General features: G+C 45.1%; 3 protein-coding genes and 1 pseudogene across 3 annotated transcripts; 3 read left to right on the forward strand and 1 right to left on the reverse strand.

Moving 5' to 3' along the window:
- The first annotated feature begins 10030 nt into the window (after nt 1-10030).
- On the forward strand, nt 10031-11058 carry LOC133927643 (bZIP transcription factor 29-like; annotated as a pseudogene).
- Nucleotides 11059-18700: 7642 nt separating this feature from the next.
- On the reverse strand, nt 18701-20079 carry LOC133925875 (peroxidase 1-like). The gene is made up of 2 exons (XM_062371618.1): nt 19760-20079; nt 18701-19627 (listed from the first exon to the last, which is right to left on the reverse strand). Exons 1-2 carry the CDS (start codon nt 19991-19993, stop codon nt 18860-18862), a joined length of 1002 nt encoding a protein of 333 aa, XP_062227602.1. The 5' UTR covers nt 19994-20079; the 3' UTR covers nt 18701-18859.
- Nucleotides 20080-42716: 22637 nt separating this feature from the next.
- On the forward strand, nt 42717-45717 carry LOC133925876 (uncharacterized). The gene is made up of 3 exons (XM_062371619.1): nt 42717-43873; nt 44903-45248; nt 45358-45717. The coding sequence occupies exons 1-2, from the start codon at nt 42730-42732 to the stop codon at nt 45136-45138; spliced, it is 1380 nt and encodes a 459-aa protein (XP_062227603.1). The 5' UTR covers nt 42717-42729; the 3' UTR covers nt 45139-45248; nt 45358-45717.
- An 8304-nt stretch (nt 45718-54021) lies between these two features.
- Nucleotides 54022-55497, forward strand: LOC133926046 (aspartyl protease family protein At5g10770-like). Its single transcript, XM_062371781.1, has 2 exons — nt 54022-54160; nt 54248-55497. The coding sequence occupies exons 1-2, from the start codon at nt 54022-54024 to the stop codon at nt 55495-55497; spliced, it is 1389 nt and encodes a 462-aa protein (XP_062227765.1).
- The last annotated feature ends 5451 nt before the right edge of the window (nt 55498-60948 follow it).

Genomic DNA, 60948 nt, shown 5'->3' on the forward strand with positions numbered 1-60948 from the left:
TCAGACCCCTGTTCAGAACAACCATGGACAGCAGAACTTCGTTCAAGGGAAGGTCAACCATGTCACAGCAGAAGAAGTTCAAGATGTTTAGGATGTAGTGTACGGTATGTTCCTCATCAACTCTCAGCCTGCATCAATTTTGTTTGATTCTGGAGCTTCGCATTCTTTCATAACTACCCAGTATGTTGCAAAGCATGGTTTGCCTATGGTTATGATGAAATACCCAATGCTAATTAGTTCTCCTAGGGGAGAAATGATAGCAAAATATATGTGCACTAGGATGAAACTTAAATTAAGGGGGGTAGACTTTCCAGTAAATCTTATAGTCTTGGAATCAAAGGGCATAAATGTTATCCTGGGAATGGATTGGTTAGCCAAGTTCAATGGAATTATGGAATGTGCCAGAAAGGCAATTCACCTAACCAATGGAGATGGTACCAAAGTTGAATTCGTGGCTACTGTACCAGCAGCAGAGGATCATTCTCTCAATTTGCTTGAAGGTACAACCATTGATCAGATCAAGGTGGTTTGTGAGTTTCCCGATGTCTTTCCCGATGAATTGCTAGGTATGCCACCAGATCGAGAAGTTGAGTTTGTCATTGAATTGGTACCTGGTATAGCCCCTATAGCTAAAAGGCCATATAGAATGTCTGCAAACGACCTAGTTGAGTTAAAGAAGCAAATCCAAGAACAGTTGGGTAAAGATTTTATTAGACCAAGTGCATCACTTTGGGGAGCCCCAGTTCTTTTCGTGGATAAGAAGGATGGTACCCAAAGGATATGTGTAGACTACATAGCGCTCAATGATGTAACCATTAAGAACAAGTACCCGTTACCCCGGATTGAGGATTTGTTTGATCGGATGAGGGGAGCCCAAGTGTTCTCCAAGATTGATCTAAGGTCTGGATATTATCAGTTGAAGATTCGATCATCAGATGTACCCAAGACTGCCTTCAGTACTCGATATGGACTATATGAGTATACTGTTATGTCTTTTGGATTGACCAATGCCCCAGCCTATTTCATGAATCTCATGAATAAGGTATTTTTGGATTATCTGGACAAGTTTGTAGTGGTATTCATTGATGATATTCTAATTTTCTCTGGGAGTGAAAACACGAAGAACATTTGAGAATTGTGCTACAGACACTCAGAGAGCATCAGCTCTATGCCAAGCTTAGCAAGTGTGATTTTTTGTTAGATCAAATCGCTTTTCTTGGCCATATCATAATAGCTGGAGGTTTAGTAGTAGATCCAAGCAAATGGAAGGATGTGTTGAATTGGTTACCGCTTACCAATGTGTCAGAGATCCAAAGTTTCCTTGGTTTAGCAGGATATTATTGCCGCTTCATAGAAGGATTCTCTAAGATAGCTCAACCTCTTACCTCTTTGCTACAGAAAAATGCGGTTTTCAAGTGGAGTCTGGCTTGTCAAGCAAGTTTTGAACAGTTGAAGAAGAGATTGACTACAGCCCAGTGCTAGTTCTACCAGACATCAGCAAGAACTTTGATATTTACTGTGATGCATCGCGACAAGGACTTGGATGTGTTCTTATGCAAGAAGGTCAAGTCGTAGCCTATACATCAAGGCAGTTAAGGAAGCATGAGGAACATTATCTTATGCATGACCTGGAGTTAGCAGCTGTGGTTTAAGCATTGAAGATTTGGAGACACTATCTCATTGGAAAATGGTGTGAGATATACACGGATCACAAGAGTTTGAAGTACATATTCACTCAACCGGATTTAAACCTTCGTCAATGTCGATGGCTAGAGTTAATCGAGGATTATGATGTAGGAATCCACTATCACCCAGGAAAAGCTAATGTAGTAGCCGATGCTTTGAGTCGAAAAAGTTATTGTAACTCGATGATGGTTCAAGAAAGTCAACCTGAGTTATGGAATGAGTTCGAGAAACTCAACCTTAGATTTGTGGCAGATATGGAAGCAACTGCCATGAAAGTTGATTGCACGTTAGAGCAAGACATTCAAAAAGGTCAACTCGAGGATGAGAAACTCAAGGAAATTAGACAGCTTATCAATGATGATAAAGTGCCAGGCTTTACAGAAGACAGTCAACGTACTGTGTGGTTCAAGAAAAGGATCTGTGTGCCTAATAAGAAGGACATCAAGGAGTTGATTCTGAGAGAAGCTCACGATTCAGCGTATTCCATTCACCTTGGAAGCGCGAAGATGTATCAGGATCTCAAGTATCGTTATTAGTGGTATGGAATGAAAACAGATGTTGCAGAACACGTAGCCCTGTGTGATACATGCCAGAAGGTCAAAGTAGAACATCAGAAACCAGCAGGGTTGCTACAACCCTTGAAGATACCTGAATGGAAATGGGAGGAAATTGGTATGTATTTCATTGTCGAATTACCCTGTACACAAAGTGGATATGACTCTATATGGGTTATAGTTGACTGTTTGACTAAAGTCGCCTATTTTATTCTGGTTAAGACTACATATAGTGGAGCTAGACTAGCAGAGTTGTATATGTCAAGAATAGTATGTTTGCACGGAGTACCGAAGAAGATTGTTTCGAATAAAGGAACTCTGTTTACTTCCAAGTTTTGGCAGAAGCTACACGAGTCTATGGACACGAAGCTGAATTTCAGTTCTGCATATCACCCTCAAACAGATGGTCAGACTGAAAGAGTAAATTACATACTCGAAGATATGTTAAGAGCTTGTGCTCTGAAGTATGGTAAAAGTTGGGATAAAAGTCTGTCATATGCAAAGTTCTCGTACAACAATAGTTATCAGGCAAGTCTCCAAATATCTCCATTTGAAGCCCTATATGGAATAAAGTGTAGAACACCGCTGTTCTGGAATGAGACTGGAGAAAATCAAGTTTTTGGTCCATAAGTTCTACAAGATGCAGAAAAGCAAGTTCAGATAATTCAAGAGAATCTAAGGATTGCACAATCGAGACAGAAAAGTTATGCTGATAACAGGCGAAGAGAATTGGTTTTTGAAATTGGAGATTTTGTCTATCTCAAGGTTTCGCCCATAAGATGTCTTCGTAGATTTAAGGTCAAAGGAAAGTTATCACCAAGATTCATTGGACCTTTCAAGATACTGGATAAGAGAGGAGAAGTAGCTTATCAGTTGGAGTTACCACCTCAACTATTAGATGTGCACGATGTCTTCCATGTTTCCCAGTTGCAGAAATGTCTTCGAGTGCCGGAAGAACAATTACCAATGGAAGAACTGGATGTTCAGGAAGATCTCTCGTATACAGAGTATCCCGAGAAGATTCTTGAGAGATCAGAAAGAGTAACCAAAACCAAAGTAATTCCAATGTGCAAAGATGAAGCAACTTGGGAAAGAGAAGAAGATCTGAAGATGGAGTTTCCTCATCTCTTCTCCGCTCCGTCCGAATCTCGAGGGCGAGATTCATTACAAGGGGGGTAGGTTTGAAACACCCTAATTTTCCATTTTTGCAATTTCTTAAAATTTGCTAGAGTCTAAATTGAGTTTAAACATTTGAAAAAGGCAAAACCTTATTTTATAAAAAGAAAAACCAATTTGACATAGGATATATTTGAATATTATGCATTCATGCTAAATTAGGCATGTAGGGTTTTATTGGCTTTTGTTGGCTTTTGTTTGAAGTTGGCTTGCTTAGTTTAGAAATAGAAATAGAATTAGAAAAGGATTTAGAAAGTACAAGGAAAAAGAAAAAGATTAAAAGTCTCCCGGGGCCTCTTTCCCTTATCCCTCCGGCCCGCTTCCCTTTTTCGGCCTGCCCAGCCCGCCTCCTCCCTTATCTTCCGCGTGGGCCGCGCCTTGGTCCCGGACCAGCTTCACACCAGCGCCTCGGCCCGCTCGGCAGCCAGCGCCTCGCCTCCGCCCGCGTCTTCGTCTCTGAGTTGGAGAAGCCACCGTCGTCGTGTCCGAGATGGTTTTGATGCCGCCAAGAGTCCTGGACCACCCCGACGCGTCCCCGAGCCCACCTATATACATGTGCACCCTCCTCGTGTTTTCCCATCACCAAACCCACCGAGTTCTGTCGCGAATCAACGAGATCGAACTCGCCAAGCCGCCATCACCGCCGTCTTCAATAGAGCTCGCTGCCTCGCCACTCTAAAGCCTCTCAGAGTCCCCCGAGCCCTCCAGCAGAACCGCTTGCGACCACGGAAGCCCCTCCAGTCCTCGCCGTCGCTGTTTGGCCACTAGAACGTCGTCGCCGACGAGCTCCTTTGTGCTCCATTGCCTTCTTTCATCGTCGACCGCTCTCCCTTGCAGATCCGCTCAAGGTAAGCCTGTAGATCGATTCCCCATGCGTGTATAGTGGTGTTCCGTCGCTCACCGTCACCGCTGGCAAGCCAAAGCACTATTCCGGTGAGTTTTTCGGCTGTCCGCCACCACGATTCTCTCGGCGCCGCTGTCCTGTTCCCCTCTGACCGCCCCCTTCTTTTAGAGCCATCCGATCTAATCCCAGCAGCCCAGATTAGATCAGAAGATACCCTTCGCCAGCCAATCGGATCATGCGATGTATTGCCACCTCACCTGCCACCTCAGTCGCCATGTCACATGTTTTGATGACGTGTCAGCCCAGTCAGCGCCTACGCATTAATTCAAGGTTTTTCAATATAAAAATAATTCCAGAATCCTCAAAAATTGGTAATTTTGCAGTCTAGCCCCTAAACTTTCCTATAATTACAAACAACCCCTATTTTTACACTTATGTCCCTGAACTTTTCTAAAATTACATATAGGTCCTTATGTTTTTATGAAAAGGTCCCTAGACTTTCTGTTAATTACAATTAAGTCCTTTCCTTAATTAAAATAAGCCCTAATCTTGTTTTTAGCATATGTTTTTCGTCGTAGCTTCGTTTTAATCGATTCCCGCACCGTTAGATTTGTTTTTCAATGCTCTTTCTTTCTAGATAGGTTTTATCTTGTTATTCTTTTATTTTGTGCTCTGTTTTTAGTGTATTTTGTTTGTCTGCTTTGTTGTTTATTGTGCGAATGTTGACAACACCCCGGATCAATTTGAGGAACATCAAGACTAGGAGCAAAAATACACTAAGCAGCAGCAGGGAGAAGGCAAGTGTCCTTGATCATCTTGAACCTATGTTTTTAAATGTTTTGTTTTACAAATTGCTTGTTATGTCTGTCAATTTGATGGGTAGTCACCTATGTTAGGGTTTACCTAGTTCTTCCTTTACATTCCTTGAAGCCCTACTGGTAGTTGATATGAGTTTCTTGGGTAGAATTTCTTAGCCATGATTTTGGGATGTTAGGAAGTGTCATATACATGTTAGTGGACATACGCAATGGTGATGATGAACTTGTTTTAGCAACATGAAACCATAGGACTTGGGCAAAGAATGAGTTAGGGGATGTTGGTTCTTGTGGTGAGCTTGTAGATATGTTCCGAGCAAAGATGTTAGGATTTGTTGGTTATTTCCCTGTTGGACAGTTGGAAAGTCTTTGCCTAATTATCACATATAAGGACTGGTTCGTGGAGCGACAACCCAAGAATTACCGTACCAACCACGAGACTGATATGGGTAAGGCTTAGCATATTCATTAGACACCTGGCTGGTATTCGTTGGAGTACCAGGACCTAATCAATGGACAATGCTTCATAGTGATCTCCTGGCGGCACACCAGTGGCGTGTGTTACGTGTGTCATGAACACGGTAACATAGAAATCACGACTTGTGGGTAAAGTTGGACAACCTCTATAGAGTGTAAAACTGTTATAAGAGCCGTGCCCACGGTTATGGGAGACTTGGATCCTCACATGATTAGTTGGTTATGGTTATGGTTATAGTCATGGTCTTGTTGGTACAGGAGGTACTGGATGGTGATGGTTTAAGGATGGTTACCTTTGGATGGGTAGTTGTTGGATGGTTTGAGTTACATTCACTTAACAACTGCTTAATGTTTTTCAATTACATTACTGTTTCATTTACGCAAATATACCATGTGTTAGCCTATTCTTGATATAAGCCTGCATATCATTACTTTCCTACACTTGCCGAGTACTCTATGTGCTCACCCTTGCTATCTCCTACAAAACATATGCTGCTCAGTGGAAGAATTTGGAGATTTCCAAGACAACAACCTAGTGTTCTAGGAGCGTGTTCCCAGTCGGTGCCTGTGGAGTTGCTTGGTCGCCGATGCTTTCGTCCCGCTGCCGTCATTTAGTTTGTTGTCGTTTAGCTAATAAAGTTGTTTAGGTGAAGTATTTAATATAAGAGTTGAACGATTGTAAGTTAAAGTATTACTTTTATTATTTCACCTATGACATCCTTATGAGTGTTAAACTTTCTGGGCACACATAAGCCGCACTTGGTTTTGTCCGTTAAAATTGGGTGTGACACAAGCTGTCCGTCGGAGTAGAACTCAGCTAGGGGTTGGTGCCTCTAGACTGCACCAGCAGGGATCTCCACCTCAGGAACCAACACGCGCTTGCGTGGAGTGATCTTCGAGCGAGCCATCTAAAATTTTGAAGAAGACAGAAAATTAGTAACAATTTTTGTAGAGAGCAATAGACAAGGAGAGGAAAAACTAAAGGGAAACAATTTTACAAAATTAGATTGTACAAACATAGGTCCTTAGCACGTCCTTTCTATCTAGACTGCGTCTTACGGTCAACACGGCTCTGATACCACTTTTGTAACACCCAGTTTTAAAGGAACAAACCAGGCACAACACATGTATGCCAGGATCAAGTTTCATACATGCGCTTACATAATTAGTGTATCATTACAGTGTCATTATTACAGTAACGTTACTAAGCTTATTACAAAAGGACCCGAGGGTCTAAAAGGAAACACGACTGACGGGGCTTCCATTCTTCCACAGGCGTCGACGAGGGGCACCCAGCCTAGAACAGCAACTCTTGATCGAAGTCGTCCTCATCGAAGTTTGCAGCTTAATAGACGGCTTCTGAACAATGGTAGAATGCAAGAAGAGGAACAACGGGAGTGAGTACAAAATGTACTCCGCAAGTGTGGGGAAAACATGCTATGGGGCTCAAGTCAAGGAAAGGATAGATACAAGTTAACTGCACTAAGCAACTATGGCCTATGACCAACATCAGGCATTCTATTTACTATGTGAAGACACAACTATGACAAAAGGATTGACTCATTAGATTCCATCCTACTACCAAGACTCACCAGGTAATTCCATCACCTGGCTACCTGACCAACCATACCAACCCTGATCCCAACTAATCCTGAAGAAGTCCAAGTTCGCTCTTGTCTGTGAGCACAGCTGATCGACCAGTTTGATACTCTGCAGAGTTTGCAGAACTTTCCCCACGAGTCATGATTCTCGTGTTGCTCAACACTTTCGGATTGTGGAGTCGAGGTCCCACTACAAGGCTTTTACAGAGCTCCCACTAACCTGCAGGCACCCATTGAGGTTTCATCGCTAACAGATGATTCCATCGCTACAAAAGCCCCCTCTTGTGCCACTTAACTGTCCAACGGTACCCACAAAATCAGAGAGGTGGCTAGTTAGTTGGCCAGGCCGTACCCATATTGGCCTCGTGGTTGTGCAAAAATAACTTGGTTACATGCTCAACAACCGGTCCTTAGGACCCTACACCGGAACAACCACAACCGACTGTGCACTACCACCACACGTGCATTTCCGCACCATCGTCATAACCATTCTATGGGAATCCCTATACCATGTTGCTACAAAATTACCCTTCCTGATTCTAGTTGCATAATCATTAGTCAATATTATCATTTTTTCCAACCAGACTGCACTAGCATATTCTACCCATTTTATATCATGACTTAACAACGGTGACAAGGAATAGTCATTCAAACACTAGTAAACCCTAATATAGGATTTCAATTTAGACAAGAATGCATTTGAAGAATAAACATCTATGCATGAATCCTAAAATAGGGGCGAAATGCTCAAGGACACTTGCCTTCCATGAAGGGTTGCTCAAAATCCTCGAAAGCTTGATCTTGGAGATTACCGAAATGCTATCCTCATAAGCGAAATAATGGAAAAAGCACAAGGAAGAACTCTAAGAATAGTATACCAAACAGTGCTAAAACTAGGTAAACCCTATAAAAAGATTCTGCACATTGCTACGAACATTTGGGCACAAAAATCACCCAAATCGGAGCTACGAGCAAAAAGTATTGAGCTTTTGAAGTTCCAGGGGCTTATCAGCAAATTTAGTTGATTTCTGAGAATAAAATGAATTGTTTTTATACTAGAAAAGTTATTTATGATGTCATAAATCAAAATGGGTTATTTTTATATTGACAAACTGGTGGAAATGGTTTATGGGCCCATGGACCATGGCCTGGAGGCCGGTCCATGGGTCCATAGTGGACCGGTTATGCAAGATGAATGGGTGTGCGATCTCGGCCGTAGGATCGAGATCGGACGGCTGGACTTCATGCGGCTTGGTTGTGCGGCGCCGAACAAGAGGGGTGGCCGACCAACAGTGGCGAACAGCCGTACTTTCACCAGAATGGCGCAAATGGGCTCGGATCACAACGAGGAATGGCACAAAAGAGATAGGGGAGCACAGAGGTTCTCACAGTGGGCTTCACACTGGCAGAGGAGGTCGGAGGGCGGCCGACAATGGAGAATGGTGGGCAGTGGTGCTCGGTCACGGTGGGGACAGCGTTCCGGCGGATCAACGACGACGATGAGCTCCGGGATTGACTCCTGAATGACCTGCCGAGGCGGAGAGCTGGTTAGCTTGGCCAGAGATGGTGTGGAGGCACGAAAACGGCGACGGCGGTGGCACTCACCGGAGATGAAGAAGGAGCAGATGGCGACGGTGCTACGGGCAAAGAGAGGTGGCGAATGAGGGTGGAAAACATGCGAAACAATGTCGTGAACATGGGCGGCGGCTTAAATAGATGGAAGGGTGAGCGGAACGGCCAAGGCGCGTGCGAGGGAGGAACAGCCGGCGGCAGTCATAATGGCCGGTGATTTTTCTCATTGATTCGAGCAATGAAGCAGGGGATTGATGAGAGGGGTTAGCGGGGAGGGTTAAAGGGTGAATAATGCCTTGAATCCGGCCGTTTCCAAGAGGAGAAAATGCGCAGGAAGGCGCTGGATCGGTGACGGAAGGTGGAGGGGAACGGGCGGTTGGAGGTAGGAGAAGGGGAGCCAGCGGCTCTGCTTCGGCAATAGCTCGGCTTGTGATGGGTCCGCATGTCAGAGAGAGGCACCGGCTCGCGCACGAAAGAGGCTAGCTCGGACAGGCGGCTCTGGCCGAGAGAGTGAGGAGGGGGAGGGAAATAGGGCCGTGGCCCAGGCGGGAAGGAGGGGAGGGAAACCGGCCCAAGAGAGAAAAGAAGGGAAGGGGAGAGAGGGGTTTGGGCCGGGTCTGAAAGAGGTTTCGGCCCATGAGCTTTTACAAATTTTGAAATCCCTTTTCTTTTAGATTATGAACTATTTCCAAAAAAGGATTTAAACTAGCGCCTTCTAGTGAATTTTTGCAAACTTTTTCCACGAATAAAAACCTATTGCAACTAAGATGGCATGAATGCAACAACCTTATATAACCTATGTCAATTTAATTTAGAAATTAATTTCTTCTAAAGAACAAAATTTCAACACCTATTAAATTTCTAACAAAATTTTAAATTATTGCAAAAATTGAATTTTAGGGTGTCACACCCACATGGCTGCCTTCCATCCCGCTCTTCATTGCTCCCCCTAATTCCACTCCATCCCCATGATCGTCCTCCCATCCGCCAACCACCCCTCCACCCTCTTCCACTCTTCATCGATTAAGCGCGTCAACGTCCAGCCATAGCGATATGCGCATTGCTGCGTTCCTTCTCTGCCTCACTGTCTAGGCACGGTCTCTGCGCTCATGAAGACAATCTCCTCTCTCCTACCCAATGATGACATCAGTGAGGTACTGCCGCGTGAGGCCCTCCTTTGACCTGAATCGAGCGAATCAAAGCAGACGATCTGAATAAGTGTCCATGTACTCGTGCCTCTCATCATCTCTCCAGCAATCAGTGCACCCATAGGTGCTTCTACCATTCCCCTACGGCTAGATCTCTATGCCGTCGAGCCACAACGGTGGGGGCCACCATACTATCGATGTCCCAGCTCCTCTTCTTCTCGCTCAACTTGCTCCCACCGCCATTGTACGCTGATCAATCTATGACACCCGCTATACTGCCTTCCTCGCTACAGTCGAGCTCCAACCTGCCACCGTTTGGACTGCCGCTGAGGTGAGCGGGGCACCGACGGTGGTAGAGCGACATCCCCTTCGGTTTCACGCAGCTCAGTCCACCTCTGCTGCCACTGGCACCGATGAAGCGTGAGGTAGACAGGCGGTAGAGGGCTACAGATCGGACAGTGATGACACAGCCATGTACGACCTCGTCAACGCCTACATGGACCTAGATGGACTGGACCTGCTCAACTCCTCCAAGAAGCTCCATGACGACTGTGACAACTGCGTGAGTGACACACGCACTAGGAGCATGGCGGAGAGCAGTGAGAATGAGGTGGATAGCCAGTCCACATCGGTAGAGAGGAAGGATGGGTGCAAGTTCCAGCATTATTGCATCATGTCGATGGATAGGGGAAAGTCCCTGGAAGGAGGTGTTGTGGCACTGTTTGATACAGAGTTTGCAAATGGAGAGTTCACTGAGGCCAAGAAGAAGAAGATCATGGCAAACAAGCAGCTTGAGGAGATAGCTTTGACATACCCCAAGAGAGTCAAGAGGTGTGCATTTCTTCGTATGTTTGGGACATTCATCCCTTTTCTGGAAATTGAGCATTGTATCTTGTACAATTTTTCAGGATTCTGACAAATCGACAATCTACAGTGCGTTCAAAGGAGCGCAAGATAAGGTACATTCAAGAGCTTGACCATAAGGTATAGGTATTGCAAACAGAGGCTACTACGCTCTCAGCAAAATTGATAATGTTGCAGGTTTGTTCTGTGGAGCTAATGGAGATTTTATGGCATAATAATATATTGATTTTGTGCCAATATTTTTCATGATCATTTGAACCTGAATGGGTTGTAGCACAGGATACATTCTCCGACCAAGGCAAGCTAAGTAATTTTGGATGATGTGGGTGTTGGCGGAAGAGAATGTCTTCCATGAACAAGTACGACGAGAAGAAGTGGATAGGAAGGAACACGAAATGTATTGATCATCAAAAAATTCCTCCCCGAGCCTGGTGGCCAAGGGTCTGTATTTATAATTTCATTCAGGGTATAAACATACAAACTTACACAGCTTGAGCCCTGGTAAAAATACTTTTACCCCTACCTATAAGATATTATCTATTATGAAAAATACAGTGGTGCAAGCAACAGTAAGGGTGCGATGCTGAGCCAGTCGTCAATTGTGACACAGCGCCGCACTATTCTGAGTGTCAGAATAGCCTCCACTTGCACTATCATTAACTGCCGGTCACTTCATATCAGATGAACATAGGGGCATCCTTTCTTTGCTGATATTTCCTCCAAAGTCTAGCTGCCTCCCCTGCCTAGAGAAGGAGCAGCCTGTAAGCCCTTATGGCATTCAGAGGTTGTAATCTTGGGGGGAGCCTAGAGCCTTAGGGCTCCAAAGTGGCCCCAGCCGGTGACTTCCTGGTAATGCTTGTGGGCTGGGGCATTTCCCCCAACAATACCCCCTCATCTGTTGACCCTGAGGTTTGAAGGGGTGAGTAGATGTTTAGAATAAATTAGCTCCAGCCCAGCTTCATAGTCAAGATCTCCTGAACAACCCCTCACCATCGGGGAGTCTCTCCGTAGTGACTGCAAGTGATGATGGCGTGGCTCCGACGGAGACGATGTTGTCCGGAGGGAATTATTTGGTTTCCCCTAGGCTCTGGAGCCTATGTGGAGGCCGGAGGCATGGCCGTTGAGGTTGTGACGGAGGCACACGCTCCAGAGCCCATATGAGGGCCGGAGTAAGCCCTTCAGCCCCCCTGATGGTGAGTCCTTTTGCCACCTGAATCACCACAGTGAAGATTGCATATGGAAACAAGGTATTCTCCTTGTTTTCTTGGCCCAAGTATTTAAGGACATGAAGTGACAGTGGTGCAGCTAACTGAGTGACGTGTAGATTCACCGGGGGTTTCGTGCCCATGGTCCTCGCATGCACCAAAAGGAGTCCTGAGCCATAAATGCGATGAGATATGTGTGCAAAAAACTAGGATGTTGTCGTAGGATGTTGCCACATGTACGGGGATTGACCTGGATGTAGCCATGGACCCCTAGGGGAGTAATGGGAAGTGCCGTGAAGCGATGCCCGTGGCTGTTCCATTTTCTTCCCCGGTCATGTGTGACTGATCAATTCGGCTATAAAAGCTAGGGTTCACCCAGTTGATCCCTAACTGCTGCGTGAGGGAGCACTTCTCTTTGGCTTGAGCATGGCGCCTTCTTCCTCCTCATCATCGAAAATGACGATGGCCTTGACTGGTTCGTCACCTCTGACACCTGCCCTGGATCTGCCTACGCGATGCCTCCAGAGGGGAGCGATTTCGTGGGCATGCTTGCAAGGCTAGAGTCAGTGCTTGCAAGGTTGGAACCGATGACAATCGTGCTTCCATCCTTGTAGAGGGCCCTCCTCCTCCTGCTCCAGCTCAACCTCCAATCCGAGCTATCACTCCCATCGAGATCATTGGTATCTATGGAAATGAAGGGGAGGTCGACTAGGATCTCCTGATGAATGAGATGATGAGGAGGAGAAGACGAAAGCGGGTTGTGGCCTAGACGGAAAAAGAGGCCAAGGAGGAGGGAAAGAGGGATGTGGAGGAGGTCTCATTGTCCTCATCGTCATCTTCCAGTAGCTTGGGGGCTGGCTACTGCATCAGCCTCCGTAGCGGTAGGCCTCAAATGAAGCGCATAAGCTGCTTCATGCACAACCGCTATTAGGGCTCTGGAGTTTTCTTTTTTCACCTTGTACTCTTTCTCCCTCTGGTTTGCTCCCTTAGGATTTGTTTCCTATATGTCAGTGCTCCTCTTTGTAAGTGTTCTTTGGATGTGCAAGTTTTTGTTAATACAATTTATCCTTGGAACCGTTTATTGTTTTTTCTCTGATCAAAATGTACAGTGATTCTCCAAATATGTGGCCAGACATGTCTTTGTGCGCTTTTAGCATGATATACCATTTGTTTTTTCCGATGTTGGTTCAGACTCCTCTCCACATTTGTTCTAGTTTTTTGACTCAAAGCAATCCACCCGGAGCTCAGCAGACGGGCTCCAGAGGCGGTGTCACCTAGAGCCTCACGACAGTGCATCAAAGGAGTTAAGGTAGGTGAAGCCGATGGCTAGGCTAGGGGAGGCGATCTGTGACCCTCTTGGCCCTTAGCCACGGTCAAGCTCCAGGGGCAAGCCCCTTTAGAGCCTCACGGTGGTTGCCAAAGGTGAAGCTGATAGTTGGGCCCGGGGAGGTACTCCGCGACTCCCACGACCTTTAGCCGTGCTTAGGCTCCGAAAGTAGGGCCCTCCGGAGCCCCGCGGTGATTTACCGAAGGTGAAGCCGATGGCTGGGCCAAGGAAGGCGCTCCATGACCCCCTTGGCCCTTAAACATGGTCAAGCTTTGGAGGCAAGGCCATCTGGAGTCCCACGGCAGTTTTCCAGAGGTAAAGCTGATGGCTAGACCAGGGGAGGTGTTCCGCGACCCCCATAGCCCAAAGTCATGGCCAGGCTCCAAAAGTAGGGCTATCGAGAGCCCCGCACCGGTTTGCTGGAGGTGAAGCCAATGGCTGGGCCAGGGGAGGCGCTCCATAACTTCCTCAGCCCTTAGCCATAGCTAGGCTCCAGAGATAGGGTCATCCAAAGCCCCGTGGAGGTTTGCCAAAGCTGAAGCCACTAGCTAGGCTAAGGGAGGTTCTCTACGACCCCCATGGCCCTTAGCCTAGGTCAGGCTTCGGAGGCGATGCCCTCCGAAGCCCCGTGGTAGTTTGCCAGAGGTGAAGCCGATGGTTGGGCCAAGGGATGCGCTCTGTGACCCCCTCGGCTCTTAGCTGCCAGGATCCAGAGGCAAAGCAATTCAGAGTCCCACGACAGTTTGCCAGAGGTCAAAATGATGGCTAGGCTTGGGGAGGCACTCTGCGATCCCGTCGGCCCTTAACCGTGGCCAGTTTCTGGAGGCAAGGCCATCCGGACCCCCGCGGTGGTTTGCCAGAGGTGAAGCCGATGGCTATGCCGGGAGAGGAGCTCCATGACCTCGGCCCTTAACCGTGGCCAGGCTCCAGAGGTAGGGCCCCCGTGGCGCTTGCCGGAGGTGAAGCCATTGGCTAGGCTAGGGGAGGTGCACCGCGACCCCCTTGGCCCTTAGCTGTGGTCAGGCTCTAGAGGCAGGGCCCTTTGGAGCCTCGCGGTGGTTTACTGGAGGTGAAGCCAATGGCTGGACCGAGGGAGGCAGTCTGCAACCACCTCGGCTCTTAACCATAGCCAAGCTCCCGAGGCAAAGCCCTTCGGAGCCCCACATTGGTTTGATAGAGGTGAAGCCGATGGTTGGGCTGGGGGAGGTGATCTATGACCCCCTCGGCCCTTAGTCGCGGCCAGGCTCTAGAGGCAGGACCCTCCGGAGCCCCGCGGTGCTTGCCGAAGGTAAAGTCGATGGTTGGGCCAGGGGAGACGCTCCGTGACCCCCATGGTCCTTAGTCATGGTCAAGCTCCGGAAGCAGGGCCCTCCGGAGCCTCACGACAGTTTGCTGAAGTTGAAGCCGATGGCTGGACTGGGGCAGGCGGTCCACGACCCCCTCGACCCTTAGTCGCGACCAGGTTCTGGAGGCAGTGTCCTTCGAAGGCCCACAACGCTTACTGGAGTTGAAGCTGATGGCTGGACTGGGCGAGGCGGTCCACAACCCCGTCAGCCCTTAGCCGTAGCCAGGCTCCAAAGGCAAGGCCCTCTAGAGCCCCGTGGTGATTGCCAGAGGCGAAGCCAATTGCTGGGCTGGGGGAGGCAGTCCACGACCCCTTAGACCCTTGTCCACCGCTAGGCTCCGGATGCAGAGCCCTCTGGAGCCCCGCAGCGCTTGCTGGAGGCAAAGCCGATGACTGGGCTGGGGGAGGTGGTCTGCGACCCCCTCGGCCTTTAGCCGTGGCGAGGGAGTGGGGAGTAGAGGAGTCTGTACCATCTTTCATGCCACGCAGAGTGAACTTTTACTTAATATTTCGTATGTTCTTTATGTATGATATATGAATATGTATAGATGAAACTATACTATACCAACTTCACCTTTTGCCTTATATTTTTTGTCACACCATGCTTTGATTGTCTCCCTTTCATGGCCCCCTCGCATCCTGCGGCCACTAGTGGCCGGTGGGTGTGATTCTCTAGGGGTATGTTGTCAAGTTGGGTCTAAGCAAAGCTGAATTCTTGTTGCCTTCTAGGCGACCCATGCTACCGAGGATGTCCCTCTGGTGCGTGGCATCCACACTAGCGAGGCTATGCAATGCCTTTCAGGTGACGTAGGCATAATATGTCTTCCATGTGATCTAGGCATATTGCGCCTACATGTGTGTAGGCTCCACTGCCTACCAAGGCTATGCAATGTCTTCCAGGTGACCTAGGCATGCTATGCCTAAGGTGCGTGGGCGTGTCCGCCATCGAGGATGTTCCTCTGGTGTGTCACATCTCCGCTACCAAGGATGTCCCTCTGGTGTGTGGCATCTACACTACCGAGACTATGCAATGTCTTCCAGGTGACCTAAGCATAATATGCCTTCCAGGTGACCTAAGCATAATATGCCTACCAGTGATCTCAGCATGCTATGCCTGTAGGTGTGTATACTCCACTGCCTACCAAAGCTATGCAATGTCTTTCAGGTGACCTAGGCTTGATGCCTTCCAAGTGACCTAGGCATGCTATGCCTGTGGTGCATGGGCGTGTCCACCACCGAGGATGTTCCTCGGGTGCATCGCATCTCCACTACCGATGATGTCCCTCCGATGCATGGCATATACACTACTGAGGCTATACAATGCCTTCCATGTGACCTAGGCATGCTGTGTTTGTATGTGTGTAGGCTTTCATTGTTGTTTACTATTTAAGCGAAGTCATAATTTAAACTAAGTCTTACTACCTATTCTTTGAACAAGGATATAACTTAAGCTTTACTATCTATTGTGGAAACAGAGATATAGCTTGCGTGCTACTGTTTCTACCAAACTAAGATACAACTTAAGTTTCGTTGTCTATGAATAGGAATGTGACTCAAGCTTTACTATCTACTGTGGAGACAGATATATAACTTGAGCTCTACTGTTTCTACCAAACTAAGATATAACTTAAGTTTCGTTGTCTATTGTGAATAGGCATATGACTTAAGTTTTACTATCTACTGTGGCGACAGAGATATAACTTGAGCTCTACTGTTTCTACTAAATAAAGATGTAACTTAAGTTTTGTTGTCTATTGTGAATCGGCATATGGCTTAAGCTTTACTATCTACTGTGCTAACAGAGATATAACTTGAGCTCTACTGTTTCTACCAAACTAGGATATAACTTAAGTTTCATTGTCTATTGTGAACAGAAATATGACTTAAGCTTTACTATCTACTATGGAGATAGAGATATAACTTGAGCTCTACTGTTCCTACTAAATTAAGATATAACTTAAGTTTCGCTGTCTATTATAAATAGAAATATGACTTAAGCTTTACTATCTACTGTGGAGACAAAGATATAACTTGAGCTCTACTGGTTCTACCTGGCAGCTATCTGTTGTAGAGACTTACAACAGCTAGACTACATACTAGCTAGGAAAACTATTGTTAGGTGATCATAGACGTACCTTTGCCAAAATAAGGTCTCTGCCATAAGGTCGGAGGCCTGAAAGCCCTCATAGCTCCGAGGCGGGGGAAGGATTGGCCCCTCCGGCCTAAGTCGTCTGCTAGAGGTTTTTGGTCTTGTGGACCTTCGGACCGTCGGAGGTTGTGAATCAGTTACCTCTATATTGTATCATCATATTTCACTATGTTTATACAAGGATCTAAATGGGTGGTGTTTTGTTAATCTGTGCTTTGCAGATGTCTAAAATTTTGAACTCACATTTTCATCTTATCCGTAAGAATTTAAAAGTTGTGTTCTACGTTTGAATCTGTTGCAGTGGCTGCCTAGTTGGCTGATCAAATGATACTAAGTTTGGAAAATGGCGGATTAGGACTTAGGAGGGAGTTGTGGAGATGGGTTCGATATTTTGTTGAAGAAATATTGTTTTCATCTAAAAAAGATAATGTATAATCATTCTCTACATTGTGGGTTGTGCAGTCACGGCGATAGGGAAGCTTGGGCGACAAGGATGGGCCTGAGCAGTCAGGATTGCAATTTACGTATTTCAACTTTGCCGATGAGAATTATGTTGTTTATTTATGGTGCCACATCATACCAGGCGAGTTATTACAGGAGTTAACAATGTTATCATGTGCAAATATTTAGTTTCCGTTGTAACGTACGGACATTCAACTCGTATATACCAAAGTATATATTTATTTGAGTTTTCCTACACTAATGTAAAAGTACCATTTCTATTCTTTGTTAGATCCATCTAGTTTGTGTACACCAATACTATATAAACCGCATGCTTTTCTGCCATCGTCTTTTTTTATTTTGGTGAGGATCCAACGTGCTTGTTGGGTTATAGCCTAGGATTCACTATGGTCTATGGCACCCAGTTAGAGGAAGGCTGGGGCGGCGGCAAGATTAGTAGGGAGGCCGGCTCCACGCGTGCGAGTCAGCAGAGGCTAGTGTGTTGGTAGCACGGATGTCAAGAAAAACGAATTTCCCGTATTTAGTATATGAAACAATGTGTTCTTATAGTTTTTTAGATAATGGAAAAACAAATTTTCAGCCTCTGCACTTTGAAGTGCACACATTTTGATTCATTATTACATTATTGTTGTATTATGCAAGCATGTTAAAAGGCAAATAAATAATCAAACTACATGATAATTAAAATATTATCCTGTACTTTATTGCTCATGACTATTATACCGTTTATCTTCTTTACAAATTTTAAAATCATCTAAGTATATGTTAACTTACTAAAAAATGCATAATCATATTGGTTATTTGACTTAAATTATGTACAATTATAATAGATGATCGTAAACTTCTACATTACATTTTGCTTAAATAATATAATAGGTTACCATAAACTTTATATCATAGTTTGCTTAAATAATATAATAGATGACCGTAAACTTCTACACCATAGTTTGCTTAAAATTTTAACTCTCATTGCAATGTTACTAATTTAATATGCATGCTCTCTTTGCAATATTTTTAATTACACAAGTGTTCCACGTGCACGCTTATTAGTGCTTGGCAAATAAACAGTGTGTTCATATATAGACCTGCCCTATAAATATGTGAACTGGTTCTGCCGGTGTCTATGAAATATTGACCTATGTTCAAGAATATAAGACGTATTTTGTTTTGAAAAAGTCAAACTTTATATATTTTAACCAATAATTAGTTAAATTATATTTAGTGTATAAAAATTATACAAATAGATTCATATTTCAAAACACTTTCATATTATATTAGTTTTTAGCTATTAACTATATAATTTATAAAAAAATAATATTCAAAGTCTAACTTTGAAGATCGAGCCAAAACAAAATACGCCTTGTATTGTTGAATGGAGGGAATAAATACTGAGTGGCCTTGTTTACCATTAGTTTGTCGACAAACACCACTAAATCTGTTTGTACGGAGAAGAATGAATTAAAAAAAAACAATACTAACCGCAAAACAATGATTAAAACAGATAGTGAGAAGAATGAATTTACAACAAAAAACAATACTTAACGCAAAACAATGATTGAAACAGATAGTCATGCGCCCTAGCATTTCATGCAGTTACAATTTGGAATCAAGATAAGCTTTGGCTAGTAGCTAGTCTAGTTGACAATGTAGCATTTCTTCCTGATCTCCCCCTCAACCCGGGTGAGCACACCGACGTTTCCCATCTTGATCATGGACTCGCTGAAGTCCCCGAAGAACTCGTCATCGAACTTGCCGGTGGCGATGCGCTGGACATACTCCTTGGTGGTGGCGTCGGTGAGCAGAGCGGCGTCAGACTGGAAGAGCCCCCTCCGCTTGGAGACGTGGCGGTAGTAGCTGGTGTCGAAGGTCTTGTAGCTGCCAGGGTCCATCTCGGACAGCATGGCCTTGTCGTCGACGCTCTTGCAGCGCATCCTGAGCCTGTCGGCGTACTCGCTATCGAGGGATGGGTCGGCGTGGTAAGCGCCGCTGAAGTTGTAGAGCCGGTTGGCATAAGACGGGCAGTGCGCCGTGCCGAGAGTGTGCGCGCCCGAGAGAACTACGAGGTCCTTGAGGTCGAGGCCCTTGGTGGCAAAAATCTTGGTTAGCAGCGGGATGTCTCCGTAGGACGGGGGCAGCTGGTCGGCCGCCTCTGTGGCGCTGGACACCCTGCCGTCTCGCCTCCCCAGCGTGACAGACCAGAATGGGCCCTTGGCCAGCACGACGGCGTCGCGGGCCATGAGGGTGAGGACGTCAGCGCAGGAGACAGTGTTGGGGCAGGCGGCCTCGAGCTTGGCCTTCACCCTCTCCACGGAACTGAAGCCCCGGAGGCTCTTGTTCGGCTTGGCGTCCCTCTCTGCCATGTTGCCCTCGGTGGAATTGAGCAGCACAGACGCGTCACAACCCTGCAATATGCGTTTCATTGACATGTTTGTTCTAGTATTACGTAATTACAACGGAAATCTCACTGTACATATTATTAAAGAAAGTACATACGCTAATAAGTTCGTAATGCCACGGAAAACAGCGCGACTCACCCTCACGAAGCAGTCGTGGAAATGAAGCCTGAGGAGCGGGCCGGCGAGGCTGGGCGCAGCGAAGATGATCTTCTCCATCTCCTCGCGGACGATCGTCTCGACGTTCGGGCATGTCTTGCTGTAGTAGCCTTCCTCCAGCTGAGCCGCTGCCGGCCTGCTGCCTGCGAGCAGCACGAGGGCCACAGGCAGCAACAGCACTAAAAAAGACTTGACCGCCATGGAACGATCGACCATAAACACAATTACTGCCCCAATTTTGTTCTAAGTGCGTGTCTCAAGCAAGAATATTTTGCTACTAGTAAAGTGTGATCAAGGCTGGAGTGTGGATGGATGGACATGTCCTGGCAACTCCCGTATTTATAGAGGTGCCGGGCTGCTGGCTACGTGGTGTTGCGTACGCTGTATCGTGACAACCTGTTTTTGCGTACATGCACGGACATGTGCTAACTTCCATCTCAACATAATCGCATCCATAAACAATACTGAATTGAGGCATTGACGCTTGGCTGCAAACGAGAGCTGGTCAATATACAAAGAAACGAAGATAAACGGCGGTGATCAAGGCCAGTTCATGTTCGAGTTGACCGTAACATGGCTTGTATCTACATTGATCAGGGGAGAGGCAAGCAATTATCCGTTGCCGGTTATATATAATTGAGCGATTATAGATATAAATCAAGGGAATAATACCCCATGTGCTTGGCCAATGATTTGGGCTAGCTGTATATGATAACATGTATCCCTGTGATGAGGAGGAATTCTTGGATGTCGCGCGCGCGGCATCTTGGTCTTGTAACGTACGTGAACGTTACGAAAGATGCATGTTCTCCGCAGCATTGGCCGGTTAAGCTGACCATGGCCCTTCGGCTTTTGCGAGTCATCTTCCTGTCCAGGGTGGAATGTTAGTTTGGAACATGCGGATACTTGTTTATCGGTCTGATCAAAGAAAGATGATGTCTTGTGAGTGGAAGGTGCCAATCGTTCCTTGAAAAAAATATATAGCAGCTTAATTCTTCAGTAACTTTCCTAACAAGCGGGGTATTCTTTCTGAGCTAGCACCCCAGCCACATATCAATCCCTTAACCACACAAGTAAGCCAGCACGTGGAATCCATATAGCTAACAAAATAATTTCGATAATATTGCAACGCAAGCCGAAACTTATATCATATATAGCCAGGAAACATAAAACCATACAAGCAAGATGATAGCTAAATATAGATTTGGCCCGACTTAAATTCTAGACCAAATCTGGGATAAGTTATTATGGATAAATACTACGTGAAAATAAACACAATTTAGTGACAGATCATTATACAACCCGTCACTTACGTAGTCTCAGGTCGGGACCAGATACTGACCCATCACTGAAAACATGTCACAAGTGACAGGTCATAATATTACCCGTCACTTCTCTCACATTGGTGACGGATCATAACTACACTCGTCACTTATGACCTGGTCATAAGTGACGGGTCTCTCTGCACCAATCATAAGTGATGGATCATATTACGACATATCACTTATATCCTGGTTTTAAGTGACGAGTCTCCCTGCAACAGTCGTAAGTGATAGGTCATGTTACGACCCGTCACTTATGACCTGGTATAGGTGACGAGTCTCTCTGAGCCAGTCATAAGTGACGGGTCATATTACAACCCGTAATTTATGAATGAATAAGTGATAGGTAATGATGAGGACATCACTCTTTCGGATACACACACACCGAGTATTCCTCCAACAATAGGTCCATTGACACGAGCTCGTGCACGTCAACTAAATCATGAGGTGAGCTCGTTCCTTAGTGTTCCTTTATATTTTTATGAGGATGGGATGCTACTGAATAATTATGATGTATTGTTACTTAGGAACATGGGAGAAGAACAGCAAGGGCGCCCAAGCCAAGGTGGAGGTCCAATCCAGTTCGAGTCCGTTTCGGAGTCCAGGACCAGTCTGCACTAAAATCGTCGCCCAGGACGCATACGGACTCCGTTTTCGACGTTCTACACATGGTTGGAAAGCTAAGGAGATAAGCTTTCCAACGGAACTGGTCCCATGTCCAAATTCTTTCTGAGTCAATAAGAATCGTCGAAACAAAGCGACGTTCAGAATCTGTCAGGGTGCTGCGCCACCATCTTTTGGGCCGTTGGGCCGTGTAACGTGTTGGAGTCCATTAGGGACACGTCCAGGGGTCCTTGGCCGACCCTAATCTTTTATATACAGTAGCCGCCACCCTAATTAGGGTTGGGTTTTGCTTAGATATTGATCTACACACAGTTGTGAGATTTTCGCTCTTGTTCCGGACCGACTAGGCCGCCGCAAGTGTTTGTGGAACCCCGACTTCGAGTACTTGAATTCAATTCGCAATATTTCAGATTGCATCTTTTACGTTCTTGCTTGTGTTCTCGGTACGCTAGCAAGGATTGAGCCTTCTTGGCGAGGTCAACCGCGCGACACGGTTGATAACCATCGGAGCTGTGGTGTAGTGATTGCAAGGGAGACGATCTGTTCGGGTCGAAGCTTTTGGATCATCAACGTCGAGTTCTCCATCCACCGACTTATCGCAACCTATCGAAAGATCAGGCCAACATTACTCATCAACTGGTATCAGATTTTCAGGTTGCCCGTTAGGTAATTTCGTTTTCCTCTTTAGATTAGTCTGTTTTTCATTACCTAGAGTCCAGAAAAAGCCAAAAAAATTCCGTCAATTTCCGCTGCCCTAGAACCCTTTGTGCCTTTGCAATTTTTGTTTTCAGTTGCGCGTTGTTGAGTTTGTGTCCGTGGTCGAGTCTTGTTGCTGGTTTTAGAGTCGTGTTCTTGGTTTTTAGTCAACGCTCCGTGCTGTTTTGATCACGCCGCTATCCCATCGCCACCATCCCCACCAACAAGTCGAGCCACCACATTACTCGATTTGCCACCGCGAGCCGCCTTGTGTTACTTTCCACCACGCCAACCCTAGATAGGTCGCAAGCCGCCTTGTATCAATTGCCCTGCCACCGCTGCCATCCTTATTCATCTCGCGATCCTATTGCTTGCAATACCTTAAAGAGGTCAATTTCTGCAAGAGTTGCTTGAAAAAAAAACCCCTAACTCGACAGGGGTTCAATAAAATAGCCATAACATTCTCATACGGACTCGGAATCAGACAAAAAAAATTTTACGAACATCTACAGAAAAAGTTACATCCGTTGCTCCCCGGCTTTGCCGGGTTCTGCCGAAATTTTTTTCCCAAATTCAGCTCGGAAGATTGAGTTTTCGAGCCGTGAAGTTTCCGCACGCTTTTCAGAGAACGTGCTTGATTTTCTATAGGCCACATCTTGCATCCGTTTGAGCTGAAAATTTCTGTGGTTGTTGCTTGTGTGCTCCTAGTTCAGAAAAAAAATATCAGAAAAATACAAAAAAAAACAAATTTCGTGATTCCTACTAGTGCTAAAAGACAAAAAAGAGGAGCATATAGAGAACACCCAGATCATTGTGCTATTTGCTGTGTCTTTCTCTGATCATCCTTTTTTAGCTTTGTTTCAGCTGTTGTGCTAGGACTAGGGACATGAGATAGACCAGCAACTGTGATTCATACTATGGACACTTATTTAGCTTTGCTCTTCTGATTACAGTTATTGCTAATCCTTGCTACCATATTGTGCCTTCCAAGCTCCACCTCCTTTGATCCGAACAGGTTCACTCTTGCAATCATCCCACGCTTCCAGACTCATCACCGGTTGTTCCTCCTTGCTGCGTTGGTAAGAACATTTGTAAGAGCGTGGTAAGACGCTTGAGTGTGTGTGATTCCACCTTCCACAACCTAGTAGTTGATAGGGATAATATTTGTTGTCCTTTGTTTTCTACTAACCATGTCAGGTGATGGCTCTCCGTCATATTTTAAGGATTGTGTGTCCAAGGAAGAACTCAACAAAGCCTTGCAGGATCATACTAGGCTATTGACGGACATTAGAACAAGCATTGCTAACCTCGTCACGCGAGTCAACGACCTTGAGTTGCAACAGCCACCACAGGATGATGACCATTCACATGATGATGATGATGATACTAATGATGGTGACCAAGAAGATGGTGAGGTTTTTGTTGGGCAAGATGCGCGTGCTGAGCAACGTCCTCATGCTGAACAATTACGTCGTGGCCAACAACAACATCGTCAAGGTAATGGAGGTAATAATGTTAATCGCAACGGTCGCGATGATCCTTATTCTAAGATTAAGTTTTCAATGCCTCCTTTTGATGGTGCATATGATGCTGGTGCTTATTTGAATTGGGAAATGACGATTGATCAAAAGTATAGTTCTCATATGGTTCCTGAAATGCATAGAGTTAGACTAGCCACTTGTGAGTTCACGAATTATGCTATTATTTGGTGGAATGGTCTAGTTTCTAGTGGCTTAGAACCTGAATCATGGCCTAGACTAAAGCGTGCCATGCGCAATAGATTTGTTCCTCCTGATTATACACGTGAATTGAAAAAGAAATTGCAACGCTTAAATCAAGGTTCTAAATCTGTGCATGATTACTATCAAGAGCTTCAAATTGCTATGCTTCGTTGTAGTATACAAGAGGATGATGAGAATACCATGATTTGTTTTTACTCCAGGTTGAGACGTGAAATTCAGGACCTTGTTGATTATAAAGATTACAATACTACCAATAGGTTGTTCCATTTTGCTATCTTGGCAGAAAAAGAACTGCAGGGTCGACAACAGGTGCAGAAATGGCGGAATAATTTTGGGAGTACATCTACTTCACGAGTACCACCGGGACAAGCAACAACATTCCCTTCTACATCTACACGATCTACTGCCCCCTCCTCCAACACTCGGGCACGTTCAGCAGGAGCACCACAACCATCACGTGAGGTGAGTAAATCTACTGTTTCGCAGGATCCAATGCCACGCTCTTCTTCAGGTGCAGCTACCACGGGTCGTACAACGGGCATTGTGTGCCGTCGCTGCCAAGGTATTGGCCACGTCATGAAGGATTGCCCAAGACAGCGAGCATACTCCGCAACAGCAGATGGTGGATATGTTAGTCATAGTGATGTCGAGGAAGAATATGCATTTGAAGCTAATCTTGCAGCCGATCATGACATGGATAGTGAGGGGGAGGAGATTAGTGGTACCACCGCCACGAAGAGTTATGCAGCACGCACCTTCATTGTGAAGCGAGTGTTGAGTTCTCAAATGGGGCAAGCGGAGCAGCTACAACGCCATAATCTGTTCCAGACATTCCTCATTGTCAAAGATGTACGTGTTCGTACCATAATTGATGGCGGGAGTTGCAACAACCTCTTGAGCTCCGATCTTGTGAAGAATCTTTCCTTGCCAACACGTGCACATCCTCATCCATACTACATTCAGTGGTTCAATAACAGCGGTAAGGTTAAAGTAACACAATCTGCGAGAATACATTTTTCTATTGGTTCTTACCATGATTATGCTGATTTTGATGTAGTGCCTATGCAAGCATGTTCACTTTTGTTAGGCCATCCTTGGGAATTTGATACCGATGCTACACAACATGGTAGAAGTAATAAATACTCTCTCATGCACAAGGGAAAGAAAATCTCTTTGCTTCCTTTGACACCTGCTGAAATTGTGCAATGTGATAAAGCTTTAACTGAAAAAGAAAAGAAAGAACGTGTTTTGGAATCTGAAAATCAGCAAGTAGCTCAATCTGTTTTTCCACCTAAGAAAGAGAAGAACACACCTAGGTCCGAAGGCATTAAGTTAAAGGGTGGTGTTATGCTTACTACTAAATCTGACATTGCTGAAATTCAAGATAATGATATTTTGTGCTATGCTTTCGTATGCAAAGATGTTTTATTTTCAATTGATGATATACCTAGCTCTTTGCCTGCTGCTATCACTAACCTTTTGCAGGAGTATAAGGATGTCTTTCTAGCTGAGATACCCCCGGGGCTGCCACCATTGAGAGGGATAGAGCACCAAATAGATTTGATCCCGGGAGCGACTTTGCTAAACCGCGCTGCATATAGGACCAATCCGGAGGAAACTAAGGAAATTCAGTGACAAGTCCAAGACCTTTTGGACCGTGGGTACGTACGAGAGAGCCTTAGTCCTTGTGCTATTCCTGTTCTTTTGGTTCCTAAGAAAGATGGTACATGGCGCATGTGTGTTGATTGTAGAGCCATTAATAATATCACAATAAGGTATCATCACCCTATTCCTAGGCTAGACGACATGCTTGATGAGTTGAGTGGTTCTATTATTTTCACGAAGATTGACTTGCGTAGTGGTTACCACCAAATAAGAATGAAATTGGGAGATGAATGGAAAACTGCTTTCAAAACTAAGTTCGGTCTATATGAGTGGTTAGTGATGCCTTTTGGTTTAACTAATGCACCTAGCACTTTCATGAGATTGATGAATGAGGTTTTACGTGCTTTCATAGGAAGATTTGTGGTGGTGTACTTTGATGATATTTTGATCTATAGCAAGTCACATGAAGAACACATTGATCATCTACGTGCTGTTTTTACTGCTTTGAGAGAGGCACGTTTGTTTGCTAACCTTGACAAGTGCACCTTTTGCACGAATAGAGTTGCTTTTCTTGGCTATGTTGTTACTCCACAGATAATTGAAGTGGATGAAGCTAAAATTGAAGCCATCAAGAGCTGGCCGACCCCTGGGACTATCACACAGGTGAGAAGCTTTCATGGCCTTGCAGGATTCTATCGGCGTTTTGTGAGAGATTTCAGCACCATTGCTATCCCACTCAATGAGTTGACAAAGAAGGGCGTTCCGTTCCAATGGGGGCTAGCACAAGAACAAGCTTTTAATACGCTAAAAGATAAGCTTACGCATGCACCTCTACTCCAACTTCCAAACTTTGGTAAGACTTTTGAGTTAGAATGTGATGCTAGCGGCATTGGAATTGGAGGAGTGCTACTACAAGGAGGTAAACCCGTTGCTTATTTTAGTGAGAAATTGAATGGGACATCTCTTAATTATTCGACTTATGATAAGGAGTTGTATGCTTTAGTGCGAGTTTTAGAAACATGGCAACATTATCTTTGGCCCAAGGAGTTTATTATTCATTCTGATCATGAAGCTTTGAAACATATTAGAAACCAAGCTAAACTGAACAAACGTCATGCTAAATGGGTTGAATTTATAGAGTCTTTTCCTTATATCCTTAAACACAAGAAAGGTAAAGACAATGTCATTGCAGATGCGTTATCTAGACGTTATACCATGTTGTCCCAACTCGATCATAAGATTTTTGGTTTAGAAACAATTAAAGGATTATATGCTACTGATTTGGACTTTAAAGATGCTTTTGAACATTGTAACGAAGGAAGAACTTGGAATAAATATGTGCTGAATGATGGATTACTATACCGTACTAACAGGCTATGCATCTCAGCTAGCTCTATTCGCCTATTGTTCTTGCAGGAAGCGCATGGAGGTGGTTTGATGGGACATTTTGGAGTGAAGAAGACCGAGGATGTATTGGCTGCTCACTTCTTTTGGCCTAAGATGAGGCGCGACGTCGAGCACTACGTGGCACGCTGCACTACTTGCAATAAAGCTAAGTCTCGCTTTAACCCACATGAACTTTATATGCCTCTTCCTGTTCCTAGTGTGCCTTGGGAGGATATTTCTATGGATTTTGTTTTAGGATTGCCTAGGACCAAGAGGGGGAGGGATAGTATATTTGTCGTTGTGGATCGTTTTTCAAAAATGGCATATTTTATACCTTGTCACAAGAGCGATGATGCTACACACATAGCTGATTTGTTTTTCAGGGAAATCATTCACTTGCATGGAGTGCCTAACACCATTGTTTCGGATCGTGATGCTAAATTTTTGAGCCACTTTTGGAGGTCACTTTGGAATAAACTTGGGACAAAGCTGCTGTTTTCGACGACATGTCACCCTCAAACCGACGGACAAACGGAGGTTGTGAACCGCACATTATCCACCATGTTACGGGCTGTTTTGAAGAAAAATTTGAGGATGTGGGAAGAGTGTCTACCCCATATTGAGTTCGCTTACAACAGATCAGTTCACTCCACCACCAAGGTAAGTCCGTTTCAGGTAGTGTATGGTTTTAACCCCCGTGCCCCTATTGATTTACTTCCTTTACCAACATCCGAGAAATTGAATTTTGATGCTAAGACACGTGGTGATTTGATTCTAAAAATGCAAGAGTTGACTAAAGAAAATATTGAAAAGATGAATGAGAAGTATAGAACTTATGGTAGCCAAGGTCGGAAACATATTACTTTTGAAATTGGTGATCTTGTGTGGTTACATTTGCGGAAAAATAGGTTTCCTGATTTGAGAAAGTCTAAATTGCTGCCTCGAGCTGATGGTCCTTTTAAAATTATGGAAAAGATCAATGATAATGCATATAAGCTTGAGTTGCCTGTAGCTTATGGGGTTAGTCCCACATTTAACATTTCAGATTTAAAGCCTTACTTGGGATAAGAAGATGACATTGCGTCGAGGATGACTCCAATTCAAGAGGGGGAGGATGATGAGGACATCACTCTTTCGGATACACACACACCGAGTATTCCTCCAACAATAGATCCATTGACACGAGCTCGTGCACGTCAACTAAATCATGAGGTGAGCTCGTTCCTTAGTGTTCCTTTATATTTTGATAAGGATGGGATGCTACTGAATAATTGTGATGTATTGTTACTTAGGAACATGGGAGAAGAACAGCAAGGGCGCCCAAGCCAAGGTGGAGGTCCAATTAAATTCGAGTCCGTTTCGGAGTCCAGGACCAGTCTGCACTAAAATCGTTGCCCAGGACGCATACGGACTCCGTTTTTTACGTTCTACACCTGGTTGGAAAGCTAAGGAGATAAGCTTTCCAACGGGATGGTCCCATATCCAAATTCTTTCTGAGTAAACAGGAATCGTCGAAACAAGTGGACATCCAGAATCTATCAAGGTGCTGCGCCACCATATTTTGGGCCGTTGGGCCGTGTAACGTGTTGGAGTCCATTAGGGACGCGTCCAGAGGTCCTTGGCCGACCCTAGTCTTTTATATACAGTAGCCGTCGACCTAATTAGGGTTGGGTTTTGCTTAGATATTGATCTACACACAGTTGTGAGATTTTTGCTCTTGTTCCGGACCGACTAGGCCGCCGCAAGTGTTTATGGAACCCCGACTTCGAGTGCTTGAATTCAATTCGCAATATTTCAGATTGCATCTTCTACGTTCTTGCTTGTGTTCTCGGTACGCTAGCAGGGATTGAGCCTTCTTGGCGAGGTCAACCGCGCGACACGGTTGATAACCAACGGAGCTGTGGTATAGTGATTGCAAGGGAGACGATCTGTTCGGGTCAAAGCCTTTGGATCATCAATATCGAGTTCTCCACCCACCGACTTATCGTACCTATCAGAAGATCAGGCCAACATTACCCATCATTATGCATAAAAGAAAGAAAATAATTTTTCTACCTTTAACCCCTACTAAAATTGTGAAATGTGAATAAGAGATAGTTGAAAATAAGAGAAAAGAGTTTGAGAATGAATCTAAAAATTAGCAAGTAACGGAAAAGGGTTTTCCACCCAAAAAGGAGAAAGTAACAACAACTTTTAAGTTCAATGGAATTAGACTGAAATGGTGTGTTATGCTTGCTACTAAATCTGATTTTGCTGAAATTTATACTAATGAGCTACCATGCTATGCTTTGATATGCAAAGAGGCCATAGTTTCACTCGAAAATAAATCTAGCTCTTTGTCTCTTGCTGTTGTTAACCTTTTGCAGAAGTTTGTGGATGTATTTTCAGCAGAGATACCCTCAGGATTACCACCTATTTGAGGGATTGAGCATCAAATTGATTTGATTCTGAGAGAAACTTTGCCAAACTGTGTTTCATATAGGACCAATCCGGAAGAGACTAAGGAATTCAGCGACAAGTCTAAGACCTTTTGGACCGCGGGTATGTTCGAGAAAGTCTTAGCTCTTGTGCTGTTCCCATTCTTTTGGTTCCTAAGAAAGATGGTAGTTGACGTATGTGTGTTGATTGTAGAGCCATCAATAATATTATTATAAGATATCGTCACTCTATCTCTAAGTTATATGATATGCTTGATGAGTTGAGTGGTTCTATAATTTTCACTAAAATTGACTTGCGAAGTGGATACCACCAGATTAGAATAAAACTTGGAGACGAATGGAAGACTGCATTGAAAACTAGGTTTAGTTTGTATGAGTGGTTAGTAATGTCTTTTGAGTTAACTAATGCCCTAAATACTTTTATGCGATTGATGAACTAGTTTTACATGTTTTCAATAGGAGATTTGTGATGGTTTACTTTGATGATATCTTGATTTACAACAAGTCATATGAACTACACTTTGATCACTTACGTGTTGTTTTTAATGCTTTGAGATATGCACGTTTGTTTGGTAACCTCAAAAAGTGCATCTTTTGCACAGATCGAGTCTCTTTTTTTTTGTTATGTTATTACTCCACAAGGAATAGAGGTGGATAAAACAAAAACCAAAGCCATAAAGAGCTGGCCAACTCCTGAGACTGTTACACAAGTGAGAAGTTTTCATGGTCTTGCGGGTTTATATCGGTGATTTGTGCGGGATTTCAGCACCATTGCTGCTCCATTAAACGAGTTGACAAAGAAAGGAGTAGTTTTCAAATGAGGACCTGCACAATAACAAGCATTCAAGTTGTTAAAAGAGAAGCTCACTCATGCCCTATTGCTCCAACTCTATGATTTTGGTAAGACATTTGAACTAGAATGTGAAGCTAGTGGGATTGGTATAGGATGTGTGCTAATTCAAGAAGGTAAACTTGTTGCTTATTTCAGCGAGAAATTAAGTGAGTCAAGTCTGAATTATTCCACTTATAATAAAGAATTGTATACTTTAGTTCGTATGCTTGAAATGGGCAACATTATCTATGGCCCAAAGAATTTGTTGTACATTCTGATCATAAATCGCTGAAACATATTAGAAGTCAATCTAACTTGAATAAATGACATGCTAAATGGGTAGAATTTATTGAGCCTTTTCCATATGTCATAAAACATAACAAAGGAAAGGACAATATGACTGTTGATGCGCTTTCTAGACGTTATACCATGTTATCTCAACTTGATCATCAGTTTTTTGGTTTAGAGACCATTAAGAACTTGTATGCTGCTGATTTAGACTTTAAAGAAGTGCTGGAACATTGTAAAGAAGGAAAAGCATGGAATAAATATGCGATGAATGACGGATTGCTCTATCGTGCTAACAAGTTATGCATTCCAGCTAGTTCCGTTCGTCTTTTGTTATTGCACGAGCCACATGGAGGAGGATTGATGGTACATTTTGCAGCAAAGATGACTGAAGATGTTCTGGCCGCTCATTTCTTTTAGCCAAAGATGAGACGTGACGTCAAGCGCTACGTGTCACGTTGCACCTCTTGCAATAAAGCTAAGTCTCGCTTAAATTCACGTGGTCTTTACATGCCTCTTCCTATTCCTAGTGCACCTTGAGAGAATATTTCTGTGGATTTTATTTTAGGATTGCCTAGGATAAAGAGGGGAAGGGATATAATATTTGTAATTGTGGATTAGTTTCTAAAATGACACATTTTATACCTTGCTATAAGAGCGATGATGCTACAAACATAGCTGATTTATTTTTCAGGGAAACCGTTCGACTACATGGAGTGCCTAATACTATTGTCTCGGATCATGATACAAAATTTTTTAGTCACTTTTGGAGATTACTTTGGAATAAATTAGGGACGAAGCTGTTGTTTACTACTACATGTCATCCCCGAACCGATGATCAAACAGAGGTTGTCAACCGTATATTATCGACAATGTTACGGGCAGTTCTAAAGAAGAATTTGAGGATGTGGGAAGAGTGTTTACCACATATTAAATTTGTTTACAATAAGTCGGTACACTCCACCACCAAGGTAAGTCCATTCCAGGTAGTGTATAGATTTAATCCCCGTGCTCCTATTGATTTACTGTCTTTGCCTACTTTTGAAAGACTTAATTTAGATGCTAAGAAATGTGCTGGATTTATTCTTAAGTTGCATGAAATCACTAAGAAGAATATAGAGAGCATGACTAAAAAGTATAGGATTGCTGGAAGCAAAGGTAGGAAGGAAATAAATTTTGAATCAGGTGATTTAGTTTAGTTGCATTTGAGGAAGGATAGGTTTCCAGAACTAAGAAAGTCAAAATTGATATCTAGAGTTGATGGACCATTTAAGATAATTGAGAAAATCAATGACAATGCATATAAATTGGATCTACCTGTCGATTTTTGGTTAGTCCCACATTTAACATTTCAAATCTGAAGTCCTACTTAGGAGAAGAAGAAGAGCTTGAGTCGAGGATGACTCCAATTCAAGAGGGCGAGGATGATGAGCCCATGCCTCCTTCAGATACGATCAATACCGCCAATAATCCTCAAATCATACAAGATCCAATTACAAGAGTATGTGCACGACAATTAGACCACCAGGTGATCTCATTTCTCGTCGTTCATGCTTCCTTGGATGGATTCCCATTAAATTCTTATGATGCTTAATTACTTAGGAACATGGGAGAAGCACCACAACCTTATCCGAACATCACCCCTCGAAGGCCAAGTCTACTCGGACTCAAGGCAGAGCTCTAGTCGTGGTTGTGGTTGAAGTCGTGGTCATGGTCGAGTGGCAAGACAGCATGTCAGTAAAACAGGCATAACTCTCTCATATGAAGTACGTTTTAGGCAATCTTGGATATTCTGGAAAGCTTACGAGGAGCCCTTTTCAATGGATATGAACTCAACCAAATATTCCTTATAGTTTAGCAGAATCAAAGAAATAAGGTATTGTACCACCGTTTTGGACCCTATTGGGTCTTGTAATCGTGTCGGAGTCAGAATCCAGGTTGTGCATGCCTCTTATAAATCATCTATTTCTATCATACAGATACAGACGGTGTTTAGAAAAACATGTCTGTGATATTATCACAGATGATTTCTTATAAGATCCACCTATGTCTATATGATAAGCACATATAGCTTTTCTGAAAAAACATATGTAGTTAAAGACTCGGGTACTATTTTAAATTTGACCCATCGGTCTTTGGCTCCCACTACCCCCATAAACACAAACCGCTTGTCTCCATTCACTCACTGAAGCTAAAGCAATGAGATGTTCATTTCCCTCACTCTCCTCGTTACCATTTGAGCCCCTTCCACAAAGGTTAGCTAGGGGTTTTTTCACGATGAAGGATCGATATCTGTGCAATGAATCTCCTTCCCTGCACTGAAGTGAGTAGGGTTTGCATCATGGTTTTGTTAGGGTTTGCTTCGATCTGGTGTCCTGAAGGTAATGTAATGTTTGTGTATCCTAGATCTGCAATGTTTTTATTCACTGCTATCAGGCGCCAGGAGGATGGGGTTGTTCCGATGATTGCTTCCATGGTTCGGATGCTTAGCATCGATTTTGGTCGTATAGAATATGTGTTCTTCGCTACTGTAAAAGGCACCATTGTGGACCTAATTTTTACTGTGAATCACATTCTATTATCTGTTGTTCCAGATGGAAATTTCTCTATTGTTGTTCGTCACAATGGAGATATTTTCAACTACAATACTTGTTTGATCTATCATCTGTTACTTAACAAGGACTAGCGATTTGACAACAGTGCAGTTTAGTTCTGGCACATGACTGAGTTAGTAAAGATAGAGCCTAACCTAGATGATGGTGAGATGATGATTGAAGATGATGTTTGGGTTGACATTGTAGTGAAACACCGGTAGCTGAGATGATCCCAATCATCTCATCCTTCTGGAAGACGGCGTCACCAATGATGTCAATCATCTCATTCTTTTGAAAAACGGCATCGTCAATGATGTCAATCATCTCATCCTTCTGGAAGGTGATGTCAATGATGTCAATCATCTTATCCTTCTAGAAAACAGCACGAGGTACAATTAAGGATTGTCTATAGCTAGCTAAATTTATGTTTTGAATAATGTGTGCTGCTCGTGTATATAGAACAATGTGTTATATGTATATGTTCTTATGTGCTCTCTCTCTCTCTATATATATATATATATATATATATATATATATATATGTGTGTGTGTGTGTGTGTGTGTGTGTTTGTGTGAGACAAAGAGTGATATTCTATGCGTGTGATGTTCTTATGTATATTATGAAGTGTGATGTATGTTATATCATGAGGGTAGGTAGAAAGAAAAATAGTTTTTTAGGGGGGAAGAGTCACACAAATGGTTTTTCAAAAAAAAAAAATCCTATCCGTGACACTTTATACATGTGGATTTCAATAAAAACTGGATGTTACCTTTAATACACAAATGGTTTTTCAGAAAATCCGTCTGTGTGTAGCTATATTACATACACAGGTCTTATTTAGACCCGTCTGTATGTAGCTCTATTATAAACGGAGTTAAAATTGTCTATAACAAGTTTAATATTACAGACACTTTTGTAGAGATGGAACCCATAACCGTTTATGGTAGGGCTTAAAATCCGTCTATGATAGTCCGTTCTGGGGTAGTTCATGACGTTCATCATCATAACATGTTCACTCGCACTGCTAGTCCCCTCATACTTGATTGTCATCATCTTCACGGTATGTGTGCTGACATGAACTTTTGAGGAGCCTCTAAACTGCTCCTCTACTTAGGCTAAGTATGTCTTAGTGCACTCAAAGTCGAGGATTGCTCTTCTGATCCCAACAGTAATGATGTTCTTCATAATCATAAGGGATATGTGGTTGCATAATAGATTCTCTTTTTCTTAGCAAGATCCAAGGCATCAGGAACAGGCTCAACAGGAGTTGTCTCTCATAAAAGCGTAATCGAGATTGATCACTCCAAGGACAATCAAGATTTGGTCTTTACATGAGGGAAAGTTAGTCCTGATCAGTTGCTCAATACCATTCAGATACCCAAAGATAGCTGAAGGGTTTATTGCTAGATTAAAATAATAAAATGAAATTAGAATTGGTATAAAAGAAACATTTGGCGTCAAATTAACTCTGCATTGGTCTCATTAATAACATGCTTATGACAGTTCAATTGTGAATCTCTATTGTGTAGAAATGAACTAGAACCAAAATTTAATTAAGTTGGAATTTAATCAATGACACATAATTCGAATCAACATTAGTCATAATATAACTCAGCCTTTAGCAAATTAAATTTCATAATTTCTGAAGTTAATTCTAGTCCCAAATTAAAATTTCCTATTGCTTCAATTTTAATTTGGGAGAATAAAAATTAATTCGACGGACTATGAAAAATTAACTTCACTAATTCCCAAAAATGTAGTCCTAAATAACTATTAAATCTTGAACTAAAACCTCTAGTTGGTTCCATTTTAATTAGAGATAAATAATACTTAGAAATTAAATGAATTTATCACATGGTTATAATTCACAAAAATTAATGCTCGGAAATTAAATCAACATATAATCAAATGCAATAGTATTAGGGAATTTTGCTACAGGACACTGCTAGTACATGGCCTTAGCTGTGGGACACTCAATATCCTGCAGCAAAGATATTTTTGTAATATACAGTTTATACATATTGTCCTACAGAAAAAAGAATTCTTAATGTCTCATAGCCAATATCACATAAGTGTAGTGTCCGGTAGCAAAATAGTTTTAGTAAATAGGTGCATAAAAGATAATTAAAACAACATGTAACTAAAAAATAGATATGGATTTTCATTTAAAATAGAATTACACATTATCATTATAGACAAACAATAAATTAATGTGGAAATTAATTAAGTAACAGAAGGCAAATAAATAAATAATAGAAAATTCGAGCCCTTAAAGAAAAAAAGCCCATAACTCAGTTTGCAGTCCAGCTAATTTAATTCACACGCAGCCAATAAAACGCTCGGTTCGGCTTGAAAGCTAATGGCCTGTAGAGCTAATTTGCGTGTGGCCCATAATGTGTGCTCGATCCCAAGAGAAAGTCGCTGCCGCTAATTTGCGTGTGGCCCATAATGTGATTTTTCGGCCCTCACAATTTCGCGCACGATGGCAACCGTTGGATCTAATCGAACGGTTAGCATTACATAATACCGTCGGTCTAGTAAAGAAAACGCCGGTCGCCCAGCCCAAAACTTCATGTCCGACGTGGGGTCCTGAAATTTTCTGACAAAAACATAACTTGTAAAATCGGCAAAAAAATAATTTCGAAATTATCTTTTTTTTCTTATTGTACATGTAATTATTTAAGCTAAAAAAATTTAGAGAGCTAGAGCATAACAACCTCTATACCACAAAATTTTCATAATTTGTCATGACAATTTCTACAATATTTTAAATTTTCATAGTATTGAAATGCAATAATTTTTTTAAAAAAATATATTGCCCATCCAACAGACGACATGAGTATAGATTTAAAAAAATTCAAAATAATATTTATATTTTTTATTACAAAAATGAAAAAAAATCATACCAATTATTACATTTCATCCGTTGCATCAACTACCATCCGGTCAATCCATCACCTCCAAAACCAACCTCCTCCTAGACCTACAATAGATAGAGGCAAAAAATGCAAGGTCACCAATTCCAGCCGGATCCAACTCCTCCTTAGTCATCTCTGGCTTGCCGACGGCGTGTTTTGAGTGAAGGATCATCCCGTTATAAATACTCTTTAGTTAGTCCTATAGGTTCTAGAAGTTTTTTGAGCTCCATCATGAGAGGGAGCGGCTATGAAAGTGCTCGTGGGCAGTAGGTTGTTGTCTATGCAGAAGGAGGAGGTTCTTGGCCTCTTCATCAGCTTTCCTGCTAGCGCCAGGTACAGCTCTGACCGCGTTTTCTCCTTTTTCATCCTCGTCGAGGCTGCGGCCAGGATGAGTAGCGCGGGCCAGTACGCCGCTAGAAGTTTGCAGAGGCATAGAGCTGTCGTTCGAGCGGCATAAAATGTCACTTTTTTTTGTCTCTAGCGTTAGTCTCGATGTCGGTTGCGTTGTTGGTGCCATCTCTGGTCTGGTTTTGGTCTCCACCATTCCGGTGCCGGCTCTTTGCGTCGCCCCGACGTGGGAGCTCTCCTCGGGCCCACGGCTGGAAATCTGACATTTGCTGTTGCATGTTGTCTCCGTTGATGTTTCCTGGAGCAGCTGCGAAAGATATGTTTGTGTTTGGGTCTGTGATGCGTATGCGTTTGTGTATGGGTACGTGTATAAAAATTGTATGTATATATGTTTTACAGAGGGATTGGGTGTCATCCCTTTGGTGGATTGTAGCTTTGGGCCACATGCTTCTTTGCAGGTGGTCGCGAACGTTTTGATTTTCCTGTGTTTGAGTCAGCGATGCAACGGTAAATTTGTGTTCATTAGCTTAGATATACTTTGGTAATAGTTTCGGAGTACTGGATGTTACGACATTTTTCAAAGTTTGGAGTTGGTCGATGGTTTCAAACGAGTGGTTCGCTTCAAGGTCACAGTTCATTTAGAGTGGCGAAGATCGTTTGAATTAAAGAAGTGTTTCCTGAAATTTAAAGACATATTATTATTCTAAATTAATATAAACCCTTTCCCTTCGTAAAACCAACCCCCAAATCGGAGCCACCAAATCACACCAACCCACCCCTCTCCACACTCTCTCCTCGTAGCGAGCGAAGCAACCAAGCAAGCCACTATGGCAGCGCCGTGAGTGATCCTGGGTCTTATCCCCCGAGTCGACCCCGGCCTCGACGACGCGGAGGCGGAGGGCGGAGCACGCCGACGCCAACTTCGTCTCGGTCGCACTGCCGCCGCAGGTCACCGTTCTCACCGCAGTCGACGCGGGGGACGCGGAGGCGGAGTCCAAGCACGCCGACGCCGACTTGTCCGTCTCGGTCTCGCTTCCACAGCGGGTCACCGTCCTCACCGCGGTCGACGAGGAGGACGGCCGGAACGCAGAGGCAGAGGCGAAGCACGCCGACGCCGACTTCTCCGTCTCGGTCGCGCTGCCGCCGCGGGTCACCGTCCTCACCGCTTCCCGGAGCGCGCACCCCGACCCCGAGAGCCCAGACAAGTACCCCTGCATCGTCGCCGCTGGACCCGGATTCCTCCTCTTCCACTTCTCCGCCGAGCCCTTCTACGGCACGCATTTCGGCGTCTACCCCTACAAGAGTCACCTCGTCCTGGTGCGCCGTTTCCACACGGCCGCGGGCGAGATCACGGCCTCCGCCGAGCACGTCTCCGACTGCCCCGGCTCCGCACCCATAATCTACAACATCGAAAGCATCCACCTCGTTTCCTGGTACTGCGGATGCTACATGATCGCCGAGCTCCAGGTTGACAACGGCAGCGAGCGCGCCAAGCTCCTCCGCTTCCGACCCGGCCGCGACCAATGGTTCGACACGAACCTGAGCTACCCCTTGGCAGCGCAGGACCGGGAGTGGGTTCCCGCCGGCGTGGTCTCCTTCGACAAGAAGCTCTGGTTGTTCGACCTCTCGTGGGGGATCCTCAGTTGCGACCCCTTCGTCGGCGATCCGGTGCTGCTCTTCCACGGACTCCCGCCAGGCCGAGCTCTCGATGAGACAACGCTAGACATCACGGTGAGCGGAAGAGAACTTCAGTACGCGCGTGGCGATCATCCCTGAGGGCTGCGGCGGCTGCTCCCCCGACGTCGTCGAAGCAGCAACGGTGTCTATGTGGACGTGGATCCCCGCTCCCAAAGGCGGTGGTACCATTAGGTGGCACATAGAGTACGAGGTGACCTTCGCGGAGATCTGGGACGACGACAGCTACAGGAGGACCGAGCTTCCGCAGAAGGTCCCCGTGCTCTCTGTCGTGTGCCCATCGAACCCCGATCTGGTCTACTTCGCCCTGGAGCAGGAGCAGCGTCTCTTCAGCGTCGACGTGCCTCTCCACAGACTCGTGGAATAATTCGTCGACGAGGCCTACGAGCTGGTGATGCCATGGCCGGCGGCCCTCCAGCCGCTACGTCCTCGCTTGGGACCTTCCACCCACGGTTGCCACAGGTAATACACAAACTGCATTTCTACGAATTCTCCTGTGTTAGCTTGTTTTCATCTTGTGTGGCTGCAATTCAGATACCATGATGTTGATTCCTGCTGGAGCTGTAGGTCTATAGTGCGCAGCATATGTCTCGTGCAGTTGTGTTTTCCAATTACACACTTCGAATGTCAACAGCATTGCATGATCTATCTATCTACTATCCATCTATGTATCTATCTATCTACCTGCATATCAATCCGCAAATCCGCAATCATCTGGTGTTTGTGTTTCTAGTACTGCATGCTCTGTTTTAGGAGGTTGCAAAATGCAGTGGACTTGTCAGTTGTCACTTGGATGATATATATCATGCTCATGAGTCCTTGACCAACCATTTACAAGTGTTTTTTTTTACGATTTTGTGTCGTTTAGCAGTGGTGTCAATTGATGTTAGCAACAGCATGTAAGAAAATTGCAGTTGAAATCCCAGTATTGTCCATAGAATAACTTGATTGTGCATGTTGATAATTTCCCAGGAAAAGACAAAATTAATGGCTACAGAATGCATCAACTGAAGTTCGGAGACCTTGATTTTTCCATATATAGAACGTTATGTTACTGCATATATGCATCAAATAGAAAAATTACATTTAGCCGTTCTTGTCGACATTTAGCAGAGTTACATGCCAGTTTTCAATCGTGTTCAACTTTATTCTTTGTGATTACTGTGTTCTTAGTGTGGCGTTCCCAATTCTTATATTTCGCATTCAGTCACCGTTGTCTGACTAGCATTGCTTCTCTGAAGCTCTTAATTTGCTGGGCTTCAAATCTCCTAATGAAGGACGCGCATCATCATCTACACCTCTGAACGTGAGGCAGCTGCCAATGCAACGGAGAGACGCACCCAAGGCAGTCCAGCCAGCGGAAACGGACGACGAGGAGCTGCTCAAACTGGGCGTGGAAGTGGCCGGCCATGACGATGGATCCCGCGACAATAAAATCAAAGGTGGACAAGTTCCTCGGCGTCGAGGACCACCCGAGCCCAGAGAGGCAGGCGACGAGGAAACAGAGAGCGCCTTTTGACTTTCGGCTCGCAAAGGAGGAGGCCATGGCGGACGCGATGGCGGTTCGCCAACTTAAAAAGCGTCAAGACAACTGAAAGAAGGGATATGAAGCAAGGTTCATTGTTAACTTTGTCCTTCGTAGGGTTATTTTTGTTTTGTTGAGCACACTCTGCACTACGTTCCAAGAGCATGTGCAGGTCACGAAGGTGCTCAAACTTTTGCCCCGTTGAATGCTCTGAATTCTGATAAAGGTAGGATGCGCTCATAGAATGATATTTCGATCATTTTTCACTCTTGGTCTCAGACGAAAACTGCTCCAAGATTTAGTCATTCTTCACTATTAGTCTCAGACACAAATTACTCCAAGATTTAGATCATTTTTACTTTTGGTGTTAGACAGAAGTTGCAAAGTTTTGTTCTTAAACAGAAATCGCTCCAAAACTTATAAATTCTATGCATGCTTTAATTTCTTTTAGATTTATATAGGACTTAAAGTGCAACGTGATGGATGAGGTGAAATCATTGCAGTTTGGTTGCCTTAATCTGCTGATGTTTTTTTTTTTTGTTCTCTTGCATTCTGTTATGTTCCTTGTTTCCTGTTTTTTGCTACTGCCGCAAGTACAAAATAGAGATGTCGTTCTTGGAGGATGATGTTGGCTTCCAAATAAATGTCCCTCCCAGTTTCTGGAGGCAACATTTCCACCAAACTTGGGTGCCTATTTTCTTCTAGTGTAATTTAGTTGTCTATATGTTGGTGTTGGCGAACTTGGTCAAACTCAAAAAAAATTGTACATGAGTAATGGGGTACATTGTATTCAACTTGATATTTTACAGTTTGTAGTTCTGGAAGTATTAGTTGTACCCCATTCTGTATATGTATTGCTTGCATATATGTTGATCTGCATCATGGATGAAGTTTTTTTTGGGACAGGTACTTATCAGGACGCACATAAGCCATTCACACCATAATCACGCACAACACACACATGCGTGTAACAAACTGCTATGGGTGAAGTTAAGCTAACCAAACTTGTACGTCGAAGGATGCGCATGATACCGTACTGCACGAACTAATCATGGCCGTGAATCAATTCCAACGTCAAAATGGATAAACAAATCTACTTAATATGTCTTGCTTCCTCCAAATTGAATACTTCAATGACATATAATCGGTAGAGAACAATCCTACTGTTCACTAATTTTTTTGTCATATAATCCAAACTTGCCCCACAAGACAAGAAAGCTTGGAGGACTGGATGAAAATCGCCGCACCTAGATGTTCATTTGTGGTGTATCTAGAGATGTTACTAGGGGAATAATACCAGCCGAAGACAACAGAACAGCTATGCCCGCTAAAAGATATAATGGAACCAAGGGCGCCGGACGTCTGATGGGAATCTCTCCGCCGGACAGTTTGCTACAACATTCGTGGTGAGCTCCTGCATGATAAAAAAAAAATCGATAGTTGCAACGAACTGTTATTTAAGTCTCCAAAAAAAAAAATCGAAGTCTAAACAGAAGTCACTTGGCATTTTTGGTCTTGTCTTGATACAGAGGTGCACAAGAAAAGCTAGCACGAAATTATCCATTTGCATGGAGTAGAGTAGCTGGTGGTTTATATTTCGAGAGTAGTAATTTTTACTGGCATTTGGGGACAGATTTCATGAACGAATCAGTTGAATGCTATGACAACTTTTGAATACTAGTAACCAATGCGTGATGCCAATAGTCAAAAAGGTCGTAGCAAAACTAAAAGTACTATTTCATTTTTCTTGAGTAAAAAAGTATGATCGCAGAGAACGAAACAATCTTATCTTCCTCACAATTGCGTTAACAAAATTGCTCATGAAAAATCCAATGGATTCTGAGTGCACTAGGATTAAATAAAACCAAGATTGGACGTACAATTTTTCTTGACTTTACATTTTGAGGAATATTTGTGAGAATCTTCCGAACTACCTAGTCGGTCGGAAGCCAACCTCCCCACCCTCTCTCTTCTCTCTCGGAAGCCGACCTCTCCGCCCTCTCTCTTCCCTCACTATCAGGTGGGCCCTATAAGCTAGTTCTCTCTTCCTTCTCGCGTCTCATCACTGGAGTTGAGTAGCAACGGAACTTGGGGTTAAGGTTCTAGGGTTTTCGAGGTTAGGCTCCGCTCTTCCTTGGACATAAAAATAAGGAAGGAGGTAGCCCACACAGTGGGCGGCGATGAGGCGTCGCTGGCTGCAGGTACTGGGCGCCAGCAATGGGCCAGGCGTCTGCAAGGGTGTCACGTTGGGAATGGTTAGGAGCATGCAGCGTTGAGACGATGAGGATATCACCGGCCATGCATGGAGGAAGTTGAAGGGAGGGTGTGGCTAGTAGCTATGATGAGCAGCAATAGCTTGGACGGAGGTGGGAGCAGTGATGGAGGGGTTCCAACTGGCTAATGGTTGAAAAAGAAGGGATAGGCTAAGGCTACGCCCAACGGTTTTCTTTCAAGACAAAAATTCTGTCGTGAAGGGATTTTTGTTCCCTTCAGCGCTCCAACGGTTTCCCTTCACGACGGGATTCTTAAGATCATTCCCTTTAGAACGGGATTATCTTTCCTTTCACTTCGCAATTCCCCTCAAAGGGAAACTGTTGAAGATGAGAGAAAATAAAGAAAATAAAAACAGAGAAGAAAATCGAGAAGGAAATGAAATAAAGAAAATATGATTGAAGATGATCTAAGAGTGATTTGGGTCCCGGACCATAATAGCCTCAATATCTGCACTGAACAATTCACAACCCGTTCATTAATTAGCGTTTGCAGTTGAGCCCTCGGGGTTTGAAATGGACGGAATCTTCCTTTGCAAACCAAATTCTATCATCCTGCCCTTGCATTTACCCCCCAAAAACAAGTCCCCCGCAAATCGGCGAGCACGAAATCTCCCCAATCCTTCCTCTCTCTCTCTCTCTCTCTCTCTTTCCCAACCGAAGCAACCAATGCCGCCGTGGCCGTGGGTGATCCTGGGTCGCGTCCCCCGCCTTGTACCCGGCGACGCGGAGGCGGAGCACGCCGCCGACTTCTCCATCCCGGTCGCGCTGCCTCCGCGGGTGACAGTCGTGATCACGGACCCAAGCACCCACCCCGACCCCAACTATCCCGACAAGTACCCCTACATCGTCGCCGTCGACACCGTCGGCCTGCTCTTCCACTTCAACGCCGATCCCTTCTATGGCGTGTGCTTCGCCGACCGCCCATACGAGAGCAACATCATCGTGGCAAGCCAGTTCCACACGAACGGCGTCCAGCAGGGCCATGCGACCACCGCCACCGCGGAACGCATCCCCGGGCGCGACGGCTGCGATCCCATCATCTTCGACATCGAGAGCATCGGGTTCGTCTCCGTCAACAGCGGCGAGGACTACTTGATCGCGGAGCTCATGGTTGACAAGGGCAGCGAGTGTGCCAGGCTTGTCCACTTCAGTATGGGCAACCACAAGTGGTGCGAGGAGAACGTGGTCAACCCCTTGTCCGCCCACGACCGGGATTGGGTTCCCGCCGGCGTGGTCTCCCACAAGGAGAAGCTCTGGTGGTTCGATCTCTCTTGGGGGATCCTCAGTTGCGACCCCTTCGTCGACGACCTGGTGCTCCTCTTCCACTCCCTCCCCGAGGACCGCATCCTCGGCATGGCCCGGCCGGACATCCACGACCACCGCTGCATCACGGAGAGCCTCTACGTCCTTCGGTACGTGGAGATCATCATCCCCGAGGGCAGCGTTCACGACCAAGGCGAAGCAGCGACGGTGTACATGTGGACGCGGATCTCTGCTCCCGACGGCGGCGACGAGACCATTGGGTGGGACATAGAGTACGAGATGAGCTTCGCGGAGATCTGGAACGACGACAGCTACAGGAGGACCGAGCTGCCGCAGAAGGTCCCCGTGCTTGCTGTCGTGTGCCCATCGAACCCACGTCTGGTCTACTTCGCCCTGGAGCAGGAGCAGCGTCTCTTCAGCGTCGACGTGCCCCTCCACAGAGTCGTGGATTTCATCGACGAGGCCTACGAGCTGGTGACGCCAGGGCCGGCGCCGCCCTCCTGCCGCTACGTCCTCCCTTGGTTCCTGCCACTCTCGGTTGCCCAAGGTACGTAACACGCATAACTAATATTTCTGCGAGTGCTACCTAGTTTTCGTCTTCCACTGTGTGCTGCAACTCAGATATCATGATGCTGATGCCTTGATCCTGATGGAGTTCTAGCTCTTCAGTGTACCGATCGACTTAGCAGTACGTGTATATCTATCTCGTGTAGTTGTGTTTCACGACTACTTAGCATGATCTAGTTATCTGCATTTCGGTCTGCGATTATTTGGTCGTTTTGTGTTGCAGTACTTCCTAGTAGCATGCCCTCTAATGAGCAGTCATGTGCTTACTGCCTACTATAGGAAAATTGTTAATTAGTTGAACAGATGTCTCCCAGGATGGCTTTATGAATTGCTTTGCATTCGCATGAGGTTGCAAAATGCAGTAGTTACTTTTTTTTATATATAGTACAACTGCGTATCTTTGTATTAAGAGATAAAAATAGAAGGTTACGTAACAACCTTGTCGGATCACAGTCTTACAAAAGAGATGAATATTATGTGAGGGGCAGTAGCGACTTTGTCAGCTGTAACTGAACATGAATGCAGAGACAAAGCAGCAAAAGGGAAAAGCAGAGAGCTTATTTTATTTTGCATGCATGATCATCTAGTTGATTAGTTTTGTGTTCATAACCAAAATCAGGTGCATATGCATACGGTAATCATGGTGCATATGCTGAACTTGCAGCGATACACTATGCACAGGCCTAAACGAGTAACTGTAAGAAAACTGCAGCGAAATCCCAGTTTTGTCTAAACCAATAACTTGATTGAGCATGTCGATAGTTACCCAGGAAAAAAATAACGACTACAGCATCTTGTCCTAAGTTTCATATACCCAACAGATGCTTGGAGACCCTAATTATTCCATATATGAAACACAATAACAATTAACTGTTCTTGTCATAGCAGAGCGCAATCTCCAATTGCATTTAGCTTTATTATTTGTGATTACTGTGTTTTTATTTGGTGCTCTCAGTTCTGATATTTCACATTCAATCAACGTTGTCTGACTAGCATTGCTTCTCTGAAGCTCTTGGCATGGATCCTTTTGAGGAAGGCGACGAAACCGACGGCGACGACGAGCTGCAGGCAGCGGAAATCGACGGCGACGACGAGTTGCAGGCTGCGGAAATCGACGACGTGCTGCAGGCAGCGGAAATCGACGGCGACGATGACGATCTACAGGCAGGGGAAATTGACGACGACGAGCTGCTTAAATCTGACGTCACAGAGCCAGAAGACGATGCAGGAGAGGGCGCATCTTGACTTTCAGCTCACCGTGCAGGAGGCTATGGCAGCTCTACGCCATGGAAAACGTCCTCAAGACAACTGAAAGAAGGCATATGAAGCAAGGTTTATGGCTAATTTTGTCCTAGGTGAGCTTATTTCTGTTTGGCTGATTATCACTCTGCAATATTTTCTAACATAATGTAAAAGAAGTCTCCCTCCGTCTAATTAAGAAATTCCCCTTCTCAATTTGTGCAGGTCATGAAGGTGCGCAAACTATATGTCGTGTCAAATGCTTTGTCAAAGATGGGGGTACTCATAGATTGACATTGGATCATTTTTACACTTCATCCCAGACAAAAATCGCTCTAAGATTTAGATCGTTTTTCAGTCGTGGTCTTAGACTTGCATTCTGGCACTCTGTTCTCTTCCTTTTTTCCTGTTGCTTGCTGCAGCAAGTACAAAAGAGATGTAACACATGTTGTAAGATTGAGATCAATTTTCACTGTTGCTCTGTCAAAGATGGGGGTACTCATAGGATGATGTTAGTTTCAAATAATTGTAACTCTCGCAGTCTTTGTGGCAACATATTCCGACAAACTTAGTTGCTTATTTGTAGTCACTAGTCACTACCATAATAAGACCAAGTGCAGTCGTAGCCTCGTAGCTGCTTATTTGTAGTCACTACCATAATTAGACCAAGTGCATGCAGTCGGTTCGATACGCTACCTACCATTTGGATAATCAATCACAGTCTGTTAATATCGGTGATCGTCTGCGATAATCACTGAAGTATAGATGGTCCTATATTGAAAGTAGGTATGGAGTATGGACGGTCTTATATTGAAAGTTGAAAGTGACTGTGATACCAACTGTCCAAGAAGAAAAAAATGGTGGCTTCTAGCAGACGTTCTCCGCGTTGATGTGATGTGCTTGCTGTCACACGGCCCCCCGGCATAGGGCCCAGCATCGGCACGTCGAGGACGAGGCCACGAAGCTTTGGCTGGAACTGCACCATGTAGACGACATAGAGGAAGATGACGATGGCGAGCACGATGATGTAGATTGAGGAGGGCACCTAGCGGGTGTAGCCAGCGATGTTGGCCCCCATGAGCCCTGCCATGTGGAGCACGACATTGATCTCCAACGCCTCCGCCTTAGCCTCCAAGTGGTAGGACTCGTTCATCAGCAAGATGATGATAACTACTGATATCACGAACAACATCGAGTGCGGCGGCGTGCCCGTGGGCTGCTCCCTTGGTTGTGGCCGCCTGTGTGGCACCAGCCTATTGCCTTTGGCAGAGGCCACCCCTCCTTCCACTGTTTCAACTGGTGTCTATGGTGGTGAGTCTGTGCTGGTCCCAGCTCTTGGCTCTGTGTTTGCTCCTCCTCTTGCCCGGTATTCTTCTCTTCTGCAGGTTGGGCATGTAGAGAGCTTCGTGACGCTGGTTGGCCATAGGGTGGTGCAGCTGCGAGGTGGCGGCGGCACCGTGCTGGGTCTGGCTTCTGACGTTTGCATCGCTCCTCCCCTTCCCCAGCCTTCTTCTCTTCTGCAGGTTGGATCGTGGAGAGCTTCGTGACGCTAGGATGGCCATTAGACGGCGCGGTTGAGTGGAGGTGGCGTTGCTGTTGCTTCGGGCCTGGCTCTTGCGCGGGCTGACTGTGCGCAAGGGGCAGGAGGTGGGAGCCGCTGACGAAAGTATTAGATGGTTTTTTAGCTAGCATCGATGACGATGATGCCCTTGGGCGTCGTTCTCTTCTTGTGAGGCATTGTTAAGACGTCTCCCCACTTTCCTCCTCTAGAGCTTCCGGGTGAAAACCTTGTTCGAACAACCGAACAGGCGACAACGGTGACTCGACGTCGCGTCCTCCATGGAGACGTCATTTTTGGAGGTCCAGTTTCTCACGCTATGGTGGTCATCGGCTTTGTGGCAGCTTCGTTGGGTTTGGCGTGAACCGCCTGTTTCTCGCAAGCGACAACGTTTTCTTCTAATACGTGCTCCTCTAAAGCGACGTGCTACCGACTTGTAGTGACAGAGAAGTGCGACGTGGGAGCAGGGCTCCGCCGATCGAGTCGTGTTTTGGCAGCATGGGAGCAGGGTTCCGTTGACCTGGTGGCGGTAGCATTGGGAGTAGAGCTCCACCGACCGAGTTGGATGAGATAGTCGTTGGATTGGTTTAGCACACGAGTTGAGTTGGGTTGGAGTTGTTTGTTGTCGGGTTTGTGTCTCTGGTGTGGGCGCCGTTCTATTTTGAGGTCGTATTATCATCTCGGGGTTATCTACCAGTTCCGTTAAACCATACAGTTGTAATATTTTTAGATCCGATTTTCCTTATAAACTGAATCAATTCTCTTTTTCTTTAAAAAAAATCAGCAATACTCTTATCCTCCTTTAAAAAAAAATACGAACACCGTCCAGTTGTAGTAGGAGAACACGGTGTATCTGCTCAAAGATCGATCCATTATTGCAATGGAAAGAAGGATCAAACTCAAGTACCTGTGATTGGTGACTCATTTCGTTACCATTTGCGAAGCTTCGACTGGAGCAAGGGAGTGCCGGCGACGTTGCCCCGGGGTTACGTCCTGCTGCCAGATGCCGTCAGGTGCGTTGAGGCCGGCCCGGTAGGTGACGGAGGCGGTGCGCAACATGAGCCAACCACACATCTTCTGGAGCCACATCTCCTGCTTCTTGTTGGCCAAAATCGTATCACAGTCCGTCGTAGAATCCACTGCGGGAAAATCCAGAAAGTTTTGACAAAGTGGTGGGGTAAGGAACCAACTACTATAACTCTTTGTACATTCTATTTCTGAAAAGTGATTGTGATGAGGGTTTTGAAACCCACTGAGTTTATGGTGAAGATCTAAAGCTTTTACTTACATTTGTTGCTCATTTGCGTATCAGTACGGAAAACAAATTCGTTGTAATGCACATCCTTTAGCTTACAAGTCTTTTTGGTTAGCTTAGCTTCACCCATGATAGTCCATGTGTTACACAACATTCAAGTGTAGGTTACTTGTTGCTTTAGCTCCTTTAGCTTGCAATATTTTTGGTTAGCTTATTAGCTTGAAAGTTGTAACACTTGAAGGATGTGCATGAGCATGACAACGGATTTGTTTTCCATATTGAACCGGCAATCAAGGCCGTGAATTCAAACATCAAACTGGCTAAACAGACTCATAATCTTTTGCTCTCCGTCCAAATCGAGGACTAGAAACGGCAGAGAATCCAGGCTTGCTTCTGACAAGAAAGATCGGATGGTCAAATGAAAACTGCCGGACGGGAAATGGACTGTGAACAAAACCGACGTTGATTTGGTTCAGTTGCGCTGTGTCAGGACTACGGAGCGTGGGACTGTCAAGTCTGCTGAGCGCGAGACGAGCAGCGTTCGAATGGGCGGGGGCGACAATGAAGGTGGGACTCGGATGTAAGAGAGCTAGCATTTGGCGTGGAGAAGAGGAAAGAAACAGTGCGTACGTGGCGTGCATTGAGTGGTCGGGCCGGGTGTTATAACCAGGATGGCAGGAAAATCGCCCACGACGTCTCTCTCGTCTTCCTCATGCTGTTCTTCCTCGCCTCCGATTCTCCTTCCTATGTCTCAATGCCTAGATTTCAGCCGGTCCATAAGGTATTTACCAAGCTTCTCGGTCTCAATTTCACAATTTAGTATAAGTAGGGACAGTTCAACCGCATCTCCGATGCCTTATCACGCAAACAGGCGCAGACACTTCTGAACTTGTGTCAATTTCAGTTTGTCGTCGTCCATCCTGGTTAGAGGCCATACAACAAAGCTATCAAGATGACCGATATACACAGCATATTTTGCAGTACTACCTATAGACATAAGGTAGTATAAACTTAATCTAACTGTCCATGTGAATGAATATTTTTGTAATCATGGATATTTTTGTAACGCGCCACAAGCCCTTGTTTTGCTGCAGATGGCGTTGTCCCGCACCACCTGCTTGCTGCTCGTTGTAGCGCTCGCACTAGCGACCTCCCTTGCCAGTGCCGAGGCGGCGAGGATCCCACCCTTGGCTAATGGCCTCTCCTTCGAATTCTACAGGGCCAACTGCTTGTAGGCGGACTCCATCATCTTCGGTTTCCTCTAGGATGCCGTCCGCAAGGACATCAGCCTCGCCGCCGCGCTGCTCCACCTCCACTTCCATGACTTCTTCGTACAAGGTTGCAACGCTTCCATCCTGCTCGACAAGCTGCCCAACGAGCAGAGCGAGCATGAGGCTATCCCCAACCTGAAGCTCACCTGCCCCGTAAAGGGCACCGACAACACGACCCATCATGACCAAGTACACGACGACCATGGAGATCATCATGGGCAACAAGAGCTTCATGTTTAACATCACGACCAAGGACACGGCGAACATGGAGGTGATCGGGAATAGGTTCTTCATGCGTGGCATCGGTGTGGAGAACACGGCAGGAGCCAAGAACCACCAGGTCGTGGTACTGCCCATGCAGAGCGCATGTTGGCGTTCTACGAGTGTCGTTCGGCGTTCCGAGAAGGTGGCTGTGCAGTCCCTCGGCTCGTGAGACAATGACCGGAACCGGAGTGTCCTTCGGGTGGCTCGCTGGGGTTGACGGGTCGCTAGCCGGCAACCGCGCACATTACACAGCATCTTCAAGTTACACATTATTACTTCCATGCCATTTCTTTTTTTCAAAAATACCCTTATACTACTTATACTCCTCTTATATACTACTCATACTACCTCTAGATAATGAGTAGAATTCTAACCGATCTGAACCATCTGATCCAAAAAATGGATGGTCCAAATTACTCTGAGACCACCGTAAAATTATACTTTTTTTTAATACTGGCCCCCTTCCCGGAGGCTTCGTTGGAGCCTTTTTTGATAGGGTGTGCGACGCACGGGGCTCGAACCCCGGAGGACGTGGCCGAACCGAGTGACTTTACCATCGGACTCCATGTCTGTTGGCCTCCAGGATTTACCGTCACTGATGGCATCCTTCACTGTAAGGGTTGCATTTGGGTTGGATCCGACAACACGACCCAACAGCATATCATCAGAGCATTACACGGCAGCGCGCTGGGAGGCCACTCCGGGTTTTATACTTATCACCTAGTGAAACCTGTCAGTAAGTGAAACCTGAAAGACTACCCCCGGCTAACCTCCTCCAACCATTGAATGTGCCTGACCTCCACCAACCATTGAATGTGCCTGATCAAGCTTGGATAGTGGTACAACTCGACTTCATCGAAGGATTGTCCAGGTCAACAAATCATAGTACTATCTTAGTGGTCATTGACCGTTTTCTAAATACACCCACTTCTTAGCACACACTCACCCATTTATCATTCTGCAAGTGGTTAAGGTATCATAGGGGTAGTAATATTGGTACTATTGATATGGTAGACTAGTATTATATAACATATTACACTTACCCCTCTGCACAATAGTACATCAACAACATATTACCACTCTATTTTTTAGATAAAGGAAGTATTTCCAGCCTTTTGCATCCTCCGATGCATACAACCTCATAATATTTATTACAAAGTTTCATCCTGAATGATTAAAAGGACCAAAAAAACATTTGCATCCTCCAATACAAATAGACTCATGTTCGTTATTACATAGACTCATCATAAAGATTATTTATTTAATCTATAATTAATCCGCCACCCATTCTTGGCGAACATATCCATGGCCACCACCTCCAATACATGGGAAGCCTTCAAAAAGTCTTCTCTTTGGTCCTCCCTCTGTAGCAACCTTCAGAACTGCAACCAGTAGCCCCCCCTGAAAATTGCCTGCATTAAGGATATATTAGGAGTATGATTGAAAATTATATCATTTCAGCAGAGCCATTTGACCAAAAGATGGCTGCTACCCCAACTAGCATCTTATTCTTAGTTTTCATTCCCTTTTCTCTTAGCCAACTACTCATAATGTGCTCCGTACTGCTAGGTTTTTTAATACCTAAGGCTATAGAGATTATTTGCTAACAAGTTCTAACAAGTGGATATTGAAAGAAAATGTGGTTAATGGTTTCATTTTGATTGCAAAAACAACACTTTTGGTTTCCATCCCAGTTTTTTTTTTATCAGATTACCCTTGGTCAAAAGAATGCCTCTACCTAAGCACCACAAGAAAACCTTAATCTTTAGCGGAACCTTGAGTTTCCAAAGACCTTTGGCATTGCTATTGGTGGGTTGTGATATCATTTGCTTGTACATGGATTGAACTGAGAATATTCCATGTGCATGCAAATCTCACCTAAAAACGTCTTGTTCATCACATAATTGAACTGAAGTGACACCATATGTTGCCAAGCAACTAATTTATCCCCAACAATCGGTCTGTGAAAGGAGAGGTTTAGTGGTGAAGATTGCACAACATCGGCCACAGTGGCTTGACTCCTTCGAACCACATTATACAAAGTCGGATACTGCATACTGAGAGGATTAGCAGCTAACCATCTATCATTCCAGAACCTAGTCTGACAACCATTTTGAACCTTGAAGGAACCCCATTTGAGGAATTCATTTTTAACTTTCATAAGCCCTTATCAGAAATGAGAATCACCTGATTTCCCTTCCACCTGGGTTAGCTTTTCACCACAGAGATACTTGTTTCTAAGCATTCTTTGCTAAACCCTATCCTCATTAAGTAGCCGATAAAGCCACTTGCTAAGGAGACATATATTCTTAACCGAGAGATCAACAATGCCAAGTTCTCCCTGGTCTTTTGGCTAGCATAGAATGTTCTATCTAGCAAGTCTATATTTCTTTATGTGGTTATCCCCTTGCCAAAAGAATCTGGATCGAAAGTAATCCAATCTTTTAAGTACACCACTGGGAATGTCAAAGGAAGACATTATGAAAAAAAGGAAGACAGCTTAAGACTGAGTTAATGAGCACTAATTTACCCCCTACAAATATAAGTTTCCCCTTCCAACTGCTTAATTTCTTTTCGAACCTTTTCTCGACCTCTCTCCCATCCGTATTCCTTAGTTGCCTATGTATCATTGGAATACCAAGGTCGTGTCCATACTCATGCACCACAATCTTGTCGCACACATTCGTGTCAATGCTGCGAATCCGAACATCAAAAGTGGTAAACAGACTCACTATATCTGGCTCTCTCCATACTTGCTCTGGTATAGATGAGATGTCCTGTAGCTAGGGGTCAAGTCCCAGCCGAACACGACAAAAACAGCTATCCGTTTGCCGGACGGGAAACAAAGCACCAAGCGTGCCGGACTCTGAACAGAAATCCCAGAGCCCCCGTGCCGTGGGGAGCGTCATTAAATCCGTGCGTGACTCGTATTGACGTGTCTGGAGTGAGTTCGCGTTCGAGTCGGAATTTGTGTTCGAGCGTACGCAAGCCTTGTTCTTAGTTGGCCTATATAAGCAGAGGACAGGCTGCAACGAGCTACGAAGAGAGGATTTTGTTGATGGAAAGATCGTACGACGGAAACGACCGTGAGCGCCCCTGGCCGTCGCCGGCGACAGCCAGCCAGGAGGAGCACGCGCGCAGCAAGCGTCTACTTTTGCGCCCATTCGCGTGGAAGCATCACCAGGACCCCGTCAACTCCGCCCGTCTCGAAGACTTAAACAAGACCATGCGGTCGGACCCCCAGATGGCTTCTTCAGCTGCCGACGACGGCGGCAGGAGAACGAGTGGCGCAACGGCGGAGAGCAGCGAGCCCTCGTCACCGGCGCTGCACAGTAAGAGCGAAGCTGCTGCTTTCGGGGGAGTTCCTGCGACTCCTTCGGCAAATCCCACGCACCTTATGGACAGGGCCATGTCTTACAAGAAGCAGAGGGTCGCTGACGGAGCGCAGCACCAACGAGTGGACGCGCCGGAGAGGACCGCCGAGGACGAGCCGCGGGTGAGGAGGACGCGGAGGCCGCCCACGTGGTTCCAACAGAGCCAAATGGAGCCATCCCCTGGCCGCACACATCGGCCACCGCTGGACAGACCAACGACCGGAAGGCTGCCGTCAAAGAGCAACGCCAAACAGCCCGTGCCGGCTGGCGGCAAGGTACATGTCGGCGGTCCAGAAGCAGCTTCTTCCGGTTCTTCTGCGAGTCGTTTGAAGCAGCCAAAGCTCCCGACAAACGACCAAATTAAGGAGCCTGAGGCAGCAGAAATCGACGACGAGGAGGCGCTCAAACTGGGCATGGAAGCGGCCATGGCGATGGACCCCGCGACTCTAAAATCCGAGGTGGACAAGTTCTTCGCCGTCGAGGAGTTCACGAGGCCACAGAGGCGGCTGACGATGCAACGGGGAGATGCACCCAAAAAGGCGCCTTTCGACTTCCGGCTCACCAAAGAGGAGGCCATGGCGGACGTGAGGGAGATCCTCCGTCTTGGAAAACTTGGTAAAGAGTCTAAAGACAACTGATACTTGTAGTCCGTAGATGCGACCCCTCTGTTCTTTTCTATTTACGGTCCAATTATGAATAACTTGAGTCAGATAGATATAGTATTTCTGTTTTTTTAATACACTATGGATGCCCTTAATAATCATAAAAAATCTAAGGAATCCGTCCATGCCATGATTCTTATCTAAGTAGTGACAACCAAGGAGCGTTCCCGTCGAGAATCGGCAAAGAACAGCATCACCTCGTACGAATCTAAGGAATTCGCTGATGACCTCAAGATCACACTAATTTAGCTTTCCGAATTGATGATCACGAAGTCAAATGTACATACGTTGGCATTGAAAACATCGATAAAACATAATGTGCCACGGACATATGTACGACAGCAGAACTTAACTGGGTACGTAGGACGAAGCGGGAGAACGCATCGTCCTTATCTAGGTTTCTCCGTGGGTTCTTGTAGTGCTATCGATGCGTCCAATGCTCGCAAAATTGCCCGATAAATTCCCGCATGCATTCCTTCGTTCTTCATCAACGAGAAGCGCTGCCATGGCCTCCTCTCTGCTCCTGTGCCTGCTCTTATGCAGCTACTATGCCATTGCTCATGGAGGCAATGAGCACGACTTTGTTGTGGTGCCAACAAGCTCTTTTGCGTCCGAACCAGCCTGCTCAGCTGCATCATCACGAGGTATACACAGGAGCTGAACTGTCGCACTAGCTCAAATTTAGTGTGTGCAGGCTTCCAAACTTATTTAATTACCATGCAATTTTTCAGCGACTTCTGCTCCGAACCGTGCGTCCGTGCCACTGGCACACCGGCACGGTGCGTGCGCGCCCTCGGGGGCCACGGACAAGCCATCCTTAGCCGAGAGGCTCCACCGAGACCGTGGTCGCAGGAACTACATCGTAAGCAAGGCCTCAGGGCGCACGACCTTGTTATCCGAGGGCGGCGTGAGCATCCCGACGTCCCGGGGGGACGCCGTGGACTCTCTGGAGTACGTCGTCACGCTGGGCATCGGCACGCCGGCCGTCGAGCAGACTGTGCTCATGGACACCGGCAGCGATCTGTCGTGGGTGCAGTGCAAGCCGTGCAACTCCAGCGAGTGCTACCCCCAGAAGGATCCCTTGTTTGATCCGAGCTCGTCCTCCACGTACACTCCTATCCCGTGTGACACCGACGCGTGCAGAGACCTGGGATCCGACACCTACAACCATGGCTGCACGAACGGCACCGGTCCCTCCCTGTGCCAGTACGGAATCAGGTACGGCGGCGGGTCGACCACGGTAGGGCTGTACAGCACGGAGACGCTAACGCTCAAGCCCGGGGTTTCCATCAAGAACTTTAGCTTCGGCTGCGGCTTTGACCAGCATGGCCCGTACGACAAGTTCGACGGCCTCCTTGGACTCGGCGGGGCACCCGAGTCGCTCGTGTCACAGACGACCACGCTGTATGGTGGCGCCTTCTCGTACTGCCTCCCACCGGGAAACAGCACCGCGGGGTTCCTCGCCCTCGGCGCGCCGAGCAACCACACGGCGGGCTTCGTGTTCACTCCGCTGCACCGCTTCCCGGACGTGGCGACGTTTTACATGGTGACTCTTGCCGGCATCAGCGTCGGTGGGAAGCAGCTCGACATACCGCCGACGGTGTTCTCAAAGGGCATGATCATAGACTCCGGCACGGTCGTCACGGGGCTCCCGGCGACGGCCTACTCGGCGCTGCGGTCAGCTTTCCGAAGCGCCATGTCCGCGTACCCGCTCTTGCCACGGAACGACGGCCTCGACACATGCTACAACTTGACCGGCTTAAGCAACGTGACGGTGCCGAAGGTTGCCCTGACGTTCTCCGGTGGCGCGACGATCGACCTCGACGTACCGTCCGGGGTTCTGCTGGAAGGCTGCCTCGCTTTTGTCGGAGGGAGCTCGGATAGCCAGGTCGGAATCATTGGCAATGTGAATCAGCGCACGTTCGAGGTGCTGTACGATTCCGGCAAGGGGAAGGTCGGGTTCAGGCCAGGTGCTTGCTGAAGCCTGAAGTACTGCTGTCCCACGTAGGAGCAATACATGCAGTTGAAATAATGACAAGATAGTTATTCTGTTTCCAATTTTTCACCGTTATGAAGATTCAGCAATTGAAAATTTGAAAGTATGATAATTCTATTTTAATTTTTTGTTTCAAAAGTTGCGCAATGTTTCCTTTACTTTTGCGTAGTGATACTATTATGTTGGGAAGAAAATACAGAGAAATGTCTAGACAGCACCAAAAAAACAAGTGTTCCATCTTCCAATTTTAAAGTGCGCCTTTCTTTCTTTTTGTTCAACTATACACACTTCCCAATGGAGTTCTGTACAAGCACGCCCTATCAAATCATTAATGGCCTTGGGGCATCCCTGGTCTGGTTGGTTTCTGAAGCTGATGAATCAAACCGAAATTTTGGGAGTGCCAAAATATAGGCAAGAAAATGATGCTTAGATTATGACAATTCACGGACAATTCTAGCCATGCCAAAATTTGTGCAAAAATGTGAGTATAACATGTGGGATCCACATGCCACTAATTCTTTTAGTGATAAAATATATCCCACAGGGTTGGTCTACTTTTCAACTGTTTGAAGTTTTATATAATTTCATATCACTAAACAATATATCTTCATCTCATAATCCTGATCGATACTATGCTGCAGTGCGATAGCCCTGACACCTAGGATGGCAATCTTACCCACGAATTCAGGTACCCGTGGGTGTCACACCTGATGGGCGTGAGCATGGGTCTGAGTTTTTGCCCATAGGTATAGCGGTCACGTACCCGCGAAGTAACGGGTTGAGCACAGGTATTATAATATGCCCATAGGTACCTACGGGTATACCGTTAAGCACTTTTGGCCCAATAATCCCACTTCCCCCGAGGCACAACCCATTGATATTTGCTAACCCTAGTTTAGTAGCTTTTCTTCAGTTGCTCCTCACTTTGCACCCACACTCCCAGATAGAGGACCAGGCCACCACCAACCACCCCTATTGGTAGATCCAGGTGACCAGGCCATAGGCGGCCACTGCACTCCCGGACAGAGGACACATTGGTACCCCCTTTGCCAGCCAGTTCTCGGCTCCCCCCAGCCGGTCACCGGTGGTGTGGGACGGAGGTGGAGGTGCATGTTATGGGTGGCACTCGGATCTTCTTTGTTTTGCTCCCGCTCCATCTCATCCACGCATTGGAGTGCACCTCAGCCTCCGGCAACCTCCCGCCCATCCTCGTGCTCGACTCGACCTCCGTGCGACCGATGGTGACCTTTGGTCCCTCGCCTGGTCTGACACCGCATCCCGATCATGTGGCATCGAGCATCGAGTTGAGTGGCCCCAACCAATCCTGTTATCCGAGTCACCATGGCACTTGAGTCTTGGTGTCCTGGAATCAGAATTGTGGATGTCAAATTATCGAGACCTTGTTGGACACCACGTTGTCATGTGGAGTTAATTTGGTGCCCCGTTTGGCTCGTGGAGAGTGCAGAGAGTGATGTTGTGGTATTTGCAGGTTTTCATTCATATATCCCTGTCGATTAATTATTACTTCGCCCATACACAACCCGGTCCATTGCCATCCCTACAGAATCAGTGAAAGCAGACAAAGTACTATAGACAGTTTTTTAAGATCCATCACTGACAAAATACCCACATACGTTTGTTAAGATAGACGTGTCAGTAACATGATCACCATCTGGGTGTGCCAGAACTTACATATGGTTTTTATAAATCCGTCTATTTTTATCATCAAGATACAAATGGAGTTTAGAAAAAACCGTCTACGAAATTATCACGGACAATTTCTTATAAGATACGTATGTGTCTGCATGATAGACACAAATAGATTTTCTAAGAAACCGTCTATAGTTAAAGACCAGGGTACTGTTTTAAATTTAACCTCTTGCTCTCTACTTCCCACTACCCCCATAGACACAAACCGCTTGTCTCCCTCACTAAAGTGACGAGCAGTTCATCTCCCTCAGTCTCCCCATTGCTATCCAATCCCATTTAGCAAAGGTTTTTTTGTTTTCATGATGGAGGTTTGAGATTTGGGCTCCAAATCTTGTTACCTGCACAGAGGTGAGTAGGGTTTCCATCATGATTTTGTTAGGGTTTGATTCGATCATAGGTTGCAAGCCCTTTGATCGGTAGAGTAGACACACTAGGTAAACCTAGAGCACATTTAGATAGAAATTAATATAGATTTATCTTGTGTTATTTTTGGAGATGAAATAGTTCTAAGTGTCATAATTCATCCCCTCTTAGGATATCACCGACCCTTACAATTTGCTAAATAAGAGCATGAAGAGCTTAAGGCTAAATTTGAGTGCATTGAATATCAAACTAAGGTCCATTTGAAGCAATTTACCTCTTTTTTTAATTACAATCCTAAGGTAGATGCTTCCACTTCTTGTGATGATTTATATGCTTTATCTAGCTCACCTCTTTGCAATGAGATTTGTGTTGAAAATGTTGTTGCAGAACAATCTAATGAACATATTGCACAAGAGAATGATGAGTTCAAGCAAGAAGTAGAGAAACTCAAGGAGGACTTGGCGAGATTGAAGGGTAAATGACATGTCCAACCTCCTCAAGATAACCGTGCTTTCATGGTGAAGAAGCTTGCGGAGGGGTCAATCGTGACATGCTTTAAATGTCATCAAGAAGGCCACAAGTCCTTCCAACATAAGCAAGTGAAGAAGAAAACCAAGGAGAAAAATAAGTTGACAAACTTCTCCAACAAGACCTCCAACCTCTACACCAAGCCTAACTACAAGAACAAGATAAAAAAACAACCACTATAAGCTCAATAAGAAGCAAAATGGCAAAGTAGTTGCACACATAGTTTGGAAGAAGGATTGGAGGTGGAACCAACCCATTTGAGTGTCTAAGGAAGTCATCACCAATATGAAGGGGCTCTAATTAGTTTGGGTTTAAAAGAAGACTTGAAGCCTAGGCGGCTATGGGGATTTGGAGGCTTAGTTTACAAGATGAAGTGAAGATACAAGTAAAGAAGCTAAGTGTATAATATAGGCGCATTGATGAATATTATGATCATCACATATCCAAATCCCCATACAAAGGTAAAAGAGATAAGTATAGCTAGATTCTTGTTCATGTATTTTGTTTTTCTTCTAGCTCATTTGCCTTGTCTAGGATTGCATACGCTTATTTCAATTTATTGCATTGCTTAGTGTAGCTTTTAAATGGTAGGTTGCTTGTATTTCTCTCTTATCTATGAGCAACCTACATGGTTTATTAGTGGTAGGTTTCTTTTATGGCACTAGTTTTACATGTGCTATGATCCAATCTATAGAATAAGTCCTTATTTTTATCAACAAGTGCATATATCTCACAAGTATTCAACACTTGTATGCACATATTTAGAGGGAGTATATCATATAGGTTGTGATTTTGAGACTAACATGAGTTTCAAGTTGCATCTCTTGTAGTCTCATGGAGCAATCAACATGTTCCCGGAGGTATGCAATGCCCAAACGCTTCAAATTGGTGTTATTATCAAATCTTTGTTCATTTAAGCTACCGCCATGCATAATATAGCTTAAACTTCCTATCTTGACATATTGTCTAGTTGTGCATATGTTTCTTTCTCATCATATGTATGCACGCATATATGGAAGTTTAGACTATATTATTTGAGTTTCATGAATTATGATCCATGCGCTTCTATAGCTTTCAATTGGTATCATTCTTTTGTAGTGTGATTCTTATAATTGGTATCATTTTTAATTGAATAATGATTTGTGAAGTTCTCTCCCATGTACTCTAATATTTTTTTCCTTTAAGTTCAATATTTGCATATAGTCTTTTTGAAAGATTGTTGATAAAGGAGGAGAAATTTGATGACCAAAGCAAGGAAAATAAGATGAGCAATGTGGGGAGATTGTAGTAAGTGCAAGATACATAAAGGTTAACAAAAGGGATAAGCTTTTGCTGAGGTCAAATCAAGGGAGAAAGTGGCAATGGAAAAAGGAGAAGCCACAACAAAAGGGGACTAAGTGGTAAGAACATGCATCCAAACAATGTGGTAAGACTTTGTGCTCATTTATGATCTTTACATTTGGAATCATTTGTTGTTTACCACTTGCTTTGGTTGTGTTGTCATCAATCACCAAAAAAGGGGAGATTGTAGCGAAAATGGCCTATTAGGCGATGGTTATGATTTTGGTGATTAATGACAACATAGTCATTCGGACTAACATATTTGTCAAGAATATATATTAGTAGGTCTCATGGATGTAATACATGAAGAAGCCATCGAAGCTGGGATAAAGTTTGGTTAAATTAGAAAAAGTCCTAGAAGAAATAATTACACCGGATGGTTCAGTGCTCATGATATTTGTACTCACGGGAGCATCTCTGTCAAAGGGGGACAGAGGTATGAAAGCCTCACCGGATAGTCCGGTGATGAAGTAAGGAAGCACCGGACAATAAACAGTGCAAAGATAAAAAAGAAGCAGAAGACCCCACCGGGTAGTCCGATGATTGATTTGAACAAACCGGAGGAATGCACCAGAACATTGTTGACAAAGGGGCGAATGCAGTGACCTCACTGGAAGGTCTGGTGCTCTGAAGATGTGTTCACTGGAGCATATTTTCCAAAGAGGGTTGCATTGGCTCAGCTGGCTAAGGATAACGCACCGGTCTGGTGCTCTGAAGATGTGTTCACTGGAGCATATTTTCCAAAGAGGGTTGCATTGGCTCAGCTGGCTAAGGATAACGCACCAGATGGTCTAGTGATGATGTGATGTGCACTGAAGAATACACCAGAGCAATTTACACGAAGAAGATGTTGGCTCGGATGGCTAAGGTATACTCACCGAAAAGTCCGGTGATGAAGTTGGAGTATACACCGGAGTATCCGGTGTTCATAGAGGTTTGAGTGGGGTTGTAACGGCTAGTTTGTGAGAGTGTACTAACCGGATGATCCGGTGTTAGTACTACTGTTCTCACCGGATCATCCAGTGTTAACAGCTTTTTAGAGCTATTGGTTATTGGCTAGTGCGCGAGTTTAAGGCTATAAATACCCATCCACTTAGTCATTTGAGTGTGCTAGAGTCCAGAGAAGTTCATGTACACCTGAGAAGACATCCAAGCCACCAAAGTGTTTAAAATGATCATCTAAGGAGATTAAGTATAAGATTAGTGAGTGATTAGTGCTTATAGGTCTAGAGAGTGAGTTGCTAGGTGATTGCTGTCTAGAGAGTGGATCAATGAGTGATCCAACAGTGTACCTCTTGGTAAGGCAGCATCTTGGAGTCTTGGTGACTCGCCGGCAAGCTTGTTGACCCTCTGACTTGGTGTGGAGCGACGGCAAGGCGATTGTGCGGGGACGCGGAGACCCTTACCTTTGTGGCTCAAGTTCCGAAGTGATCACAGCGGCAAGGAACCGGAAGAGAGGCTAGTGATGAGACCTTGCCTTGGTGGCTTGGTAAT

The sequence above is a fragment of the Phragmites australis genome, chromosome 8 (genome assembly GCF_958298935.1).
Source record: "Phragmites australis chromosome 8, lpPhrAust1.1, whole genome shotgun sequence".
Classification (NCBI taxonomy): domain Eukaryota; kingdom Viridiplantae; phylum Streptophyta; class Magnoliopsida; order Poales; family Poaceae; genus Phragmites; species Phragmites australis.

Excerpts from the sequence above, each read along its gene's own strand:
- LOC133925875 (XM_062371618.1), bottom strand. The coding sequence starts at position 19,993 with ATGGTCGATCGTTCCATGGCGGTCAAGTCTTTTTTAGTGCTGTTGCTG. Across the intron at positions 19,628-19,759 it reads TCCACGACTGCTTCGTGAGG|GGTTGTGACGCGTCTGTGCT; the intron begins GTGAGTCGCGCT and ends CGCATATTGCAG.
- LOC133925876 (XM_062371619.1), top strand. The coding sequence starts at position 42,730 with ATGCCGCCGTGGCCGTGGGTGATCCTGGGTCGCGTCCCCCGCCTTGTA. Across the intron at positions 43,874-44,902 it reads GCCACTCTCGGTTGCCCAAG|CTCTTGGCATGGATCCTTTT; the intron begins GTACGTAACACG and ends GCTTCTCTGAAG.
- LOC133926046 (XM_062371781.1), top strand. The coding sequence starts at position 54,022 with ATGGCCTCCTCTCTGCTCCTGTGCCTGCTCTTATGCAGCTACTATGCC. Across the intron at positions 54,161-54,247 it reads CTCAGCTGCATCATCACGAG|CGACTTCTGCTCCGAACCGT; the intron begins GTATACACAGGA and ends GCAATTTTTCAG.